At 33.6% G+C, this 72,089-nt stretch overlaps 1 protein-coding gene across 2 annotated transcripts; it reads right to left on the reverse strand.

Moving 5' to 3' along the window:
• Positions 1–14,342: 14,342 nt before the first annotated feature.
• On the reverse strand, positions 14,343–49,522 carry LOC120196800 (vacuolar sorting protein 39-like). Of its 2 annotated transcripts, XM_039198518.1 has the most exons (14): positions 49,516–49,522; positions 43,455–43,475; positions 19,404–19,833; positions 18,790–19,001; positions 18,570–18,701; positions 18,345–18,488; positions 18,093–18,205; positions 17,356–17,776; positions 16,751–17,080; positions 16,294–16,515; positions 15,961–16,203; positions 15,302–15,748; positions 15,056–15,154; positions 14,343–14,891 (listed from the first exon to the last, which is right to left on the reverse strand). In XM_039198518.1, the coding sequence occupies exons 3-14, from the start codon at positions 19,831–19,833 to the stop codon at positions 14,691–14,693; spliced, it is 2,994 nt and encodes a 997-aa protein (XP_039054449.1). In that variant the 5' UTR covers positions 43,455–43,475; positions 49,516–49,522; the 3' UTR covers positions 14,343–14,690. The 2 variants fall into 2 exon arrangements, with proteins under 2 accessions (XP_039054449.1, XP_039054448.1); XM_039198517.1 differs by lacking the exons at positions 43,455–43,475; positions 49,516–49,522 and having other exon boundaries at positions 19,404–19,883.
• Positions 49,523–72,089: the final 22,567 nt, after the last annotated feature.

The raw sequence follows: 72,089 nt of genomic DNA on the forward strand, positions 1-72,089 counted from the left end.
AAAGTCAAACCACTCTAAATCGTTGTGCAAATATTTTCAATTTTCTGCAAAAGCTTCCACCAAAATTTTAATTGCCAATTCACCCCCTCTTGGCCATTTCCATAAATCGATTAACTCAGCAATTGGCATCAGAGCCTCACTCATTTGAAGGTTTAATCGCCTCTTGAGTCAATCCGGGAAGAGTTAAATCGATAAAGATGGCGTCTAATTCCGGTTCATTTTCCATGGAAGAATCCAAACCTATTGACGTGCCTCCACACTTCAATGGAACAAATTATCGTCATTGGAAGAGGTGTATGATGATATTCATCAAAGCATTTGATATGGAAGCTTGGATGATAATCAAAAAAAGATATTCATCTCCTACTAAGAAGGCAAAGAAGTGGAGTGTTCAAGAATGGAAGGAAGCTCAACAAAATTCAAAGGCTATGCACATGTTGTGTTGTGCAATTGATCCTAATGTATATAAAGGAGTTTCTTCTCGTTCAAGTGCCACGGAAATGTGGGATAAGCTTGAGGAGATCTATAGAGACAAGGAAGAAGAAGAACCAATAAAAGTGATGTCTCTATTAGCTCTCACAGAGCCAAAGGTATCTTCTAACTCAAATATATCAAATTCAAAATCTTTTAATGAGTTACAAGATGCTTATGATAAATTATTTTCGGAGTTTGAGACCATGAACTCCAAATACAATAAATTGATTTCTAAATTTATTACTAAAAATGATCTTCTTTTGAAAGCTAAAACAGACTTGGAAAATCAAAATGAAATATTGAGAAAGGAGTTAGAGCTTTCAAAAATAAAATATGAGAACTTTGAAAAAGAAATTTTCAAATTAAACAAACTTCTTCTAGAAATGAAAATGGATTTTGAAAATCAAAAAGAAATCTTGAAGAAGGATTTAGAACTCTCAAAAATGAAATTTGAAAGTATTGAAAAAGAAAATTTCAATTTGAAAGATAAGCTTGAATGTTTAACATGAGAAAAAGAGATCATTCTAAATAATTCATCTAGTTCAATAATGATAATATGTTCACATTGTCATTATCATGGTCATAAGGAACATACTTGTCCTTTAAAGAAAGGAAAATGATTTAAAATTAGACAAGTATGGGTTCCAAAAGGAACAAGAGGCATTGAAACTAATGTTCAAGGATCCAAAGCAATTTGGATACCAAAATCTACTTAAATGTCTCTCGTAGGTGTGTGAGAGCAATGGTGATAAAGATGATGATATTCAAGATGCTCTAGCCACATATAAAAAGGGAATATGTAATCTCTAAACTTAATATTTTTATTATTTGGTTGCTCATTTTAGTTTATGCATGCATGAGGTTTTAAAATGTTGAATTATGTTTTATCTCATGTATGTTAAAAATAAATATTGTATGATGAACATGGTAATTTTTGGTAATGTTTTATAAACTCTAGTTCATCATATTAATTTTTGGTCAAAATTGTTTTTAAAATGTAATTGATATCTCTTTAATAATTGATATCGATTTTTCAAGAACTTTGGTTTTGCAAAATTTTGACCTGAAATTTTTCTTAATGTTTATGCATAGATTTTTGTTTAAATATTATAAAGTTTTAATGCATAACATTTTCAAAAACTTTATGCATGTGCTCTTAATCTCTATAATCAACATTGCATAATGTTTTATATGTGAATGGGTTAAAAGCATAATCTTTTGAATTTTTTTTTTTTGATAAAAGATACAAAGTTTTATTTTAAATGATTGCAAAATTGATTGACATTGCATCTATTTTCGATTATGCTTGTTGGTCATAAAATAGGGATATATACATGATGCATTTAGATTTTATTGATATGACTATTTTGTGCCTAGTTGCTAGGGATGAGCATGATAATTTGTTATGGCATAGGAGACTAGGACATGCTAGTATGAGTGTTTTGCAACGGTTAGCTCAAGAAGAATTGGTTTGAGGGCTGCCTAAACTAAAATTTGATAATGATAAAATCTGTGATGCTTGTGCTAAAGGAAAACAAAAGCGAGTTTCTTTTAAATCCATTAATGATGTGTCAACTAGTAGAGTATTACAATTGATCCATATAGATCTTTTTGGGCCAACTAGGACTACTAGCTTGGGTGGAAAACAATATGCATTTTTCTTGGTAGATGACTATTCTAGATATACTTGGGTTCTATTCTTAAGTACTAAAGATGACGCATTAGAAAAATTCATCACGTTTTCAAAAGTAATCCAAAACGAAAAAGGTTACTCTATAACTAGTGTTAGGAGTGATCATGGAACTAAATTTAAAAATCTTGGATTTACCGAGTTTTATAATTCTAATGGTATTAGCCATAATTTTTCATCACCTAGAACCCCTCAAAAAAATGGAGTTGTTGAGAGGAAAAATCGAACTTTAGAAGAAATGGCTAGAACCATGCTTTGTGAAAACAATTTGCCAAAATATTTTTGGGCGGAAGCCACAAATACCGCTTGTTATGTTGTAAATCGAGTAATGATTAGGCCAATTTTAAAGAAAACTCCATATGAAATTTTCAAAAATAAAAAGCCTAACATTAGCTATTTTCATCATTTTTTTATGTAAATGTTTTGTTTTAAACAACGGTAAAGAAAACCTTGGCAAATTTGATGCTAAAAGTGATGAAGGAATTTTTCTGGGTTATTCCTTAAATTCTAAAGCTTATCGAGTATTTAATAAAAGAACTTTAGTTGTAGAAGAGTCTATACATGTTGTTTTCGATGATAATCTCCTTCCGAGGAAGGATTCTTGTGTTAATGATGATGTAGGTATTATAAATACAAATGACGTTAGACATGACGTTGGAGAATCATCATCAAAGGAAGAAACGAAAGATGAGGAACCCTCATGATCCTCTCAAGAATCCAACCATTGAATAAAGGGAAGTATCTTATCCAAGAGAGTACAACTATGTCAAGGATGGTGAGATTATAGGTGATCCATCCAAAGGGGTAACTACTCGATCTTCTCTTAGAAATATTTGTAATTATGTTGCATTTATCTTATGCATAGAGCCTAAGAATATTAAAGAATCATTAAATGATAAACATTGGATTATGGCTATACAAGAAGAGTTAAATAAATTTGAGAGAAGTAAAGTTTGGACATTAGTTGAAATGCCTAGTAATAAATCTATTGTAGGTACTAGATGGGTATTTAGGAATAAGCTTGATGAGAGTGGTAATATAGTGAGAAACAAGGCTAGACTTGTTGCTCAAGGGTATACTCAAGAAGAGGGCATAGACTATGATGAAACATACGCTCCCGTAGCTAGGATGGAAGTAATTAGAATGTTATTAGCATTTGCATGTTTTCATGAATTTAAATTATATCAAATGGATGTTAAAAGTGCATTTTTAAATGGTTTTATAAAAGAAGAAGTGTATGTGAAACAACCTCCAGGTTTTGAAGATTCAAAATTTCCAAATCATGTTCTTAAATTGACAAAAGCACTTTATGGTTTAAAACAAGCTCCAAGAGCTTGGTATGAAAGATTGTCAAACTTTTTAATTGAAAAAGGTTTTTCAAAAGGGAAGGTTGACACTACATTGTTTTTAAAGCATAAAGGTAAAGATTTATTAGTAGTTCAAATTTATGTTGATGATATAATATTTGGTTCTACTAATGATGTTCTTTGCCAAGAATTTTCTAAGCTAATGCAAAGTGAATTCGAGATGAGCATGATGGGTGAGCTCTCATTTTTCTTGGGACTCTAAATCAAGCAAAGAAAAGATGGCATCTTCATCAATCAAGTACGTCAAAGATATGCTCAAGAAGTTTGGACTGGAAAATGGCAAACCTCATGACACTCCAATGAGCTCTTCAACAAAGCTTGACTTAGATAAAGGAGGTAAATGTGTAGATGTTAAATTATATAGGTCAATGATTGGATCTTTACTTTATCTAACTGCAAGTAGACCGGACATTATGTTTAGTGTCTGCTTATGTGCTAGATTTCAATCATGCCCTAAGGAATCACATTTACTAGCTGTTAAGAGAATCTTTAGATACCTTAAGGACACTTCTAGTTTAGGACTTTGGTATCCTAGAGACTCTAGCTTTAGCTTGCATGCTTTTTCTCTGATGTGGATTATGGAGGATGCAAATTAGATAGGAAAAGCACCTCCGGTACTTGCCAATTCCTTGGAAATATGTTAATTTCTTGGTTTTCAAAGAAACAAAATTGTGTTGCATTATCTACCACTGAAGCGGAATACATTTCAGCCGGTAGTTGTTGTGCACAAGTTTTTATGGATGAAACAACAACTTTTTGATTATGGAATTGAAGTATGTACTATTCCTATAAGTGTGACAATACTAGTTCTATTTGTCTCACTAAAAATCCCATCCAACACTCTAGAACTAAGCACATTGAAATTAGACATCACTTCATTAGAAACCATGTCGCTAAGGAAGATGTAGTTCTAGAATTTGTTGATACTTTGCACCAATTAGCGGATATTTTTACAGAACCCTTAGATAAGGAAAGATTTTGGACACTTAGGAGAGAATTAGGTTTAACTGACTTATCTTCACTTAGTGTTTAAAAATAATTTTTAGCACTTTTAAGAATAAATGAAAAAAATGCTTAAAATAATATTTTTTATTGCATTCTTGTTATTAGTTAGGGGGAGTTTATGATTATTAGTGAAAACTAATTGTTTGTTCAAATGATGTTTAATGACAAATTTGATTGTTTGAACATAGTTAATTTTCGAAATATGAGTTTCCAACACCACTAGGATTAATTAATTTAGTACTATTGGATGTTTAAAATACATATTTTTTAAATATTTGGAAGAGGGAATCGATACCCCCATAAGGGAACCGATTCCCCCTTTGAATGGGAACCGATTCCCTCCTTAGGGGAATCGATACCCCCCACGGGTTCTGGATATATCACGACCAGAAAACCCATTCTCTCAAAACCTCTCTTCTTTCTTAAAAGTCGTTCATCCTCTCTTTCTCTCTAAATCTCCATTTTTGCCAAAATCATCAAATACAAGTCGGAATTAGATCGTTCTTCAACTTCTAATCCTTGCAAACAATAAAATCCAAATTTTCAAAGTAATATTTCAAAATCCTCTATTTCATTGATTTTTGAACTTAGGACTAGTTTTGATTAGTTCTAAGATGAACATTACATCGGGCATTGGTTATATGATAATTTTACAACCAATTTCGTCAAAAACACTCAATTTTTCAAAACTATCTTTAAATTTCGAAATAAAAAAATAAAAAATTGTTGTTTTAATTGATGTTTTTGATTCAATTATGTTTTCATAAAAACTATACGTATTATGATTTTCAAACATTATTTTCCAAATAGTTTTTCAAAACATTGCCCTTTATGATTCGGTTTAGAGAACCTTGAAATATTGAGGACTCATTTGAGTTTTGGGTTTGATTATATTGCATACATGTGTTTAAATTTGCAGGTTACATATTCTATTCTGATTCATAAACCATGTCAAATCCTAAACGACCTAGGACATTGTCTAGTAGCTCAAGTCAAAATCGACCTCTTATTCCTCCACCCAATCCAAATAACCCAAATATAACCATTATGAACTCTTGTTTCAACGTACCTGGTTTTGGACAAGATCTATACCATATGTACCATACTTGTTTTGAGTCATACAAAATCTGGGAAGAGTGTATCCCTTTGATCCAAGCTATAAAAGATATGGACTTCCAATATCTTCCTACTTTTAAATCCTAGAAGTTTGATAAACTCTTTAAACTTAAACCTTTGGTTTATCATCAATTAATCCACATTTTCCTATTCCAATATGGTATGTGTCCAAAACGAGCACCGATATGAAACTATAGGAATTCGATCCTATCTTTTAGGACAATTCATTTTTATTGACTCCGGCACAATCGCTACCCATTTTGGACTAGATAACTCAGGTTTAATGAAAAAGAGACTGTGGATTCACCCTATAAGTCTAAGGATAGTGAGAGTACCCTAAGAACTCATTGTGATAGATTTCTTTATTATTTGATCTCTTGGTGGTTTAGACCATCCGGACGTAGGTACTCATCCCTTAGGAACATAGATATATGGTGGATATCTTGTATCCAACATAAAAAGAAGATTAATCTACCACAGATCATCTTTAGTGAGTTTCCATAAACATTGTTCCTTCCAAGAATATAGAAACCTTGGTTTATGGTTGTCTCCTTAGTAATTTGTTTATCAAACTCGGTCTTTGGGTCAATGGGTTTATCGTCCCGAACTCAGAACTTTTAATTGTGAAACATTTTAATGTTCATGGATTGTTTTATTTTGGGTGTTTGAATTTGTTGGATAATTGGCTATTTGAACTTACATGCTTATATATTTGGTTTGATTTTCACTTTCATTTTGAGCTTAATGTTTATTTTTGCATCATTTACATATTAGTTGCATTATGACCAATTTTCGTCATTTCACATTGTTTATGAATATTGAATTATGGAACTAATGGCTAATCTTTCTCTTGATTATGATCTTAGCAGCTTACGCTATATTTAGTTATCAATTGGCTAAATGATTTCAAAACCTTGTTTAAAATCTTTTAAAAGTCTTTTTGATTTAACAAAAAGGGGGATAAATGTTTGTGTTTTTAAAAGGGAGAAGTGTTAGAGTAAGGGAGAGTAATTTCAAAACTTGATTTCAAAATCTTAAAATTACTAAAATGTTTTGTTATATCAAAAAGGGGGAGATTGTTGAAAACATTTTGATATTTCGATATAACAAATTAAGTTAAATGAATTTTAAGATTTTCCAAAAATATTTTCTAAGTATATTCGATATAATTATTCGAATATCAAAATATTACTCCAAATCTTTCAAATGCCATTTTTAATCCTTACTCAAGTGTAAAATTAAGTTTTAAACTTAAAATATTTCAAAACGATTTTACAAAATATTTCGAACCATTTCAAAGCCAAAAATTCCAGATTGTCCAGAGGGAACTGATTCCCCCCAAGGGGGTACCGATTCCCCCCTGAATGATTTTGCTCCGAGAAATTCCAGTATGCTCGGAGGGAACCGATTCCCTCCAGGGGGTACCGATTCCCCCCTTGTTCAACGGTCGAAATATTTGAATTTTACACTTAGGAAACCGATTCCCCATGAGGGGGTACCGGTTCCCCCCATGCTCCAAGCTGTTGTATTAATTGTTTTCACACTTAAACGACTCCAATAACTTCATTAATGATCCCCAACGTTCAGAATCAATTGAGGGAGTATTTAAACAAGTTTTGAAGCCTTTGATCAACAATAAATTATAGAGAAACAAGAGAGAAAGCATCAAACACCAAGTTTGTGCAAATCAAGTCAATTTTCCTTTCAATATTCATTTTTCTTTCAAGAACACCATTTGTGCTCATTTGTAATTATTTTTTAGTGTTCTAGAATTGTTCAAACATCTTACCTTGTGAGGTTTTCCTTGTAAGTTTGCAAATTTGTGTATTTCTCTTTGAAAAAGAGTGTGCTCAAGAATTTGAGGTATAATTCTTGAGAGAGTTGTAAGGTTACTCTTTGTCCTCAAAAGAAAGAACAAATTATTGAATTTGTTGGAAAATCCTTAGTGTGGATAGCTAAGGTAGTGGACGTAGACTTTGGTTGAGAAAGTCGAACCACTCTAAATCGTTGTGCAAATATTTTCAATTTTCTGCAAAAGCTTCCACCAAAATTTTAATTGCCAATTCACCCCCCTCTTGGCCATTTCCATCAATCGATTAACTCAACAGATCTACAACCTGACTCTAAAAAAAAGTCTCCAGCAGAGTCGCCAAACTGTCATAACAATTTTTTGAAAAATAATTAAATATTATTTTAAAAACGATTATCACTTTATTTTGGGAAAATTTGTGATTTGGAATGAATTTGGAATTAAATTGAAAGGAGTTTCCATTGCCCTTTGTGTTAGGTAGGTCGAATACCTAAAAATGTCCTTTAAAACAATTTTAAGGAAAAATCATTTTTTAAGACGAAAACTGGTATGCGTTTACCAAAGATTTGTTTTAAAAGGATTCGGGAGACGGTTACATGTGTGGAAGGGTAAGCACCCCCGCAACGCCCAAAAACTAGTACTGAATCGCTTACACGTTATTGTAAGTGGTGGAAATTACAAATCGAATATAAAGTTAAAATATGATCCATTTATTGAATATTGATTAATTTGCTTCGAATTAAATAATTAGAGAAAATTCTTTAACTCAAAAAAAAATATCAAAATCAGCAATCCTCCATCGGGAAAGCTAACTCGAATATTTCTTATCAATTAAAGAATATTCCCTCCTCATTGATATTAAAACACGCGAATCAAATATAAAATGAGAATCGACATTTGCGTGAAATAAATTGTTATTTAGAGAAACATGTAATGTGTTGTTCAATTTAAAACACGAAATGAATTAATTAACAAAATAAAGTTGATTTTAAGTTCACATTTTGTTAAAATGTCGTATCGGATCGCATCACTTCGACCAAGTGAAGCTTTCCACGCTCATTCTACAAATCGGTGTTCTTGAAAAACATTCGAAATAAAATATTTACAGTAAAATAGAACCAAACATATCCATTCATTTAATTACAAAACATATGAAATATACATATGTAAAAAGAATCAATCATAACAAGTAAATATTACATATGAAATTACAAATAACAAAAATATGTACATTCGGTAATTTAAAGAACTAAAATGACATTAACGGAAACTTAAAGGAATAAATTAGAAATATCAGAAACTTAAAGGACAAAAATAGCCAAAATATAAAGTTAAAGGACTAAAATAGCAAAACAGAAAGTTAAAGGGATGAACTACAAAATAAAAATAAACCAGACTCCCATAATTGAAAATATTAAATAGTACATGCATTAAAAGTGAAAATAACCCAATAAAAAATATTAAGCACTAAAATAAAATATTTAAAAATATATTGACCAAAGTCAAGCATCAAGGAAAATATCATAATACACTAAATTAGTGACCTAAATAAAAATAATAAAAATTAAAGGAACAATTTGAAACAAACAAATGCTATAACAAGTGACCAAAATAAAATAAAATAGAACATGCAAGCTTAAATCAAAACTAGCAAATAAAATGAATCTAGTGGCCTAAATGTAAAAACACGCTAAACATAAAGGGACTAAAATGAAAATAACCCTAAAAATATATAACAAACATAAAAATGGGAAAAATCACAAAAACAGTCCCTACAGGTGACTATTTTACAAAACACGCCAAACTTAGGAGGATTTAAAGTGCAATTTCTCCCCTAAAATTTTCTATAAATATCAACATTATTCTTTTTGTTATTTCATTTGTCATTTTTTAAAAAAAAATAGAGAGAGAAAATCGGTCACCTTCGGTGGTCGATGGCCACCAAATTACACCGAGATGTTCGTCTCGACCACCCCGTTTCTGATCTGGGGGCAGTTTTGTGAGAATATGTCTCAAACTCCACGAATCTAGCCGAAATCGTTTGGCCTTCTTCTATCCGATCTTCCACCATCCACTGTCTGATCGACCCGATTTTTTAATATATTGTTCGTGGTAGGCTTGCGCAGCTTTTCACCATTGGGATCGGTGAAATCAACCCCTAACACTACAAACATCACCAACCGAATGGGTAAGAACCTTTTTTCCTTTTCCCTTTGTTTTATTTTTGATTTTGACGTGCTTTGTTTAATACGAAAGAACAGGGAATTTTTTTTTTTCTAAACTATATTTTTTATTGCTGATAATCGGTTCCCGTTACATTGTTGTTGATTGATTGGATTTTATACCTATATTAAAATTATATGCAAAAATGATAAAATGACTTGTTGATTGGTGATGGTGTGAGGTTTGGCAGAGGTGTTTGGTGAAGCTTGCTTGTTGACAGAGATGGCGTGAACGTGTTGGTGTGCAGGAGCAGCAGTTGGGATTGAGGCAGCAACATGGTGGTTTGCTCAGTTGGTGGCAACAGTTGAATGGGTCGGGTCTCGATCCGGGTTGCATGTTGGGTCAGTTGGATTCCGGGTTTCAGGTCGGTGAAGCCTGCAAAATGTAAATATATAGTAATAATAATAATAACAACAATAATAATAATTAATAAAATAATCAATATATATTAATATTTTTGTAGACCCGGACAAAAACGGGTTCTACAAAAGGGTTTTCCTTTTAAAAAAAATAGAGGTATTAATTAAAAAAAGAAAGAACAAATAGAGGTAAAATTGAGATAACGAGGTAAAATAAAAAAAAATGAATTATTTAATTTTTATCCTAAAACAACATTATTTAAGGCAACATTCCTATATAAATTATCGTTTTGCCTCAGGTTATTCCCTTGCCAAGGTTGTGTACTATGAAACCCAGATATTTGCAAACCTAGTCGTCAACGTACAAGACGATAATTGACGCCCCTAATTACCGCAATCGCCTCTATCATAATCTTATACCATCAATATATGATTATCATCCCTCCTATCAAAATCTGCCACATGGGGCCAGGCACAACCACGATCAAAGTATGAAAGGGAGAGTCCCTTTCAAACAAAAGAAAGGGATTTTGAGAGCTTTATCTCTCTTCGAGATTTCTCCTCCTACTCTTTATTCAAGTTCCACGACCACCATGGTTTCTTATGATTCTTCATGTTGTTCTCCGTCCAAGTTAGAAGGAAATCGTCGTAAGCCTCCCTTGTTATGCATGAACAAGAAAGAAATACGAATCATTATGGTGTGAGTTCTTTTTTGTGTTTTCTTTTCTTGTTCATTTAAAAAAATTGTATTCATAATTCCATCAAATTGTTGACGCGGTAAATTGTGCCGTTTAATCCTTATATCGTATTGATGTTGAGAGTTTTTAAGATTTTTTTTAACTTCCCTAGGAATTATAGCTTTGTGAGTATGATAAATAATTATATATTGGGTAAAGTACACAAATGGTCCCCTGACTATAGAACACTATTTTCTTGAGTTCACTGACTATTAAAAGTTACAAAATGGTCCTTCAATTATATGATACTATTCTGTTGAGTCCTCCGATTATTGGAAGCTACAAAATAGTCACTTGATAATTCATATGTTCCAAACTAGTCCTTTTTCGTTAAAAATTTGGCGGCCATCTAAGCTTGACGTTATCCTGTTGACTGGGATATGATAAAATCAGATCCCAGAATTATTTGATTTGTATTTTGTGGACCGACTCTCCGTTTACATTATACCGTCGAGCCAATACTTGAAATGGCATCGAACCAATACTTAAAAGCAACGACTGTGCCAGTAGACATCATTGAAATATGATTTTATCATATCCCAAGCAATAGTTAACGTCCAACTCAAACAGTCATCAATTTTTTTAACAGAAAATGACTAGATTGAAACATATAAATAGTTGGGTGACCATTTTGTAACTTTTCATAATCAGGGGACTCAACAAAGTAGTATCCTGCAGTCAGAGGATCATTTGTGTACTTTGACCTATCATCATAATGACTTTGAAAATGGGCAAAGTGTCTTGTAAATGACCCTCTATATACGGAAGGGCGCTCTCACACCAGCTGAAATAGCTAAAGAAGGCTACTAGTTGATAATTAACTACTCTTCAGCTTGTTACTTCTTGAGTTTTGGATTGCGGAAGCCGAGAATGCTATGTTTAGGAAAAACCCAAAGTTGCTTTGCAAATTTTGTGCTGTCGAAAGTTTTTGTTTTGGATTGTATTTTTCACATTTTCTAGCCATTAAGTCGTTCATTTGAAATGCTGGTTTGTTATAGACATGTGCATGTTGTGCTGAACCTAGAAGCTATGGATAAAACAAGGCATTGGAAAATTGTAGGGTGCAGTGCATACACTGGGCCTTCTTGAGGGACTTGATTGGTTGGTTCAAGATGTTGCATCCTGGATTTACATGCTTCAGTCTAAAATGCTATAATAATTCTTCATTTGGGAGCTTTTTAAGTACTCAAATATAAACATTTGAACCTCGTGGGAGTATTTCAAATATAAAAATTTAAGATTTGAAGTACCGATATCAGTCATTTTCCAGGAGAAAGAAAAGAAAAGAAATACTATTGTTTTGTCTTTTACTATTTTATTGTGTAATAAACCAAATACATGGCTATAGCAATCAAAAGTGGTGCCATGGTCTAGAGGTCAGGACATTGGACTCTGAATCCAGTAACCCGATTTCAACTCTATTTTTGTGCGCCGTTTTTTGCTCTGCTATTTCGTACTACTTTTTTTTTTTACAATTCTTTGAACTAATTTACAATAATCTTTATTGGTACTTTAGGTTCTTCAGTAATTGATTTTCTGGTAAAATTTCTTACGTAAAATATTTTTTATTATAAGACTTTTGATCATAAATACATAAAATCATTTACATTTTTCAATACAATGTATGATATTCTATACATGGAAGACATAAATAAGGGTAAGATCTGTAGAATTGTTAAACTATTAAAATTATAACTATATTATTCAAAGTATAAATATCAAAAATTAAATATATTATTAGGCCAAGTATACAAATGATCATTAATTTGTTAAAATGATCTTTTTAGTCATTGAAGTTTCAAAAGTTAAAAAATAATCATTAAATTTATTGAATTGTTACAAAATGATCAATACATGTTATAAATTTTTTTTAATAAATTTAATGACAATTTTTATAATAATTCAATGAGTTTAATGACCAATCCATAATAATTTGATAAAATTTAATGATCATTTTATATGTTTTAAATTTTAATGATTAAAAAAGTCATTTTAACAAGTTTAATGACCATTTGTATACTTTATACTAATTTTAAAACTTTCACAGCTATATTTTGCAGAATTATTAAACTTATAGTGACTAAATTATTTAAAAAATTAATTTGATGATCAAAATTGATTCAGCCCCATAATTTAATGACTTAATGGGGTAGTTTAGTTTATAAATAATCATGAAATTTATAAATAGACAAAAACGTGCTCGAACGGTCAATAAAAGTAAGTGAAAGCCAAGGAGGGTAACTTAGGAATATAATATACAATAGATATTTGGCAATTAATATTAAGGCTCAAGTACACAAATGGTCCCTCAACTATAGAATGTTACTTTGTTGAGACTTCTGATTATTAAAAGTTATAAAATAGTTACTCTACTATTAATATGTTCTAAGCTCCTTTTCCGTTAAAAGAATTGACAACAATCTGAATTGAACATTAACATGCTAATTGAGATATGTTAAAATCTGATCCTATAATTGCAAATGACCATCATGTATCAGTCAGTGTGTTAACGTCCAGCTCAGATAACCATCAATTTTTTATCAAAAAATTTCGAGTTTAGAAAATATGAATAGTAAGATGATTATTTTATAATTTCTAATTATAGAATGACTCAACAAAGCAACGTCATATTATCAAAAAATTATATTGTAACTTTTAATAGTCGAGGGACCATTTATGTACTTTTCCCTAATATTAAATTATAATAATCCACCCCGACTTTGCTCTGAATGATCCCTCATAGATTAACTTGCTTTTAAAACTGGAGGGAAGAATTCTGTGACATTGGAAGCGCCAATGTGGATAAATTATAAATTTCACTTTTCAATTTTTTCCTAAGTTCTATTTTGGTTGTTAGAGTTTAATTTTTTTTTAATTTATTCACTAAACTTTATATTTACTCTTATTTTAATTACTTCATCAGTGTTACGACTGGAAATTTCATCTTCCAAATTTCAATAGTGGGGAAGTGGGGTAGAAAATGAGTTGTATATTTTGATTTCATGCTGATCAAAGGCGAATCTTGTAAATCAAAGTGGTTTATAGTTTTACGAATTTTAGGTTGAATTTCATGAGTTTTAAAGTGATTTTTTAATAAAAATATCTAAATTAATACAGTGGTAGAAGACGATGCGACGAAGTTTGCTAGTGTCTTGAGTGATCGAATAAGACACCAGAAAATGATGATTTTAACGTCAACATGACACAAATAAAACTATAAAAATTTCCTCATTAGAGAAAGAAGATAAAATTAAGAAGAAAAAAGGAAAAATTACATGGATGACGTGAATTTCATGCCGGAAAAAGACAATCCACATCAACACATGTGATTGTCATATCACCATTTCATTTCTGATTTAAAGATGAATGATCAAAATAAGAGTAAATTGAAAATTCAGTAAGTAAATTATTTTTTTTAAATTTTTAATGATCAAAATAGGATGTGAAGAAAGTTGGGTGATGAAATTCATAATATGCCCTTAAAATATTTGATTGCAGTAAGGCGATAAAACTCAAATCTAATGAACATCATTTTTACACCAATCCCATACGCAACGGATCTACCAAAACCCATGTTGATTATGGACTGAACGTACCTGTAATAAGGTCTTCAAACAACAAGAATAAAAAGAGGGAAATAAGTGTCCCAGAATCTGCATTCACACAAATAATGAATCCTCAAATTGAAGCATTCCGGTCGCTGGTGGCCTAGTCACCATTGAACCACTGCTTTCAACTTCATAACTGTATTACCGACACCGAATTATGCACACCACTCACGTTTTAGGAGTCCTATAAATAATAAGAATAAATGCCTCCAAACTGTTTCTGAGCTTTGATTCTGGGCATTTGAGCGGCATCTTTTCATGAAAAATAGCAATACGTCCAACTGTATGGAGACTCTCAGAATCATCTCTTCCTTAGTTGTGAGACTTTGGACACTGCTTTCATACTTTGTGAATCTCTAAAGCAAACGAAGTGGACCAGTGTTGTGCCATTCGGATAGACGGCAAATACACTTGTTCCTAGTTTCTTGTTGCAGAGAGAGCACATACTGTCACTCGAGATCTTCACTACAGCTTTTCTTTGGTTGTAAAGTTCATCTTTCACCTGTTTCATATAAGATTTCAGATACATGATTGGATGAAAGAGGATAAAAAAAAGTAATTTCCAATAAGCCCACCATATTGATGAATAAACACACACGTGAACACAGTCTAACAGGAAATCTCAAACAGTATAAGTTATTTTATGTGCCTAAACAATTTACATACCTGTAGGTTCTCACTTTGCCTCAAGCTCTTGATAACAGAGAAGTTCCTGTATGCTTCACTGGATTTTTTCACAAAAGGTCCAAGAAATGGAAGCAAGTTCTACAGGTAGAAGGCAGATAACTTAAGGAAGTGTTTGTAATTGGTACTCTGACGCACAGAGGAAACTTAAAAACTTAGATATCAATGAAATTAAACACCAAGATGCAACCACATCTTTCTAATCAACTCAAGATTTTTAGGGCATACCTGTAGTTTAGTCTCCCTTGGTAAGAGTCTGAGTGCCTGAGCTCCATTGAGCCTACCCCACCTTCGGCTCAAAAGATCAAGTACCTGATCAAGCATGATAGAAGAACCTCCTTCCTCATTAGATTCTTCAGCATCACCGTCACTCCTGCTACTATCAGTATTGCTGGGACTAATACGCATATCCTCTGCACCTTCGATGGATGCAATTTTCTTTCGTCCTCCTCTAGTTTTAAATGAAGCTGTTGAACTAATCTTTGGGATGCTTGCATTTGAGGATGATACTAAATTTGTAATTCTCTTTTCAAAGTTCTTGGTTGTTTTTTGAGGATTCAGATATATCTGTAACAGAGTGAGGTATATATTGCCAGAAGATTTTGTCGGTGGTTGATGAACAGCTGACTCGGAAACCCGATCACAATAGGCCAGTGCCAGTTCAGGTACATGAAGCTATGAAGGTCAAGAGAAATCCATTTACTAGGAGCATATTAACAATGAAGAACAGGCGATTTAAAAAAAAAAAAAGTGGGGGCAGGGGGTAGAAAAAAGGTTGCAATGAAATAATACCTATGCAGTTATTTCCTAACAGAAAGTGCATTCTATTTACCCTAGTTCAATCAAATATTCAACAACTTTAACGTTTCATATAAACCAGAAACTACCTTATGAACATATAGTGATAAAGCAAGCTCATGTTGGTTCATTTTCCCCAACAGAATCGCACGCTCTTCAAATAGAGCATCTGGAGGAAGACGTTTCAACAAAGCCTCAGGATTGTATCCTGAGATGCTTTCCAGCGCAGACAAAAGTTTCTTCCTGGTTGGAGAATATTCCTTTTCATCCCATATCTGTTGAGCACTTAGTTCTGAATACCATTCAAGTACTTCAGAAAGATAGATTTGTACCTGGAATAGTCATTGCTAGTAACATCAGCGGCACTATCACCAACACCAACTGAACTGAGTTATTTTATAGCAAACAGAAAGAGTCTTTACCATTTCATTTTGCAGGTTCCCTGAGATCCCATTTTCATTCATTGCAAGCATGAGCTCCAAGTACCTCCCCTGCATGTTTGGAGCATGCTGCTTCAAATAAGAGTTGACCATGTCTGCTGGAATATTTCCAGACAAAAAAAGCTCAATGGTTTGTGTTGGACAGCTTTCAAGAACAAGCATCGAGAACTCAAGTACAAGCATGGGATCAGTGCCACAGACGGGCTGTAAGTAAACAATATAAAGTATTCAGCATATAGAAGTTTCATCAGATCATGTTCCTGTGCTCAAATAGTAGAAATCAAGTGCCTAATGCTAACAGATAATGGCCTGCAAGATCAAGCCATAACAAAATTACATTATATTCTCATATTAGTCAGGGCCAAATTTCAGTCTCCCTTTATCCATCACATCCAACCCAACACGCATTAAGAGCAAGTTTCCCACTAACTGATCTGACCTTGAGATATTCAATAATTGCCTCGGGACTGAACTTTTGGATGAGTTCAGCTTGCGACTGGTTTGATTTCGACTCTTCTACTAATTGCTGTAGAAGTGTTAATGCCTCACGATGCATCGAGCTGCTTCTGTAAAGTTCTAAAAGAGCAGCATAATGATTTCCTTTCTGAAGAATCTCCTCACATATTTTTGCATCACAATAATTAAGACCTTTAAGCAATTCAACAGCCGCTGCTGATTGTCCAGTAAGAAGCAGAGCTTGGAGGAGGGCTGTATCCAGTATAGCTGCCATCTCCCTGGCAGCTGAGTTAATTGGAACATTACCACGCCCCTAAGAGGCAAAGCATAGTGTTAGATCATCAAAATAAAAATAAGTTACAAAATTTTTGAAAATTTGGGGAAAAATGGACATTAACAGAAGTGATTACAAGATTTTTTTAATCCTTGTTTTAGGATTGAATTTAAGAATATTTTTGTCAGTTTATGTCCACACAATTATGCACTTCTGCATAAAAGCCAAATTCTAATGTATAAATTGACATAGAGACAAAATAAACATCACTGTAACAAAATATTGACATTTACAAAAAATGAGATTGGCCTCACCTTACTTGATTTCTTAAACCTGGACGAAGTAAAACTATCCTCAACAGCATCTAAAACTACCTCTTCAGTTCCCTCAGCAGCAGCCTTCTCTACAATACTGTATCTCTTCTTCTGTATGAACTTAATAAGAGCCATGAGAGTATTGTGACTCATTTTCTTGAACTCGAGCACAGAATTCTCATCAGACTCTGATGGTGGGAGAAAGGTTTCCAGATCATCAGACAGTCCAGATGAACCTCTTGAAAGGTGTGGAGCATCCAGAGAAAGGTCCGCCAGCTTCACTGGCTCTGACACTGCAGTTGTTTTGGGAAGAATAATGGACGGATACAAAGATAGAACATATGTAATATCTACTTGAGATGCCACAAAGTGCTCCATTGCTTCCTCATAGGACCCATTTTCAAAAAGATATTGAGCGTACCTGCAGAAAATAACCACTTAACCAGAATGTATAACTTGAGGAACATACAATAAACCTGAATAACCTATTGAAATTAATGATTATATACCAGGGAAAATGCAGTTTCCTAGTAAGAAACAGAGGTTTCTTATGCGGATTTTTTTTCTCTATATAATTTCATGACAAAATAGAGCATGACCATGTGAAATTTTTCTAAAAGGTTTACAATGATAATGTGGTATTTTAAAATTAATATAAGCTTTGTGAATGATTCATTAATTCTTATTAAACTTGATAAAGTGCACATAACAATAACTGCTAATGAGGAAAAATCCACCTTATATGGATTGATGCCTCCTTTGCCGCTCTAAGACTTGCATCTTCGGGTGGAAGCAGCTTACACAAGGCCAATGCTTCCTCAAAATTTCCGGATGCTGTTAATTGGACAATCTGCAAAGCAAGTTGCATGCCTTTAATGCAATATTCAAAGCATTTCAAATTAGGGAAAACTTTGATGTTAGAGCATAAGGAAAAAGAAGGATCAAAATTCATAGGAGAAAGTTAAAATTCTTAAACATGCTAGGAATACCTGTGCACCAAGAGGAACAGGGAAGAGTCCATGAACAGAATTTTCTAAGGCTACAACAATGGCATTGTTACTTTTTATAAGACGACGAACACCAGGGAGCACAATATTCTGTATCAATGGATAAGGAACTCGAAGAGAGCGAATCTGCAAAGAATAAATAAGTGAAACTGCTTAAATATTAATAGAAGCAAAAGCCCACTTTCTTTAGCATTTAATCACACCTACCTCAACACGCCTTGGAAATAGAGCTATTGCATATGGTTTCTGGATGACAACAGCAGTAGGAGCTTCTGACCAACATATCCTATCAGCTTGAAGAAGCTTTCCATTTTGATCCACAAAGACACCGATATTTTCCTAAGTGACAGCAGGAACCACATTTGATGTTATTCTATAGCTTAAAGATCTATGATGTTGTAAATAAGTTATGGAACTAAGTCATTACCTTCCCAAGAATAAGTTCCCCAGAAGGAAGAGCAACGACCAAAGGTGGCGCTATCTTCCCTGAAGAAAACACCTCCGACAATGCACCATTTGTGGCATTTAGTATCATGTATTCCTTTCTAATACCTAGACATATGTTCTCGCCACACCATGACATAGACTTCACTGTGTCTAGTACACCAAAATCTTTTACCTCCACAAACCCTCGCCCTCCTGCACATTAATTTTCAGATCAATTTCATTCAACAGTTACCAGGCGATGACAATTAATTCCGAAAATATAGAACAAATTTACCAAATCTAAATCAAGAGATCGCATCAATAAGGCTTGTTTGATAGTTAACTATCCCGTTTGCTTTTTGATTAATAAAAAGAGTTGCTAAAAAGCAAAACCTTAATTAGCTAAAAGTAAAAATAATGATTCAATAGGCAAACCAATTTTAATAAATCATTCTAGATTATAGTAAATTCAAGCATTTATTCTCCAGAAATAGTACATTGAAAGAAAAACTTTGGCTTTCATTCCCTTCCTTTAAAAAAATTGAGAAATTAAAAATAAATAAAATTATTGGTAATGTCAAAGAAATAAAAGGAGGAGAAATTCAATGGAATTACCGTCGTGCCTGAAAATACAGACTCTCTTTTGCCTAGCAAAGCAAAGGAAACCTCTACGATCGTCCCAAGAGTAGACATTAGCGCCTTTAGCTTTGGTGATCACAGCAATGGTTTCCAAATTGGGGAGGCGATGAAAAGCGATCGATTCAGACAGTGATAACAATAGCTCTCTCGATTCCAGTACTTGCATTGAAATCAGAGCCTTCTTCGAAAACCCAGAAACGGTTCTCTGAAGCGCGTAAGGTTCCTTACGCAAAGCGTGGGGATCGAACGGAGGAGATCGATCGGCGTCAGAGGGATCAGAACCGTAGATTCGAAGAGATCCATCGGAGCAGCCGAGCAGCAGCTTCGAGCCGTAGGATTCGATGGCGTCGATTTTATTGGGACAACCGGTGAGGAGCTGGAAGGAATCATAGGCGCTGTGCACCATTTTCTTGGATCATCTAATTCCGACTTTTCTCAAATCATTGGAGATTTTACTCTCGGGAATAAATATCACAACGACGCCCTTTCTTATCAAGCGTGCATACCTTGGTGAGTTGTCGTGAGGACCGCGCTGTTTTTGTTCCCGTAAACGAGTCTAGTCGTAAACGAGTCGAGTCGAACTCGATTATTGCTGAACTCGATTAGATTAAAAAATTTTGAAATGAAGTTTAACTCGAAAATTTGCGAGTTTAATTTGAGTATTTATCGAGCCTTAACCGAGTCGATCTCGAATAACTCACGATCTGTCTCGTCTCATTTATAGTCCTACTCATAAAATCCAATAGCAACTTTCCACGTCGTATTCAATAAATTTTTAAAACAGGCAATGAATGGAACGAATCAAGGGTTAAGCGACAATTTTCGGCTAATTTGTTGATGTAGAGTTGTGAAAAAAAAGTATTCATTGAAATAAAGTTTAATTAAAATTATTTTATGATTTAGTGTAAATGCTACAATACCTGTCAGAAGTCGCATGGACGACAATATGTAATCATAAAGTCACACCTAATTACTGAAATAGATAATCATTGTTACTTAGAGAAATTTAAGAAACTAAAGCTTTTGATTCAGCATAACAATGGGAAAGACGCATTGTATTCCCGACTTTTTCTCCGAAAGACGCGTTCTCGGTGACTCTTAGTTAGTGTAACATTTCAGTTATTGTAATATTTATATCATCTCGAGAAATAATTCCGACGATACCTTAATTCAATCAATATTTTTTTCAACATCACAAATCAACCACAAATTTCCTTATATGGTAACGTCTGTATGTTTTCATCCAGCTAATAGAGGTAGGTCGATGGGCCTTTCATAAAGCTAATTTATGTTGATTTTAACTTTATTTTATTTCTCAATATTAGTTTGATAACGCATTCAATTTTTCAAAGGGTTAAATTATGTATTTAATTATCTAATTATTTTTGTGATTTTGTTTTAATCATTCAATTATTTTATATTTAAAATTATATATTTTATTCCGTTTTAGTCGGTCAGCGTTAAAAAAATAATAATAATATTGACGTGTTACTATAAAGTAATGTCATGTTAGTACTTTAAAAAAATTAAAAAATGTTATGTCTTCAATTCTGTTTACTTTTTAACAGTAGATGACAAAAACTAAACAAAAACATAAATACATAAATTTAGGTATGATTTTGATTGACGATTGAGAATGGTTGGACCAATGTGATCTTTGAAAGAGATGACATCTTCATTGTGAATCATTTGACGAATCAACAAAGGGATCTTTCCGTCATTGGATTATTACTCAACGAGGCTTGCGAATTGCTTGATAGACATCTGGAACTCAAGATGATGTACATCAATCGAGAGGCGAACACAGTACCCTACTCTCTAGCTTATTGGGTCTTATAGAGGGTTATTCCTTTTTTGTTTTACTTTGATGAGTCAAACTGTTGAAAACATTTTGATGTTTCGATATAACAAATAAAGAGAAATTGAATTTTAAGATTTTATTCAATTTTGAATTATATATTCGAGTAAAATAATCGAATTTCAAAATATTACTCCAAAGTTTTTCAAAAGTCAATTTTAATCCTTACTTAAGTGTAAAATTGTGTTTGACTCTTAAAATATTTTTGAAACCATTTTTACAAAGACTCGAGCCAAAAATAATTTTTATTAAGGGATGTACCGATACACTCTTGGATGTATCGATACACACCAAACATCAAATGCATTTTGTGTATCGATACACAACTATGCATCGATACACTCCTGGCTCCGAGAAACATCGAACCTAATTAGTGTATCGATACACATGGGATGTACCGATACACTAAGTCAACCAATGGTCGAAATATTTGAATTTTACACACAGTGTACCGATACTCCCTTGAGAGTGTACCGATACACCTACGCTCCCAACATATTTTTAAATGATAATTACACCATAACGACTCTATTGACTTTACCAATGATCCCCAACGTTCAGAATCAATTGAAGGTGTATTTAAACAAGCTCAGGAGCCATTGATCAAGAACAAGAAACAAAAATTGAGAGAGAATATCGTTTGAGCATTTTCAAGCCAATTTTCATTCAATATTCATTTTGCTTTCAAGAACACAATTTTTGCCCAATTGTATTCATTCTTGAGTGTTCTTTGTTTGTTCTAGAATTGTACAAACATCTTGCCTTGTGAGGTTTTCTGTAAGTTTATGAAATTTGTAATTTTCTCTTTGAGAGAAAGTGTTCTCAAGAATTTGAGGTATAATTCTTGAGGGAGTTGTAAGGTTACTCTTTGTCCTCAAAAGAAAGACAAATTAGTGAATTTGTGGAAAATCCTTAGTGTGGATAGCTAAGGTAGTGGACGTAGACTTTGGTTGAGAAAGTCGAACCACTCTAAATCGTTGTGCAAATATTTCCAATTTTCTGCAAAAGCTTCCACCGAAATTTTTATTGCCAATTCACCCCCTCTTGGCCGATTCGTCGATCGATTAACTCAACAATTAGTATCAAAGCTACACTCATTTGAAGGTTTAATCACCTCTTGAGTCGATTCGGGAAGATTTATATCGATATTCAAGTCATCAATGGCCTCCACTTCAAACTTCGACTTCGTTCTTGATTCAATGCCCATCAACAAGCCTCATTTCTTCAGTGGAGCTAATTATGCTTATTGGAATAATAGAATGAGCTACTTCATTCAAGCAAGTGACATGGGAGCATGGAATATCGTGGAAGACGGATACACCATACTTTCCAGTCATTCAAGATCGTGGAGTGAAGAAGAGACAAGAATGTTCCAGCTCAACTCAAAGGTTATCCATATAATATTTTGTGCTCTTGGACTAGATGAATAAGAGAGAGTTTCATCTTTTACAACCGCCAAGGAAATATGGGATAAACTACAAGTCACTCATGAAGGCACAGACGAGGTAAAAGAATCTAAAATTAGTCTTCTAACTCATAACTATGAAAATTTCAGGATGAAACCGGATGAAGATATCAAAGCTATGACGAATAGATTTTCCGTGATTGTCAATGGTCTCAAATCATATGGAGAGATCATTCCAAATGTGAAGCTTGTGAGGAAGTTAATATATTCTCTTCCTAAAGCTTGGCAATCGAAGAAGACGACAATTATCGAAGCTAAAAACTTAAAGTCTCTAACTCTCGATAAACTCATCGATTATCTCTTCACGCATGAAATGATGATTCAAGATGAGGTAGACCTCGAGAAGAAGGACGAGAAAAAGAAGGAGATGGAGAAGAAGAAAAAAGCTGGAGTTGCTCTCAAATCCATAAAAGATGAGAGTAATTTGGATGAAGATGACGATGACGAGGAAATGACATTATTTGCCAAACGGTTCAGAAAATTAATGAAACCCAACAGAGGAAGAAAATTCAAAAGAAATGAAGGCTTTAAAAATGAACCAAAGGAGAAGGACCCGATCATTTGCTATGAATGCAAAAAGCCCGGGCATGTCAAATATGATTGCCCGCAATTAAAGAAAAAGGGTCAATCCAAGAAGAAGCACAGGGAACACGTGGCTACTTGGAATGATGATGATGAATTATCAAATGAAGAGGAACAAGAAGTAGTAAACTTGTGTTTGATGGCCACCGGGGAAGATTCTCAGGTAACCTCTAACTCATTTGATTTTGAAGATTATTCTTTTGATGAGTTAGTAGAGGAGTATACTGGATTGGCTTCAGATTATGAGAAATTATTTTTGAAACACAAAAATGATATTTCAAAATTGAAAAACGAAAATGATCTCATATCCAAGACCAACAATGATCATTAAAGTAAAATTAAAGAATTGCAAATTAAAATCAAAGATTTTAAAAAGAAAAATATTGATTTGCATAACTTACTTTCAAGAGTTCATGACGATCATAAAAAAGAAATTGATGATCTTAAAGCTTCTTTCAATAAAGTTGGATCAAAACGTTTTGAAAATGGAGAAAGCTCAAAATCCAACTTTGTTAGAAAAAGTTTTAAAAACAACAATCATAGAGGTCCCCAAAGAACCTCTAATGGTAAAATCGTTAGAAGTATATGGGTTCCTAAAGAACTCATTACTACTAAAGATAAAAATATCCTACACAAATGGATATTCAAGGGGACTAGAATTTCAGAGACTAATGAATATGGACCCAAAAGAAATTGGGTACCAAAAATTAGAAATTAATCTATGTTTGTAGGAAAAGGAGCATGACTACAAGGCACAAAATACAAGTTCAAATTCATGCTTCCTTGATAGTGGATGCTCAAGACTCATGATCGGAGACAAGAGCCGGTTTATAGAGCTTAACGACAAAAATGGAGGAGTGGTAACCTTTGGTGACAATTCAAAAGGTTACATTGAAGGTATAAGTACTATATGTAATACCTCTTCTATACAAATAGAAAAAGTATTATATGTGAATGTGTTAAAGCATAATCTATTGAGTATTAGTCAATTATGCGATAAAAGATACAATGTCTTATTTGAAACGAATGGTTGTAAAATTGTTGACATTGCATCTAATCGAATTATGCTTGTTGGTCATAGAATATGAAACATTTACATGGTGCTTTTAGATTCTATTAATATGACTAACTTGTATCTAGTTGCTAAGGATGAACATAATAGTTGGTTATGGCATAGGAGACTAGGACACACTAGCATGAGTGTTTTACAAAGACTAATTCAAGGAGATTTAGTAAGAGGGCTGCCAAAGCTAAAATTTGATAAAGATAAAATCTGTGATGCTTGTGCTAAAGGAAAACATAAAAGAGCTTCCTTTAAGTCCATTAATGATGTATCAACTAGTAGAGTATTAGAATTGATCCATATAGATATTTTTGGGCCAATTAGGACTATTAGCTTGGGTGGAAAACAATATTGCTTTGTATTGGTAGATGACTATTCTAGATATACTTGGGTTCTATTCTTAAGTACTAAATATGAATCATTAGAAAAAATCATCACGTTTTCAAAAGTAATCCAAAACGAAAAATGTTACTCCATTTCTAATGTTAGGAGTGATCATGGTACTGAATTTGGAAATCTTGGATTTATTGAGTTTTGTAATTCAAATGGGATTAGCCATAATTTTTCAGCACCTAGAACCCCTCAACAAAATGGAGTTGTTGAGAGGAAAAATCAAACTTTAGAAGAAATTGCTAGAACCATACTTTGTGAAAACAATTTGCTAAAACAATTTTGGGCGGAAGCCTCAAATACAGCTTATCATGTTATTAATCGAGTAATGATTAGGCCTATTTTAAATAAAACTCCATATGAACTTTTCAAAAATAAAAAGCCTAACATTAGTTATTTTCATCCTTTTGGATGTAAATGTTTTGTTTTAAACAACGGTAAAGACAATCTTGGCAAATTTGATGCTAAAAGTGATAAAGGAATTTTTCTAGGTTATTCCGTAAATTCTAAAGCTTATCGAGTATTTAATAAAAAAACCTTTAGTGGTAGAAGAGTCTATACATGTTTTCGATGATAATCTCCTTACGAGGAAGGATTATTGTGTTGATGATGATGTAGGTATTGTAAATACAAATGATGTTAGACATGACGTTGGAGAACCATCATCAAAGGAAGAATTGAAAGATGAGGAAACTCAAGATGTTCTCGAGAATCCAACCATTGAAGAAAGGGAAATCTCTTACCCAAGAGAATACAACTATGTCAAGGATGGTGAAATTATAGGTGATCCATCCAAAGGAATAACAACTCGATATTCTCTTAGAAATATATGTAATTATGTTGCATTTATCTCATGCATAGAGCCTAAAAATATCCAAGAAGCATTAAAAGATGAAAATTGGATTATGGCTATGCAAGAAGAGTTAAATCAATTTGAGAGAAGTAAAGTATGGACATTAGTTGAAAGGCCTAGCAATAAATCTATTATAGGTACTAGATGGGTATTTAGGAATAAGCTTGATGAAAGTGGTAATATAGTGAGGAACAAGACTAGACTTGTTGCTCAAGGCTATACTCAAGAAGATGACATAGACTATGATGAAACATACGCTCCCGTAGATAGGATGGAAACAATTAGAATGTTATTAGCATTTGCATGTTTCAATGAATTTAAATTATATCAAATGGATGTTAAAAGTTCATTTTTAAATGGTTTTATAAAAGAACAAGTGTATGTGGAACAACCTCCTGGTTTTGAAGATTCAAAATTTCCATATCATGTTTTTAAATTAATAAAATCACTTTATGGTTTAAAACAAACTCCTAGAGCTTGGTATGAAAGATTGTTAAACTTTTTAATAGAAAAAGGTTTTTCAAAAGGAAGGTTTACACTACATTGTTTTTAAAGGGAAAAGGTAAAGATATATTAGTAATTCAAATTTATGTTGATTGTATAATATTTGGTTCTACTAATGATGCTCTTTGCAAGAATTTTCTAAGCTAATGCGGAGTGAATTTGAGATGAGCATGATGGGGGAGCTCTCATTTTTCTTGGGACTCCAATTCAAGCAAAGAAAAGATGACATCTTTATCAATCAAGCAAAATATGTCAAGGATATGCTAAAAAGGTTTGGATTGGAAAATGGAAAACCACAAGCCACTCCAATGAGCTCATCTACAAAGCTTGACAAATATGAAGGAAATAAATGTGTGGATGTTAAATTATATAGGTCAATGATTGGTTCTTTGCTTTATCTAACTGCAAGTAGACCGAATATTATTTTTAGTGTTTGCTTATGTGCTAGATTTCAATAATGCCCTAAAGAATCACATCTAAAAGCCATTAAGAGAATCTTTAGATATCTTAAGGATACTCCTAGTTTAGGATTTTGGTATCCTAGAGACTCTAGCTTTAGCTTGCATGCCTTCTCCGATGCGGATTATGGAGGATGCAAAATGTAACACCCCAACCCGTACCCGACCCGGATATGAGTCTGAGGTGTCACATTGACTTTTCAAACTTTGACTCTTGACAAAATTCAAAGAAAATTTAAATATTTTATTAAAGTAAAAGCGGTTCAGTTACATAAATTGACCACAATACCCAAAATCAATCAGAGCATAACTAATTCAACCAATTAGTACATGCCAACTATACTCAAAATAACCAAAAACATTTAAATCCTCTATTTTCTGATTTAAAATTTTGTAAGGGATGTGCTGACCTGTCTTATTCTTCTTCTCTTCTCTTCTCGCTTCTGTAACCTACGTGTGAAACAATCACACGCTAAGTCGATGACTTAGTGAGGCATAAAAAATACATATAATGAAATTCATACCCACTAATCATGCATGATTGTTTTATGCTATCAAATCATATAACTCATTTACATATACATCAACATATATATGCACTTGTACCATGTCACGAGAAACACACATATCATTATATCAAAACATACATATTTATGTACAATCATTTCTATTATTATCAATTTGTACATTAGTCCTTATAATTTTATACTCTTATCCATAATATCCTTAATTATCACATCATAGCACATATATCAGTTCACAACAAACTAAACATATAATCATACCAAGTTTATATATCTTATTATTTTTATTAGCCCATGAACACATGTGAGAACTATAGATATGTGAGTCTATAGAGGTTATGCACTAATGCTGTCACCACAGCTCGTATAAATGCACCGAAGTGCCACGTAGAATTGCACCGTAGTGCCGCGTAGAAATGCACCGAAGTGCCATATAATAATGTCCATAAGGACCACATATCATTCCTTAAGAGTCATATACATATACTAGGGATCAAGTATGTGTCTCATAAGACTTCACACATGTTCCAAAGAATATATATATGTCCCGAAGGACCGCGTAGACCCTCGACTCTTGGCATGCCAACTATACCCCTAGCTCTCATGACACATAACATGGGCATTATCATTTATGTCATTTGTTCACATATTCATATTACATGGGCACGTAGTCTCATAGTTTTTGAACATAGCTCATTATCACATTTTCATATAATCACATAGTCACATAGTTCACTTACACGTAGATCATTTCCATATAATTCACATGTTACATATCTCAGGTTCTTGTATTCATATAACATATAATCACATAGATTACTTTCACATATACATGTTCTCATATAGTTTCTATCATTTCTCACACAATCACATTTATTCATGTATAGTATTTCATCTAAACCGTATAATAATGGCATATACTCATATCACCAAATAACTTCACCTGAATATATCTTTTGTTCATTTCAATGCTTAAATCATATAACACATAAGTTTTCCTTATGTCATTTATGCTACTTATTCATATAATCTTATGTTATCTCCTAGGTATATGCTACCTAACTTATCTCATTTTCCATTTATACCAGTTTAATCTATTTATTTAGTTAAATTTTACTTAAATCCTATATCATAGTTCTCTTTAAATATACTTCTTCTCTATAACACTTATCTTATAGTTTGGCATCATCATTTATACTCAATTCCCTTCACTAATATATTATTCTTATATTACTCTATAGTCTAATCTTATTTAACTCATCACCCTTCTCCTGTAGTCATATAAATCTATTATTTTGATTCTTATAATTGATCATATTTACTATGTAACATGTATGGTCACCTATCATATAACCTATTTCACATTCTCATGTAATCATATAGATCATTCATATTAATTCCTATAACTTATCACACTGTATGCATTCACAAAAATCATTTAATACATACTATAATATATATCACATATACCCAAATCAAACATATGCATATGATCATACATTCAAGCCTTCTAATATAGGAAATAGACTTGTCGCAAGTCTTATTTCCGTTAAACATCATAAACTAACTTGTATGCACTCACCTAGCCTCACTAGTCAATTCCAATCTCTTATCTTTCCCCTTGATCGATCTTACTTGTCAATGATTCCGGAACTTGATTAGGCTCTGAATCTACATAATTATACATTTTAAGACAATTATTAGATACCTATACCTTGTAATTTGATACTACCAACTTAAACGAACTTATTAAACCAATATTCACAATTTTCCTTTAGGGGGAATCGGTTCCCTACTATGGGGGTATCGATTCCCTCATGACATTCTGGAAATTTTTGTTCGTTTGAAGGGATATCGGTTCCCCTTGAATGGGTACCGATTCCCCTTTCCCATAAATCATATTTTTAGCTTGAAAATCACTTCATTTTCAGCTCAACACTTCATACTTTACTCCCTTTAATATTCCTAATTTTCATACACGTACTTAAACTCATTTCTACTCCATAATCACTTCTTTAAACTCAAAATTCTATCATTTACATGGCATTCAAGAATCACACTAAATTTCCAACATGTTCTAAAACCCATTCTATCACTTCATATCTCTTAATTTAACCCTTGACAAGTCAAATTAAACTTCAAAATCTATTAACTCCTTCTATTTAAAAAATTCACTTAAAAACTCATTTTTCTTAATTTCTCATAACTTGCTAATCTTTGAGTTTTAAGCCACCTAAAGCTTTCTTTAATCTTTCTTAACATCCCAAGAATTAAAACAAGCTTTAAAACAAAAGAATTAACCAACTGAAGACCCACTTACCTTATACAAGGCTTCACGGTGGAGAGGAGGAAGAAGAAGACTGAAGAATACTCTGGAGAAATTATCTCCTTTCCCACGTTTTTATATCCCTTAAAAGAGAATAAAAAAAATATTCTCTTAGAAAAGACCATAATACCCTTGTTATTTCCAAACTTTACCATCAACTTTCTTCAATTAAATCCATGAACTTTTAACTTATTTCGAAATCGAGCACATAGTTTTTAAAATTTGCAATTTAGTCACTGACCCTGATTTAGGATGTTACACAAAATAGATAGGAAAAGCACCTTCGGTACTTATCAGTTTCTAGGAAATATGTTGATTTCATGGTTTTCAAAGAAACAAAATTTTGTTGCATTATCTACCACTGAAGCGGAATACATTTAGCCGGTAGTTGTTGTGCACAAATTTTATGGCTGAAACAATAAATTTTAGATTATGAAATTGAAGTTGGTACCATTCCTATCAAGTGCGACAATACTAGTGCTATTTGTCTCACTAAAAATCTCATCCAACACTTTAGAACTAAGCACATTGAAATTAGACATCATTTCACTAGAGATCATGTCATTAAAGGAGATATAGTTCTAGAATATGTTGATACTTTGCATCAATTAGCGGATATTTTTACAAAACCTTTAGATAAAGAGAGATTTTGGACATTTAGAAGAGAATTAGGTTTAACTAACCTACCTTGACTTAGTGTTTAAAATAATTTTAACATTTTTAATTAGTTTTTGAAAAATGCTTATAAAAATAATATTTTTGATTGCATTCTCTGCTAATAGATAGGGGGAGTTTATGATCTTTAGTGAAAATTAATTATATGTTCAAATAAAATTTAAGGATAGATTTGATTGATTGAACATAGTTAATTTTTGATATATGAGTTGCCAATACCACTAGAGCTAATTAATTTAGTATTTTGAGTGTTTAAATAGATATTTTAACATTTTTGTGCACAGTGTATCCATATCTATGTATCGATACATCCTCGATATATATCGATACACTATGATAGTGTACCTATGCATTTCTTGAATGTGTATCGATACACTCTGCAGTGTACCGATATACTCGTCGGGTTTTAGGCTTATAATCCCTAAAATTTCATTTTTATCAAAACCCCAAAAACTAAACACTCAACGTCATTTGTCCCTCTCTTTCGCGCTACTCTCTAAATTGCTCAAATCAACGATTTTAAGTCGAATTTAGTTCATTCTTCAACTCTTAATCCTGTTACATTCAACAAAATTGTGCAAACAACATCTATTCTCACTCAAATCTGAAAATTTTCAAGGTAATTTTCTAAAACCACTAATTTATTGATTTTGAACTTAGGACTAGTTTTAATTAGTTCTAGTTCGAAATAGAGATCGGGTATTGCTTATATTTTGATTATAAACTAGAATCTACAACAAATTTCATCAAAAATACAATATTTTTCAAAAAAAAAATTAAATTTTCGAAATAAAAAAATGTTTTAGTTTAAAATTTGTTGTTTTTGATTTAATTAGGTTGTTTTCATGAAAACTATACATAATATGATTTTTTCAAATATTGTTTTCAAAATATTTTTCAAAATTTTCCCATTAGGATTATTTTAGAAAAGCTTGAATATTGCGGACTCATATTGAGTTTTGGGATTGATTATATTGCATACATGTGTTTTAAATTACAGGTAACCCTATCCATTCCGATTTTAATCATATCTAAACGCGCTAGGTCATCCTCTAGTCGGTCGTCAAACCAACTCCAAAATGACCTCCTATTCCTAATCCCAATCCAAATCCAAACCCGAACGAACCGAAAATGACCATTCTAAACTCATGTTTTATTGAGCCTGGTCATAGACAAGATCTCTACCATAGGTTCCATAATCTGTTTGAGTCATACAAAATCCGAAAAGAGCGTATTCTCTCTATCCAAGCAATGGTTGATATGAAATTTCAATATCTTCCTACTCTCCATTCTTGGAAATTTGATAAACTCTTTCACCTCAAACCTATCGTTTATCACCAACTAGTCTGTATTTTCTATTCTAATGCGGTTTGTATCTAAAATGAGTCTCGTACTGAAACCATACTTATTCGATTCTATCTTCTAGGTCAATTCATTTATATTGGCTCTGAAACTATCACAAACACCTTTGGACTAGATAACATAGGTTTAGATAACAAAAAAGAGATTGTGGCAACACCTTATAAAGCTAATGCTAGTGCAAGTACCTTAAAGACCTTTCACGAGCGTTTTCTTCACTTAATTATCTCTTGGTGATTTAGACCATCCGGAGGTAGATATTCTACGCTTAGAGTACTAGACCTTTGGTGGATACATTGTATCCAAAAGAATAAGAAATAAATCTGCCACAAATCATCTTTGGTGAGCTAGTCGAAACCGTGAACAATGTCCCGTCCAAATATGTTGAAACTTTAGTTTATGGCTATCTTCTTAGCAACTTGTTTATCAAATCCAACCTTAGGGTCTTGCTTGATGTAGGAATCCCGCTTAAGAACCAAATAAATTTCACAACCTTGAAAAAGTTGGGATGGACCAGGGACAAGGATCGTTGTGTTCGATCCCCCGAGAAAACACCGGGAGCTAGCTCTTCACGAGCTCCTCCAACACCGACAGTTGACGATGATCCAGAGCTTCAAGAGCTTATGCGAGATATTAACGATCATGTACCTGATGACGAGCCGATCCAGTAAGAGGATCAAATGCCTCCATATTTTTGATCGTTTTTGGATTCATTTGATCTGAGGTTTGCATGCATTAAGTCCCATTTAACCGCTATGGGGGCTCAACAATTGGAAACTCAACGGGAGATGCGCGCAAACAATGAAGCTATGAACGAACGATTAAATGCGCTTACACTAGAGATGCGAGCACATTATCCTCTTCTCAATCCACCTATGGATGATTAGACCTTGCTTTGCTTAGTTTTCTTAGGTTGATTGAACTTAGAACTTATTATTATTGTTAAAACATTTTAGATGTTTGGATTGATATATTTTGGATGATATGGATGTTTGAACTTGAATGCTTATATATATATATATATATTTGGTTTTGATTGTTTGAATTTGGTTTGATTAGTTTAAATTTATATTGGTTTTATTAATTTTTCCATCATTAGTTAAATATGACCAATTACCATTACACATTGATTATGAATATTGTTTATGAACTAATGGCTAATAATTCTCTTGATTGTTATCTTAGCAGCTTAAACTTTATCTAAATATCAATTGGCTATTTTTCAAAAACCTTGTTTAAAAACGTTTTTAGAGTCTTTTTGATTTAACAAAAAGGGGGAGAATAAAGTAAGGGGGGGTAATTTTTCAAAATTGGTTTCAAAAATGATTTTCAAAGGAAATCTTAAAATTACTAAAATGTTTTGTTATATCAAAAAGGGGGAGATTGTTGAAAATATTTTGATGTTTCGATATAACAAATAAAGAGAAATTGAATTTTAAGATTTTATTCAATTTTGAATTATATATTCGATTAAAATAATCGAATATCAAAATATTACTCCAAAGTTTTTCAAATGTCAATTTTAATCCTTACTTAAGTGTAAAATTGTCTTTGAGTCTTAAAATATTTTTGAAACCATTTTTACAAAGTATTTTGAACCTTACTCGAGCCAAAAATAATTTTTATTAAGGGATGTACCGATACACTCTTGGATGTATCGATACAAACCAAACATCGAATGCATTTTGTGTATCGATACACAACTATGCATCGATACACTCCTGGCTCCGAGAAACATCGAACCTAATTAGTGTACTGATACACATGGGATGTATCGATACACTAAGTCAACCAACGATCGAAATATTTGAATTTTACACACAGTGTACCGATACACCCTTGAGAGTGTACCGATACACCTACGCTCCCAACAAATTTTTAAATGATAATTACACCATAACGGCTCTATTGACTTCACCAATGATCCCCCAACGTTCAGAATCAATTGAAGGTGTATTTAAACAAGCTCAGGAGCCATTGATCAAGAACAAGAAACAAAAAATTGAGAGAGAATCAAAGAGAAAGCCTTGAACTTATTGTTTGAGCATTTTCAAGCCAATTTTCATTCAATATTCATTTTGCTTTCAAGAATATCATTTGTGCTCAATTGTATTCATTCTTGAGTGTTCTTTTTTTGTTCTAGAATTGTGCAAACATCTTGCCTTGTGAGGTTTTCTGTAAGTTTGCGAAATTTGTAATTTTCTCTTTGGGAGAGAGTGTTCTCAAGAATTTGGGGTATAATTCTTGATGGAGTTGTAAGGTTACTATTTGTCCTCAAAAGAAAGACAAATTAGTGAATTTGTGGAAAATCCTTAGTGTGGATAGCTAAGGTAGTGGACGTAGACTTTGGTTGAGAAAGTTGAACCACTCTAAATCGCTGTGCAAATATTTTCAATTTTCTGCAAAAGCTTCCACCGAAATTTTTATTGCTAATTCACCCCCTCTTGGCCGATTCGTTGATCGATTAACTCAACACAAAATGTGTTAAAATGATGTAATTATTTACGTCATTACCATTTGAATGAATGAAATTTTACTTTAAAAATATGAATTTTTAAAAAATAATTAAATAATAAAAGTAAAATTGTGAAATAATTAAGTAACTAAATGCATAATTTAACCTTTTATTACCAATGGCGATTATTGGACAGTTCTCTATCGATCCCATATAAAAGAAACGTCACACCTAACCAAATTAATAAATTTGTATACTTTTTCAAATAATATTGAATCTCTTGCTAATTTTAAAGATTTTTAATTTTATTATCGTTTTTAAATTTTAAATTAGTTAATTAAATAGTTATCGAAAATGATTATATGACCTTTTTAATTGATATATTAGTGCATTTGATCCTTAATATTTATATAGTTTATCAATTTGATCATAATTTTAAACCGATCAATAAATTAACTCTTCATATTTATAAATTTTATTAATTTAATCTTCAAACACATCATCATCATCACTGTTGACTAGAACAAGTGGCTTATGTCAATCGTTGATGGTTGAGCCCTTCTAGTTGGACGGAAAATCGCAATCGGTGTAAGGATGATCATTTGTTCTCTAAGGGAGGTGAAGACATAATTCAGAATATGTGGATTGAAAGGGCAGAAGAAGATAAATAAGCTGGTGGTGTCAGACGTAATGTAATTACGACTATTCATAGGTTGACAAACTAAATAGGTATGATTGTCAGATCTTGGATTTCATTATGGCAAGTCACGTGAGCTTGTCAAAGATCTTATCTTGTACACTATAATTGATTCGTAGGTTAGGATGCTCCTTAGTTTGGAAGATACAGTTAAAATTCGAGTCAATTTTAGTTCAATTCGATTTATTTCAAATTTCAAGTCAAATTTAAATTATCATATTTGAATCTATTTCAAATCTTGAATCAAATAAACAAATTAGAATAATTGAATCCATATCAAATCTAGTGCTGTTGGCATAGAACCTAGCCCACATAGCTTAAAGGAATGGATCTCCAAAGGTGATACCCAGATCAAGGCCTAAAGGCGAGAAACGTAATAATGTATTATTGTGGGACAAGACAGGATGCATATATCTCCAACCATTAACTCATTACGACATAACACAAACAAATCCACCCCATTTCTTAAATGTTTAGATTCTGCAATTCTCCGAGGACACAACACCCATATCTTCACACCTTATTTGCCTCTCCTTCTCACTATTTATTTAATGCATAATATTGTTCCTATTGAGTGCTGCCACACGTACTTTTTTCTTTCTTTCTTTTTCTACCTCTAGTAAGGTCATTAACAATTAATTGCTATTTTTATTAATACCTTTTTGGAGTGAAAGGAATATTTTCTATAAAAATATGATTCTTTTAAATTTATTTTTGGATAAATTTTTATATTAACCAAGTAAAAGAGTCAACTGCTACATAATTCACCACAGAAATAGCAATCTAAAGCAAAAACATCCACCGAGCGAGCCTTACCCCTGAAATGTCTGCAATTCCTCTCTTTCCAGATGTTGTAAAGTGACAAGCCCAAGCTATTTTGAGAATCATAAGGAGGAGGGACTTCCCTTTGAAATGAAACATCACCCAAGCAAACTCCAATTCCCAACAATTGATGATGCGTGAAAAACCCCACAAAGCCAGTACGCCCTCCCATAACTCCTTAGCAAAGTCACAACCGAAAAACAAATGATCCCTGGCCTCCGCCTCATTACCACAGATCACACACATGTCACTTTCAATATTTAAGCCTATCCTCAAGAGCCTCACCCTAGTAGGAAGCCTATCAAGAATGACCATTCATACTATAATACCATGCTTGGGTATGTGCCTCGCAAACCATACAAGACTATGCCATGGAACCTTAGGGTGTTTAACCCTTAATTCATCCCAAATCTGACCAGCTTTAAGAAGTGTAACCCCCTAGACCCGGCCTGAACGTTAGGCCCAGACCAAGGCGGTCACGTATCACATTCAGAGATTCTTTTTATATTTAAAACAACGTTGAAATCCGTGTCTCAGTATATTATGAAATTTATCCATAATAAGGATTTATACAATAAACATACATGAATACCTATTTTAAAAAAACAGTAAAAAACACATACATATCAAAATACCATAAATATAAATATATCAAGACAATAGTAACACATGTCACCAAAATATAGTAGAAAGACATATAGAAATATATTGTTTTACAAAAGTAACAGTAGTCCATTTCCCCTGATGCCAAGTCTACTAGTTTACGGTCTGCTGTTATCTGAAAAGGTTAAAATTTACAGAATGAGCTAAAAGTTCCAGTATGCTCCATACAACGTATAAAAACATACTGATAAAATATTTCAGTAAAATCAGTTTATCAAACTAGTTTTAAAAACATGAACACTACCCTCATCCAATCACTCCGATCACCATAATGCGTAGGTTCCCCATAACCATACACCCACCTGCACACCCAGTAAGGACTTACTGATGAGTGTTCATAATCGTTAATATTTTCTCGTTGTTTCTTCGATCTTGTGGGTTTATTGCTGCTGATTTGGTTATGTTATGCTTATTTTCGTGCAGGGCCTTACTTTCCAGAATTAGTGATAAAACGAGCGCATTATGTATTTTTTTATTATTTGGTCACGGCTGAAGGCATGGGCACGACTCTGGGCACGAAACGGTCTGACGTGGCAGTTTCTAGAAGGTCTAGTCAGCAGCGGTTTCTAGAAGATCTACTCAATGCGTCTTCTGGAAGATGGATGAGCAGAGTTGTATTAGGAGACTTGTTTAGAGTTTGAATTTAGGAAAAACAATTATCTTTAGGATTATTTTATTTTAATTTCTTTTTTTTGTCCTTAGGCTTTGAGAAGCTATAAATACCCTCTTGGGGTAAGCCTAAAAACAATATCTCAGATTACCATCTTCTTATTCTTTCTAGTTTTATAAGAATTCTCTCTTTTATTTTATTTTCAAGTTTTCTATTTTTACTTTATTTTTAAAGGTTTGTTTTTAAATATGCTAAGTATGACTTTTGTCATCCTTAGCTAAATTTTTCATAAGCCGAGAGCTGAAGCTATGACTCAATTCCAACGGGAGAATTGAAACAAGCCATTAATATCTTCGAAATATCTATCTCAATCTCTGCGCTTATTTTTCAAAATCAAAACAGTTTTCAAAATCAAAGATAGACTTTAGTCTAGATTGTTGTTGCGATTAAACGTGTGGGAGGAAGATTCGGCTTATAGAAAGCACATTCGACTTCCTGGGAACAAACTTGGCGAGATAGCTTCGCTAAGAGAGAATTGAGATTGGAATTGACAGTTATAGACGCAACAATCCGAGTCAGTAGCCATGAACTTAAGCGGTAATTAATCTACGACAATTGATGTTGATTAGATCAATTTCCGAAGCTAGAATCAAAGATTTCCTTGGGTATTTGGTATACAAAATAGAGTCACAGGGATAGCCATTGTAGACAAAGTAACTGACATGAATCCCGAAGGGAAAATCTAATTCGATAATCTAAGGAAATTGAGTCAAAGCAAAGCTTGAGGCTGTTTTTACCATAGCCATTTACAATCTTTATTTTCTTATTTTTTTTACTTTAATTACCTTTTATTTAAACTCTTTATTACTTAATCACTTTTCACCAAAACCCCCTGTTACTACTTTCACGCTTGGCTTAAACAAATAGAATAGAAATTTATAATTTTCCAAGTCCCTGTGGAATCGACCCTTACTTCTCTTTACTACGCATTTTCTTCATTTATCAATTGAGAGGAATGAATTTATTTTGACATCGAAAACGAATTGGCGTCGTTGCCGGGGACTTCGCCAAAGTTACTAATTTTTTTGTTTGCTTTTGATTTATGACCAGGACTAATACAGGCGCATTAGTGGAGTACGACCCGGAGATCGAAGCCAGAGCTAGGAGACTTCACGTCTAGACACTTTGGGAAAGAAGGAGATAACAATCAAATCCAAAATCAGAATCAAATTTAGGTGAATCCGTTAACACAGAACCAATTTCGATGACCGATCATTCCATTAGAGAGTTAGCCGCGACACCCACTGAATAAGAGCCTTTGTGCATTGATTTTACCCAAGGCGAAACTCTATACCAATTGAAAACTGGCCTTATTCATCTCCTCCCTACATTCCGCGGATTGCCAAACGAGAATCTACTCAAACATTTCACAGAATTTCACATGGTCTGCTCCAGCATGAGACCATAGGGACTAACCGAGGATCAAATAAAACTTACAGCTTTTCCTTTTTCCATAGCCGATTCGGATAAGGAGTGATTATTTTATATACCCCTAATTCTATTACTACATGGGCTCAAATGACTCGTCTTTTTCTTGATAGGTTTTTCCCTGCAGCGAAAGTAAGTAAACTACGAATGAGAATACTTGGAATCAAGCAGCTTGAAGCAGAGTCGCTTTACGATTACTGGGAGCGGTTCAAAAAGTTATGTGTTAGTTTGCCACAACATGGGTCAACTGAACAAACACTTCTTCAATACTTTTATGAAGGATTAACTCCACTGGAAATGAAGATGATCGATGCTACTAGCGGCGGAGCGTTGGTGAATATGACTCCTACTGAGGCTAGGGACTTAATTTCCACAATGGCCACAAATTCCTAACAGTTCCACGCAAATAATGAACCTCCTCGGAGGGTTCATGAGATAAGTTCGTATTCTTTAGAAAATAATATAGATAAATTAACTGAAGTCGTAAACTCTCTTGTTGCAGGAAAGATAGGATCAAATAGATCATGTGGAATATGTGCTTTACCTAATCACCCAACAGATGGTTGTCCACTGATCCAAGATGACGCAGCAACTCAAGTCAATGCAATTGGAAACTTTCCAGGACCTCCCCAGAGAACTTACAATCCCTACGACAATACTTACAACCCAGGATGAATGGATCATCCGAATTTTAGTTATTCTCAAAACTTAAGGCCGAATAAAGATTATCAAGCGAGACCACCTCCACCACCACAACAACCACAGAAGACATCATTAGAGTCAATTGTCGAAAGGTTAACACTTTCCCAGGAAAAATTCCAGATTCGTACTGAAGCCCACTTCTAAGAGATAGACAAGCAGATGAGCCAACTGACTCAAACCGTGGGGAGATTAGAATCACAAAGGAGGCTATCATCACAAACTGAGTTGAATCCAATAGAGAATATTAGCGCCATCATGCTTCGAAGCGGTACAATTGTTGAACAACCAGACCCAAAGGAAGTAAGTGCAAGATCCCGGAAGAAAGAAGAAAATTTGAACTCCTAGAGGGAAGAAGAAGCATTTAACGTAGAATCGCGAGAAAAGAATAAAGATGAATCGAAAACTAATTATGCCCCATCTCCCTATGTCACTCTGCCTCCGTTTTCTGAAAGATTCATTAAAAGATACAAACAATCAGAGGATAGAGAAATCTTGGATGTATTACGAAAAATAGAAATAAATATTCCACTTCTTGAGGTAATCCGAAAAGTACCGAGGTATGCCAGATACCTTAAAGATCTCTGCACTAATAAAAGGTGACTTATCGAAAATGAGAAGGTGAATTTAGGTGAGAACGTCTCAACAGTTTTCCAACGATCGCTTCCACCAAAGTATAAGGACCAAGATATGTTTTCAATGCCTTCTAAAATTGGCGAGGTTAAAATCAAGTGAGCTATGTGCGATCTAAGTGCCTCTATCAATGTAATGCCTCTCTCTGTCTATAATTTAATTTCCACCGAGCCTTTAAAGGAGACGAGAATTACACTTCAGCTCGCCGACAAATAAATTATTTATCTTGAAGGACTCATAGAAAATGTTCTAGTAGAGGTAGAAGACTTAATTTTCCCTACTGATTTTTACATGATTGATATGGAAAATGATCGTAGCAACATTGGTTCTGAAATCCTCCTTGGTCGTCCCTTTCTGAGCAAGGCAAATGCAAAAATTGACGATCGAAGCGGTATTCTTACTATGGAGTTCGACGGTGAGATCGTAAAATTTGATGTTTACAAAGCAATGAGATATTCGGATAACATGCATAATATTAATTTTGTTGGCGTTATTGAACTTGTTGATGATGAATCTAACTTCGTTGATGATTTATATAGGAAATCGGATGATAAAAAAGATGACAAAAGGGAGTTGAAAAATATTTCAGTTGCTGATTCATATTTGATCTTAACTCCTTTAAAAACTAAATATTTACTTTTTTTTGCAGGCACCAAAAATTAAGTCGACACCATCGAGGAATCATTTGAAGAAATCAATTTTTGGTAAAAAAGATGTTTTGACAGCCATTCTTTTCGACAAGATTTTAAAATTGGGAAATATCCGAAGAAATCTTTATGAGAATTTTCAAATTTCTCATAAGGAATTTCTTAGTTGGAAAAGGCGAATGAAGTGGAAGTATTTCTCTTAGAACCAGTAGTCTGAACCAGGTCGTCATGCTAATGACGTTAAACAAAAGCGCTTCATGGGAGGCAACCCATTGTTTTTAATTCAGTTACATTTGCATTTTTAATTTTAATTTTTATTTCGATTAAGCATGTTTCATTTAATTTTTATTATTATTTTGCAGGAACCGAATGTTTTTCAAACTTAAACGACGAAGATTTGCAAAATTTTCATCCAAACAGTGCCAAAATTGTACCCCATGAGCAATGTAAAGTCGTACAAAGCAGAGTAGTACCGATACTACTAAGGCAGTATCGATACCATGAAAACAGAACCTAAAAATGGCACCAATACCATTAAATGGTATCGATACTACTCTATATAGTAGTATCGATACTACTCTATATAGTAGTATCGATACTCCTCTGACAGTATTGATACCACTGATTTCCTACGGTGCACGTTAGCACACTTTCAAGGAGATAGGCACACGTTAGCAAAATCCGGGGAGTACTCTATTCCTTCTCTTACACTTTAATTTTACGTTTTGAGGCAAAACGCTTTAAGTGAGGGGGAGTAGAGTGTAGGTTGAATTTCCCTTTGCTTATCTTTATGTTTTGATGCTAGTATGTGTTGGTCAGATTTACAGAAATTTCATTGAATTTCTTTGTCTTTTTGAATATTTTGGAATGCCATGATTGTTTGGGAACACATAATTGTTAAGGTTAGGATATTCTTGATAATAGATAGCATGAATTGTGATCAAGTTGGTATTTTTGTGTTATTCTATGATTTTGTTGGTTGAAATGTGATTAGATCAATGCATGAAAACAATTTGGTGAGATTTAAGCCTTTACGAGCATATCATTTTCACTATCATTTTGTTGTATTGAGTGTTTCGAATTTGGCATTGGTATTCTAGAACCTCTATGTTAAATACTGTCGAGATTACACATGAACATGATGCTTAAAAATGATTGGGCACCTTAGGATTAACCATTCCGTTTCCTCACTAAAATTGCCTACCCATGCATTTTCCCCTAGTTAAGCACTTTTGAGTCTATTCCCAATTCTTTGTTTTCACCATATTCATAAACCCGAGTCTTTTTATTTTATCCCTCTTTTCTACCCTTTTCAGGGCAAGTGAATAATTTAACTATTGTATACTCCATCGAAAAAAATGAAAAGGAAGAAATAATAAGCAATTCGAAAGAAAAAAGAGAAGTTGTTCGGAAAAAAAGGAGAAAAGAAAAGAAAAAAGACGTAAAAAATGGGAAAATGAAACAACAACAAAGAGAAAAAAATCAAATGCATTTCAAAAAGAATTTTGTTGTTCGTTAGTTTGTCTTTTTATTTTGTTGTGCTTACTGTTTTGAACTTGTTATTTGTTAGTTCATTGCCTTGAATTTTTAGCCATATTGATTAGTCTTTTCCACACCTTTAACTAAGTCTCGTTACAACCAATAAAAGACCCTTTGATTTATGCATCTTGTTCTTATTATTAGTGGAGATTTGATTTACTTGCAGGCCTATGGTAATATCGTGTCGATTCTGACATTGAGCGTTTCTATACCCCAAACACATTGAGTGATTTGAGTGAATCCCAGTAAGGTGTTGAGTTATGGGCATTGAGATTAATTTGAATGAATGGATGTTATAATTGCATTTGACTTGTTCCAATTTATGATGTTCAATTGATTGATTTCTTGACTTAAATAATTATTGTGGTCTCTACCTTGCTTCCTTGAATGTGAAACTTGACAAATAACGGTAAATAAAATTTTTGAAAAATTTGATTATATCATACTTGAGGACAAGCATGAGATAAGTGAGGGGGAATTTGATGAGTGTTCAGAATCGTTAATATTTGCTCGTTATTTCTTCGATCTTGTGGGTTTATTGCTGCTGATTTGGTTGTGTTATGTTTATTTTCGTACAGGGCCTTACTTTCCATAATTAGTGATAAAACGAGTGCATTCTGTGTTTTTTATTATTTGGTCACGGGTGGAGACATGGGCACGAATCTGGGCACGACGCGGTCTGACATGACAGTTTCTAGAAGGTCCAGTCAGCGGCAGTTTCTAGAAGATCTACTCAGTGCGTCTTCTGGAAGATGGATGAGCAAAGTTGCATTAAGAGACTTGTTTAGAGTTTGAATTTAGGAAAAATAATTATGTTTAGGATTATTTTATTTTAATTTCTTTGTTTATCCTTAGGCTTTGAGAGGCTATAAATACCCTCTTGGGGTAAGCCTAAAAACAACATCTCAGATTACAATCTTCTTCTTCTTTCTAGTTTTATAAGAATTCTATCTTTTATTTTATTTTCAAGTTTTCTATTTTTACTTTATTTTTAAACGTTTGTTTTTAAATATGCTAAGCATGACTTTTGTCATGCTTAGCTAAATTTTTCATAAGCCGAGAGCTGAAGCGATGACTTAATTCCAACAGAAGAATTGAAACAGGCACTTAAAATCTTCGGAATATCTCTCTCAATCTCTGCGCTTATTTTTCAAAATTAAAACAGTTTTCAAAATCAAAGATAGACTTTGGTCTAGATTGTTGTTGCGATTAAATGTGTGGGAGGAAGATTCGACTTATAAAAAGCACATTCGACTTCCTGGGAACACACTTGGCAAGATAACTTCGCCAAGAGAGAATTGAGATCAGAATTGACGGTTATAGAAGCAACAATCCGAGTCGGTTACCATGAACTTACACGACAATTGATCTACGACAATTGATGTTGATTAGATCAATTTCCGAAGCTGGAATCAAAGATTGCCTTGGGTATTTGGTATACAAAATAGAGTTATGGGGATAGCCCTTGTAGACAAAGTAACCGACGTGAATCCCTGTAACATCCTCAATACCAGGTTAGTGACTAAATTATAAAACTTTAAAATTTGGTGACTAAAGCAGAATAATTGAATAGTATTGTAATTTGGTATAGGATTAAATTGCAAGGAAGATGGAATTGAAGGACAAAATGGTCAGTTGCAAGCAATAATTAAATTTGGTTAGATCTATATAGAGGTCATGTGTATGAGAGGAAGCAAATATCCAAGCTTTTAGATACTCTTCTCCTCCTTTCTTCTTTGTGCGTGTGAGCCAAGGTAAAGGTAAGAATTTTTATTAGTTGTTTATTAGCTGAGATTTAAGTTTGGTTTTGATCATTAGATGATAATTAAGCTTAAGAAAAGCTTAATTTATCTTAAAACAACAAGATGAAAGGTATATGAAAGATTGAAGGAATGAAGTAGATAAATGAGATTTTGGTAAAAAGATAGTAATTAGATTTCTACACCAAATTTGACTTATCATCAACTTAATTAAGACATACAAAGTGTTAGAATTAGATTTAGAACATGTTGGAATTTGAGTGAGATTCTTGAATTCTATGTGGATGATTGGATTTTAAAGTTTAAGAAGTATTGAATGGGTATTAATTAGTTCAAGTAGGTGTATAAAAGTTAAGAATATAAAATGAGGTGAAATATGAAGTGTTGAACTGAAAATGAAGTGATTTTCGTGCTCAAAGTGAAAAATTTTGGGTTGTGTGCATTGGTCCAACTTTAATGTGTACCGATACACTCTCAAATAAATAAACATCGAATGCAATTAGTGCATCGATGCATAAGGAGTGCATCGATGCACCCCATTAAGAAGAAAACATCGAATGTAATTTGTGTGCTGATGCACAGGTAGTGCATCGATACACACGTTAAGGGATGCATCGATACACTGTAAAGTGCCTCGATACATACCTTCATTAAGATATGAAATTAGCTTTTGTTTTAGTCTAAGAAGTGATATTTTAGCATATATCAATTAGTATACTGATATGTATCAATGTATTACTATGTAGATATAGAAAGTAATCTTGTTCCGGAACAATCGAAGAATTAATATCGAGTTAAAACAAGCAAGGCTAAGGTGAGTGTATATCCTAAATGGAATTGTATTGAGATAAGACTTGCGATAAGTCTATCTCTTATAGTTGAACTTATTATTTCATATTCATGCACACGCATATTTATATATGGGTTAATGTTATAGTAATTTCATGCATGATTCATTTATGCTTTAACATGATATTATATGAATGAATGCTATTATAAGAGAATCAATCCAGGTAAGTGAAATAATGGAAGTGATCATATGTGTGCATATGAAGTGACTTATGTGTTTACAGGGACAGTGTAAAAGTGATATAAGGATGAGAAATGTATTTATAATTAAGCCCATGTTATTTAATATGAGAGATGTAGGTATAATTGGCATGCTAAGAGTTGAGGATTATCAGTGGTCCTTCGGGACAAATATTCAGTGCCCCTAGTGGGATTTTATTCGAGTTGTGGTGACAGCATTGTGCACAACCTCATTATACTCGCTTTGTTCTCAATAATGTACATGGGCAATCCAAAGATAAATTAAAGTGAAATTAGCATAAGAATATAAGTTTTATATGTGAATGTCATCATCATCATATATGTTATAGTGTAATAGATGCATGCAAGTCTGTGACTTAGCATATAAATGATTTACACGTAGGTACCAATAACCAAAAATATAAAAAATAGGAGTGGTAAGAACAACAACACTGCTAGAAGATTAGATTAGAAGTAACTGATAAAGTATGTATTTTGATTGTGTATAGTATGTTGGCATGTAAGAAAGGTGTTAGTTATGAAAGCTCTGATCGATTTTGGTTTATTTTGGTAAACTTATGTAAATAAACCACTTTTATTTTAATGAAAGTTTTAAATTTCCTTGAATTTCGTCAAGAGTCAGTTTGAAAAGTCAATGTGACACCTCAGATTTATATCCGAGTCGGTTACGGGTTGGGGGTGTTACATTTAATGGTATTAGAGTCATGTTTAGTCGATTCTCGGCATAAACCAAAGTCTAGAGTGTCTCATAAGGTATACATACCAACAAAATAGTGAAAACTTCTGATCTGATATAATAGTAAGTATGTTCTTTTGCTAATAGAACGATATGGTTATGTTTTATAGATTTCCGGACATGGTAGTTCTTGAAGTGAAGCAGGAGATGATAGACCCGCTGAGAGCAGTAATTCACCTGCCCTGGCCAGGCAAGGTGAAGAGTAAGAGTATTCTGGAGTGCCTGTAGCTGATCAATATGTATTCTTTAAGACTTTGGACACGGTATTGGCACGTTTCCAACCTTCCATTACTTCAACTCTGAGAATGAATGTTGCAAAGGAGTTGAAGGGTTTGGGAGCACCAGAGTTTAGAGGTGAAGCTGAAGAAGGTCCTATTGATGCGGACCTTTGGATTAACGACATGAAAATCATGCTTGAGGGACTTCATTGTTCCGAGGCTGAGAAACTCGATGGAGTAATTTCTTTTCTTAGAGGGCAAGCAAGGATTTGGTGGACCAACGTCACATTGAGAATGTCTAGTGATCAAGTAACTTGGTCCTTATTTTTAAAAGAATTCAAGCATAAATACATTAGAGATCAATTTATCCGACAGATGAAGCAAGAGTTTATCAATTTGAAGCAATAGAACCGTACAGTGTATGAATTCGAGTGTGAATTCAACAAGCTGAGTTGCTTTGCTGCCGAGCTTATTCCTACAGAGAATGATGCTTGTGAGTGGTTCGTGGAAGGTTTACGTCCAAGATTGAAGGAAATTTTGATTGTGTTAAATCTATCCTCGTTTCAAGAAGTGGTAAACCATGGAAAAGCTCTAAAAAGAGCTTAGAATGAAAGATTTGGAGATTCAAGAGCTTATACATCGAAAAGAACCGGTACGTCGTCGAGTTCTGCACCATCAAAAAGGGGCCGAGATGTTGGTTCTCGATCTCAAGCTAGATTGGAGTCCTCAATGAGAGGAGCAAATCCGATTAAGGGTCGACAAACACAGTCAGTGGGATCTGGGAGATCTAAGCCGAGCCAAGTCAGACCATGTCCACATAGTGGAAAGAATCATTTAGGGATATATAGAATGATTTCTAGAGCCTGCTTTAAATGTGATGACACGGGCATTTTGTTCGGGATTGTCCTATGATAGCGGGTGAATCTGTACAGCCAGAGAGGTCTGCTTCTGCTACTCAGAGGGGAAGAGGAAGAGGTAGAGGCAGAGGAAGAAGTCAATCAGAGTCCTCAGCTCCAAAAGAAATACGCTCCACAGCTCGAGTGTATAATCTCAAGACTAGTGAGGATCAAGATGACCCGGAGGTTATAGCATGTACCTTTCAACTGTATGACAAGAATGTCTTTGTATTGATTGATTCGGGGTATACTTATTCTTACATTAGCAGTATGTTAGTGAGAAATTTGAATATTCTGTTAGAAGCTACTAGCAATGAGGTGATAGTGACTAATCCATTAGGGCACAGTGCTCGGGTCAATATGATGTGTCGAGGGTGTCCCATTCGAATTCAGGAAATTGAATTCCCTACTAATCTGATGGAATTACCTTTTGACGAATTCGATGTGATACTGGGAATGGACTGGTTATATCGTTACTATGTTAATGTCGATTATAGATTGAAAAGAGTAACGTTGAGAAGTTTGGAAAGGGTAGAAGTCGTGGTATTTAGTGAAGAATAGAATCCATTAGCAAATGTAATCTCAGTGATGTCAGCAAAGAAGTTGATATTACAAGGGTTTCAGGGATTCATTGCTAATGTGCTGGATGTAAGAGCCAAAGAAAAGGGGATTGAAGAAATTCTTATAGTCAGAGAGTTTCCTAATGTATTTCTTGCATAGTTACCGGGTTTGCCTCCAGATAGAAAGGTAGAATTTCATATTGAAATAATGCCAAGAACAATGCCTATTGCGATGGCACCATACCGAATGGCTCCAAAAGAATTACAAGAATTAAAGATCCAATTACAAGAATTACTGGACAAAGGGTTTATCAGACCAAGTGTCTCACTGTGGGGAGCTCCGATTTTGTTCGTCAAAAAGAATGATGGATCTATGCATCTTTGTATTGATTATAGGCAACTCAATAAAGTGACCATCAAGAACAAGTATCCCCTCCCTCGAATTGACGATTTATTTGATCAGTTAAAGGGAGCTTCAATGTTCTCGAAGATTGATTTACGTTCTGGTTACCATCAACTGAAAATTCAAGAGAAAGATATTCCGAAGATAGCTTTTCGAACGCGATATGGACATTACGAGTTCATTGTAATGTCATTCGGAGTAACTAATACACCTGTTGTTTTTATGGATCTCAAGAACATAATATTTCAACCATATTTGGATCAATTTGTAGTGGTGTTTATCGATGATATTTTAGTATATTAAAAGTCAAAATAAGAGCATAGTTTGCGTTTAAACATTGTTCTACAGATTTTGCATTTATAGAATGAATTCGAGTTGATCCTCAAAAGATTAAAGCCATTTTAGAGTGAGAAATTCCAAAGAATGTGTCAGAAGTCTGGAGTTTTCTGGGGTTAGCTGGTTATTACAGAAGGTTCGTTAAATTTTTTTCGATAACATCATTACTCCTAACTAAGTTGTTGAGGAAGGAGATAAAATTTGTGTGAACTCCGGAATACCATGAATGTTTTGAAAAGTTAAAGAATATTTTGACAGAAGCCCTAGTGTTAGTTCAACCTGAGTCTGGAAAGAACTTCGTAGTGTATAGTGATGCGTCCCATAATGGCTTGGGATACGTGTTGATGCAAGAGAGAAAAGTGGTAGCGTATGCATTGAGGCAATTAAAACCGCACGAAAAGAATTATCCAACACACGATCTGGAGATGGCTACAGTAGTGTTCGCTCTTAAGATCTGGCGTCAGTACTTGTATGGTGAATGATGCTACTTGTATACAGACCATAAGAGTTTGAAATATTTAATGACTCAGAATAAGTTAAATTTAAGACATATAAGATAGGTGGAATTCCTAAAAGATTATGATGTAGTGATCAATTTCCATCCGGGAAAAGCAAATGTGGTAACGGATGCCTTAAGTTGAAAGACTTTTGCAACCTTACGAGCTTTGGATGCCAGACTATTGTTAAGTGGAGATGGTGCTATCTGTGCGGAATTAACTCTCAAGCCATCATGGCTAGATCGAATTAAAGAATTACAAGCTAGAGATGAAAGTGTTTAAAGAAGCTACATCAGATAAGGAATTGAGAGGTTACTGATTATGAAATAAAGGTTGATGGGAACCTATATTATCAAGGGAGGCTAGTGTTTCCAGATGATGATAAGTTGAAGAAAGACTTGTTAACGGAAGCTCATTATAGTCCATTGACCATGCATCCGGGAGGAAACAAAATGTATATGGAACTCAAGAGTTGATATTGGCGGCGTGGAATGAAGAGGGACATTACGAAATTTGTATTCAAATGTTTGACGTATCACAAGTCAAAGCTGGGCATCAGGTTCCGTCAGGATTATTGCAACCAATGTCGATTCCTCAGTAGAAATGGGAGAATGCAATAATGAATTTTGTAACAGGGCTACCTTTAACTCTGAACAAAAGAGATTAAATATGGGTGATTGTAGATAGATTGACTAAGTCATCTCATTTCATTCTAGTACGGACTGATTTCTCCATGGATAAATATGCTAAGTTATATATAAGAGAGATCATTACATTGCATGGAGTGCATGTTTCCATAGTTTCTGATCAGGACCCTCGATTTACTTCGAGATTCTGGAAGACCTTGCATGGAGCATTAGGCACTCGACTTAACTTCAGTACAGCGTTCCATCCTCAGACGGATGGACAGTCTGAGCGAACTATCCAGATTCTGGAGGATCTGCTAAGAGCCTGTGTTATAGAATTCAAGGGATCGTGGGAAAAATACTTGTCACTTGCTGGATTTGCGTACAACAATAGTTATCAATCAAGCATCAAAATGGCTCCCTATGAAGCTCTTTATGGAAGAAGATGTCGTATGCCCATAAATTGGTTCGAGCTTAAATATAGAGAAGTTCTTGGTCCTGAGTTCATCCAGGAAGTGGAAGAAAAATGTTCAAGTGATACAGAATAACCTCAAAGCTGTAACTGATAGATAGAAATCGTATGCAGACCTAAAAAGAAAAGAAATTGAATTTCAAGTCAGAGATAAAGTGTTTTTAAAAGTGTCTCTATAGAAGAAGGTTTTGAGGTTTGACCGAAGAGGAAAGTTGAGTCCTCAGTTCATTGGATCCTATGAGATCGTAAAGAGGGTTGGACCAGTGTCATATTAACTGTCGTTGCCACTTAAAATGGAGAAAATTCATAATGTTTTTCATGTCTTAATGCTTCAGAAATATCGATCTGATTCCTCCCATATTGTAACTCTAGAAGAAGTTGAGGTTCAACCAGATTTGACGTATGTGGAAGAACATGTTCAAATCTTAGCTCAAGAGGTTAAGCAATTAAGGAACAAGACTATTCCATTGGTTAAAGTCTTGTGGAGGAATCATAAAGTATATGAAGCAATATGGGAGCGTGAAGAAGACATGAGGAATCAGTACCCCCATCTCTTTGTGCAATAAAAATTCGAGGACGAATTTTCTTAAGGGGGAGATTTGTAACATCCTCGATACCGGGTTAGTGACTAAATTGTAAAACTTTAGAATTTGGTGACTAAAGTAGAATAATTGAATAATATTATAATTTGGTATATGATTAAATTGTAAGGAAGATGGAATTGAAGGACAAAATGGTCAGTTGCAAGTAGTAATTAAATTTGGTTACATATATATGGAGGCCACGTGTATGAGAGGAAGCAAATATCCAAGCTTCTAGATAACTCTTCTCCTCCTTTCTTCTTTTTGCGTGTGAGCCAAGGTAAAGGTAAGAATTCTTATTAGTTGTTTATTAGTTGAGATTTAAGTTTGGTTTTGATCATTAGACGATAATTAAGCTTAAGGAAAGCTTAATTTATCTTAAAACAACAAGATGAAAGGTATATGAAGGATTGAAGGAAGAAAGTAGATAAGTGAAATTTTCGTAGAAAGGTAGTAATTAGATTTCTAGACCAAATTTGACTTATCATCAACTTAATTAAGACATACAAAGTGTTAGAATTAGATTTAGAACATGTTGGAATTTGAGTGAGATTCTTGAATTCTATGTGGATGATTGGATTTTAAAGTTTAAGAGGTATTGAATGGGTATTAATTAGTTTAAGTAGGTGTATAAAAGTTAAGAATATAAAATGAGGTGAAATATGAAGTGTTGAGCAGAAAATGAAGTGATTTTCGTGCTCAAAGTGAAAAATTCTGGGCTGTGTGCATCGGTACATCTTCAATGTGTACCAATGCACTCTCAAATAAATAAACATCGAATGCAATTAGTGCATCGATGCACCCCCTTAAGAAGAAAACATCGAATGTAATTTGTGTGCCGATGCACAGGTAGTGCATCGATATACACGTTAAAGGAAGCATCGATACATTGTAGAGTGCATCGATACATACCTTCATTAAGAGATGAAATTAGCCTTTCTTTTAGTCTAAGAAGTTATAGTTTAGCATATATCAATTAGTCTACTGATATGTATCAATGTATTACTATGTAGATATAGAATGTAATCTTGTTCTGAAACAATCGAAGGATTAGGATTGAGTCAAAACAAGCAAGGCTAAGGTGAGTGCATATCCTAAATGGAATTGTATTGCGATAAAACTTGCGATGAGTCTATCTCTTATAGTTAAACTTATTATTTCATATTCATGAACATGCATATTTATATATGGGTTAATGTTATAGTAATTTCATGCATGATTCATTTATGCTTTAACATGATATTATATAAATGAATGCTATTATAAGAGAATCAATCCATGTATATGAAATAATGAAAGTGATCATATGTGTGCATATGAAGTGACTTATGTGTTTACAGGGACAGTGTAAAAGTGATATAAGGATGAGAAATGTATTTATAATTAAGCCCATGTTATTTAATATGAGAGATGTAGGTATAATTGGCATGCCAAGGGTCGAGGGATTATCAGTGGTCCTTCGGGACATAGTGGTCCTTCGGGACAAATATTCAGTGCCCCTAGTGGGATTTTATTCGTGCTGTGGTGATAGCATTGTGCACAACCTCATTGTACTCGTGTACCTTCTATTCTCAATAATGTACATGGGCAATCCAAAGATAAATTAAAGTGAAATTAGCATAAGAATATAAGCTTTATATGTACATGTCATCATTATATATGTTATACTGTAATAGATGCATGCAAGTTGAAATGTCATGATCAAATTGTAAGAATGCATGTTCATGAATTCATTGTTATATCTATGTATTTATATTTTGCCTCTCTAAGTCTGTGACTTAGCGTGTAAATGATTTACACATAGGTACCAATAACCAAGAATAGCAGAAATATGAGTGGCAAAAACAGCAGTACTGCTGGAAGATCAGATCAGAAGTAACTGATAAAGTATGTATTTTGATTGTGTATAGTATGTAAATGATTGTGTTAGTTATGAATGCTCTGATCGATTTTGGTTTATTTTGGTAAACTTGTGTAAATAAATCACTTTTATTTTAATGAAAGTTTTAAATTTCCTTGAATTTCGTCAAGAGTCAAAGTTTGAAAAGTCAATGTGACACCTCAGATTCGTATCTGGGTCGGTTATGGGTTGGGGGTGTTACAATCTCGAATGGAAAATCTAATTCGATGATCTAAGGAAATTGAGTCAAAGCAAAGCTTGAGGCTGTTTTTACCATATCCATTTACAATCTTTATTTTCTTATTTTTTTTACTTTAATTACCTTTTATTTAAACTCTTTATTACTTAATCACTTTTCACCAAAACCCCCTATTACTACTTTCACGCCTAGCTTAAACAAATCAAACAAAAATTTATAATTTTCTAAGTCCCTGCGGAATCAACCCTTCTTTTCACTACGCATTTTTTTTCATTTATCAATTGAGAGGAAGGAATTTATTTTGACATCGAAAATGACAGTGTCATTTATCCTGAGCACAAATACGAGGAGCCTATGGTAATACTTCCTCCAATAATACCCCTAATGACAATAATAAACATGTATGTATTGGAGTGAAAACGGTAATTAATCCATATTCAGAAATCAGGTAAAATACCTTAACCAAAAATCATATCAGAAACATGCGATAAATCAAATATCAATTAAACAGTATTACGAACATCGAATATTTTCTCATAAAAATATTTAGTATCCTCAGAAATGCAAAACAGTTCAAATATATAGTTTTAAAATAGTAAGGTAACTGTTGGGATTTGTGGAAGCTCGAATCGACAATCGAAGGGGTGCGCCAAGAGGGGTTGAGTCAGTTCTTGTGTTTAGGGAGTAAGGAGATTGAAAGATAGAAAATTTGCACAGCGATTTATAGTGGTTCGACTTCTCAACCAAGTCTACATCCACTACCTTATCTCTTCACCAAGGATGTTCCAACAAATTCACTAATTTTTTTTTCTTTTTAAGGACAAAGAGATAATCTTTACAAACTCCCTAGTTTTTCACGGGCTAAACTAGAACCTTTCCCTAGCTTTTCACGGGCTCAGATAGAACCAAAACCCCTTTACAATGGAAGGAAATGTAAACAAGAAAACCTTTCTAAGGTAGGTGTTTACAAGAATTAAGCTCACAAGAATAAAAATATTTACAAGAGAAAGATGAAATAAGAATGAAAAGCTCGAATCGATAACCGAAGGGGAACGCCAAGAGGGGTTGAGTCATTCTTGTGTTTAGGGAGTAAGGAGATTGAAAGATAGAAAATTTTCACAGCGATTTATAGTGGTTTGACTTCTCAACCAAGTCTACATCCACAACCTTCGCTCCTTACCAAGGATTTTCCAATAAATTCACTAATTTGTTCTTTTTTTTTTCATAGACAAAGAGATAACCTTTACAAACTCCCTAGTTTTTCACTGGCTAAACTAGAACCTTTCCCTAGCTTTTTAGGGGCTCAGCTAGAACCAAAACCCCTTTACAATGAAAGGAAATATAAACAAGAAAACCTCTCTAATGTATGTGTTTACAAGAATTAAGCTCACAAGAACAAAAATATTTACAAGAGAAAGATAAAATAAGAATGAAAAACTCTTCTCTTGTGTTTGATTGCTTGGATAGTTGTTCTCTTGCTTCTTCAAGTGTCCTCAGCTTGTTTTTATAGGTTGGAATGAGTTTGAAGTCATATATAGCCGTTGGGGATGTTTTGGAGCCATTGGGGATTAATTTTCTGCAAATAAGGTTGTCCAGAACTAGAAGTATTGATACTCCTTCATAGGGTATCGGTACTACCTTTATTAATTTCAAATTTAACTAGTCGTTGCTAGCTGTTGGAGCCTTGTAGTATCGATACTGCCTAAGGGGTATCAGTACTACTTTGCACTATAGTATCGATACCCTTGCATGGTATTAGTACCATTTTGCATTCAATGTTTTGAGCCTTCATGGTAGTATCGGTGCTACCTTGATGGTATCGAAACTACCTTTGCCTAAGGTATCGATACTACATGTAGGGTATCGATACCCATTCATGTGGTATCGATACTGCAAAGAACAGTATCGGTACTACTTGTAATTTTTGCTCAATTCATCTTTTAAATGGACTTTGAATTATTTTTGAAATCTTTTAAAACTTTGAATAAATTCAATTCAAGTCAAAAATCATTTTGCCTTAATTTGTTATATCGAAACATAGTTCTACAATCTCCCCCTTTTTGATATAACAAAACATTTGAAAATTTGTTTTTGGCAAAACTCCCCCTTAATAAAATATTTAATGAAAAGGACACCAATTGTTGAAAAATACATGAAAATGTTCAGCTCCCCTTTTTCATTTAGAAATTGAATTTTCCAAACCATACTTCTCCCCCTTTTTGTTATATAAAAAATAATTAATCTTTAAAAATTCAAAATAACTTTGGAGAGTAAGTGATAAATTTAACATTTGAAAAATCATTTGAAAAATCAAAGCTCCTCCTCAATAAATACATTCCAAACAAAATTTAGCTTTAAGAACTTGACACTTAAACAAAATTGAATTTCAACAAAGAATAACAAACATGTTAGTAGCACATGAAATTCAATATATCCAAGTCTAAAATACTTTATGCAATATCAATTGTTGAAATTAAGTGCATATGCATAAAACTTTTCAAAAATGTTAAGCATTTGAAAATTTTTATATCAATTGTTAGAGAGATATCATTTGCATTTAAAACCAATTTTGACCAAAATTCTTTATGATGAACTAAAAATTATGAAAAATCATTAAAACATTAAAATGTTCATCATAATATCTTCTTAACATACATGAGATGAAAAATGAAAACATAATCATTTAAGATCAAAACTCATGCATGCATAAATCCAAATGAGCAACCAAATAACAAAAACAAAAGCATTAAGCTTAGAGGTTACCCATTCCTTTTTCAAAAGTGTGGCTAGAGCATTTTGATTTGTTGATCTTCATCACCATTTCTCCCACACACCTAAAATAGATATTTATTTCGATTTTGGTATCCAAATTGCTTTGGATCCTTGGACGTTAGTTTCAATGCCCCTTGTTCCCTTAGGAACCCATGCTTGTCTAATTTTAAAACGTTTCATTTCTTTAAAGGACAAGTATGTTCCAAATGATCATGAAACTGGCAATGTGAGCATTTTGCCATTTTTAAACATAATAAGTTGTTTTTAGAAATTAATTCTTTTTCTTTTGTTAAGCTTTCAAGCTTAACTTTTAAACCAAAATTTTCTTTTTCTAAATTATTTATTTTGATTTTTGAAAGCTCTAAATCATTTTTCAAAAATTCATTTTGATTTTCAAAATCATCTTTTGCTTTCAAAATCTATTTATTTTCAATTTTGAGTTCTAAAATTAATTTTGTATATTTGGAATTCATGGTCTCAAATCCCAAATACAACTTATTATAAACATCTTGTAACTCATCAAAAGAATATAAATTAAATTCATTTGAGTTAGAAGATACCTTGGGCTCTTCACGAGCCATTAAAGACACCACCTTTGTTGGTTATTCTTTCTTGTTTCCATGGATTTCCTCGAGCTTATTCCAAAGCTTCTTGGCACTTGAACACGAAGGAACTCTTTTATAGATTTCAGGACCAAATGCACAAAACAACATGTGCATGGCCTTGGCATTTTGTTGAGCTTTCTTCCATTCTTGGTCACTCCACTTCTTCTCCTTCTTCTTTAGAGAAGCGTATCCGCTCTCGATCATCTCCCATGCATCAAGATCATTGGCTTGGATAAATAACTTCATTAATTTCTTTCAATGATTGTAGTTAGCTCTATTGAAGTATGGATACTTGTCGGTTAGTAGGGAGTCTTCCATGTTGAACAAGCTGGAGGTGAAAGCCATATTCTCGGTTGTTTTAGAAATTGGTAGATCTTCTTCGAGGATCGTCTCAAGGTGGTTAAATATTCTAATGAGTTAAGCTCTGATACCAATTTTTGGGATTTACGGAAGCTCGAATAGGCAACCAAAGGGGTTCATCAAGAGGGGTTGAGTCGGTTCTTGTGTTTAGGGAGTAAGGAGATTGAAAGATAGAAAATTTGCACAGTAATTTATAGTGGTTCGACTTCTCAACCAAGTCTACATCCACTACCTTAGCTCCTCACCAAGGATTTTCCAACAAATTCACTAATTTGTTCTTTTTTTTCAAGGACAAAGAGATAACCTTTACAAACTCCCTAGTTTTTCACGGGCTAAACTATAACCTTTCCCTAGCTTTTCAGGGGCTCAGCTAGAACCAAAACCCCTTTACAATGAAAGGAAATATAAACAAGAAAACCTCTCTAAGGTAGGTGTTTACAAGAATTAATCTCACAAGAACAAAAATATTTACAAGAGAAAGATGAAATAATAAAAAAAAACTCTTCTCTTGTGTTTGATTGCTTGCATAGTTGTTCTCTTGCTTCTTCAAGTGTCATCGGCTTGTTTTTATAGATTGGAATGAGTTTGAAGTCGTATATAGCCGTTGTGGATGTTTTGGAGCCATTGGGGATTAATTTTCTACAAAATAAGGTTGTCCAGAACTAGAAGTATAGATACTCCTTCATAGGGTATCGGTACTACCTTTGTTAATTTCAAATTTAACTAGCCGTTGGAGCCTTGTAGTATCGATACTTCCTAAGGGGTATCGGTACTACTTTACACTATGGTATCGATACCCTTGCATGGTATCTGTACCTATTTTGCATTCGATGTTTTGAGCCTTCATGGTAGTATTGGTACTACCTTGATGGTATCGGTACTACCTTTGCCTAAGGTATCAATACTACATATAGGGGTATCGATACTCATTTATGTGGCATCGATACTGCAAAGAATAGTATTGGTACTACTTGTAATTTTTGCTCAATTCATCTTTTAAATGGACTTTGAATTATTTTTGAAATCTTTTAAAACTTTGAATAAATTCAATTCAAGTCCAAAAACATTTTGCCTTAATTTGTTATATCTAAACATAGTTCTACAGTAACACCGTCAGGAAACACACATGTAACAGTCTGAGTAATCACATAGGGAAGCCTACTACTGAGTCTATCGATCACGATCAGCGGCTGTAACACCCCAACCCGTATCCGACCCGGATCCGAGTCTGAAGTGTCGCATTGACTTTTCAAAAACCTTTACTTGTATAAAATAGTGAGTAATTTAAAATTTATTATTACATATAACTTATTCCAAATCTTTATCGAACTATTCAGAGCTTATACAATATATTATCTTGAATACATGCCAACTAGAAATTTATGTATTAAAATACATATTATTCACCTTTCTTCTGATCTGACCTTTGGTAAGTAGAATTGACCTGTCTTGCTCCACATTGCTCTTTACTCTTCTCACTTTGGTAACCTACGTATGAAACAATCACACGCTAAGTCAATGACTTAGTGAGGCAATAAACATAAAATATAAACTATAGCTTGTAATCATGTATGAACCATTACTACTATCACTACCCTTATTCATGTAACAAATCCCTGTAACACATATGCAATATATATATATATATATATATATATATATATATATATATATATATATATATATATATATATATATATATATATATATATATATATATATATCATATATAAAACATACATATATTCCTCACTCATCATTTCTATCATTAGCCTTATTTCACTATCCATATTACTATCATTTATATGTGTTGATCATATCCTCTTGAACTTAACCTTGTTAACCAACATATGCTTCGTGTAACCAAACAATACACATATCATCATATGACTCATGCAATACACATATCAACATATATCACAAAAGCATATTTTTCACATGTAATATATTTATTGTTATATCTTTGTCTAGCCCATGTACATTTCTGAGAACTATAGATATGTGAGTTTATAGAGGTTGTGCACTAATGTTGTCACCACAGCTCGTATAAATGCACCGAAGTGCCACGTAGAATTGCACCGTAGTGCCGCGTAGAAATGCACCGAAGTGCCATATAAGGTTGTCCCTAAGGACCACATATCATTCCTTAAGAATCATATATATATATGCCAAGGATCAAGTATGTGTCTCAAAAGACCTCACACATGTTCCGAAGAATACATATATGACCCGAAGGACTGCGTAGACCCTCGACTCTTGGCATGCCAACTATACCTCTAGCTCTCATGATACATAACATGGGCATTAATCTTTATGTTATCACACATTCACATATACACATAGTCTTTTTATTATATTTTTATAAGATCACACGTAGTCAAGTAGTTCATTTCCATATAAATCACACATACACGTAGATCACTTGCACGTAGAACATCTTTATATAATCATATGATTCACTTTCACTTATCACATATACTCTTTCTTTCATTTATCTCATGGCATATATCACATGGCTCTTTATTTCATTCTTATATGATCACATAATCATGTAGTTCCCTTCTCCTATCACTTTGCATGGTTTTACATAAACATATATCACATGGCTCTTTATTTCATTCTTATATGATCACATCTTTTTTTTAACTTATAACTTACGTTACATATGCATGTAATCTTATGACTTATTGTTAAATAACTCAAATAACATTGTATTATTACATACTTTGTTCCATAGCCATATATTTACATACCTTATACTTACCTAGTTTGCTCTATTTCACACATAGTCACATAATCACGTAATTTACTTACACATAGATCATTTTCATACCTAAATCATATAACACCCAATTCTTCCTCATAAAGTTATATTTTATATTCATATAATATCATATTATCCTATAAGTAAATACTTATCTTATGGTTTGGTATCATCATTTATACTCAATTCCCTTCACTAATATATTATTCTCATATTACTCTATAGTCTAATCTTATTTAACTCATCACATTTCTCATGTAGTCATATAAATCTATTATATTGATTCTTATAATTGATCACGTATACTATTAACATGTATGGTCACCTATCATATAACCTATTTCACATTCCCATGCAATCATATAGACCATTCATATTAATTCCTATACTTATCACAATACATGTATTCACACAATCATTTAACACATATTGTAATATATATCACATATACCCAAATCAAACATATGCCTATGATCATAAATTAATGCATTCTAATATAGGAAATAGACTCATCGCAAGTCTTATTTCCATTAAACATCATAAACTAACTTGTATACACTCACCTGAGCCTCACTAAGTTCCAATCCACTTTTATGCTTTCATCTCTTTCAATTGAATCTTGACTTGATAATCGTTCTGGGACTTGTTCGTGCTCGATATCTATATGATCATACATTGATACATATCAGTATCCAATTGATATACTCCAATCTATCATTTCGTAGACCAAAAGAAAGGTATAAATTTTATTTCCCTTGAAGTGCATCGATGCATTCCTTATGCATCGATGCATAAATTGCATTCGATGTTTCCATTTTTAAGGGTGCATCGATGCACAGGAAGTGCATCGATACACACTGAACAATTTCTGGAAATTTAACCTTGATGCATCGGTGCACCTTGAATGTGCATCGATGCACATAGCCCATAAATCCAATCTATGCCCGAAAATCCCCTCTTTTCAACTTAATTACTTCATATATCATTCCATTTCGTATTCTCTACTTACTTACTCCTATTCAAACTCATTTATCTCGTCTTGAACCTTAATATCCTCTCCTCTTTATTAACTTCAAGAATTATACCAGATTTCCAACATGTTTCAAAACTCATTTTATCACTTCATATCTCTTAATTTAACCCTTGACAAGTCAAATTTATCTTTCAATTTGAGTAATGAACTCTATTTCAATATTTCACCCAAGAACCCCAAATCTTTAATCCCTCCTAACTCCATCATACTTTGATTTTAAGATAACTTAAGCTTTCCTTAATCTAATAATCAAAACCTAACCTTAAAATCAACAATTAATCCATAAACAAAGAAACTCACCTTTGAGCTTGGAAATACGGGAGGAGGAAGAAGAAGAAAGAAAACTCTGGATAATTCTCCTTTTCCACGTGGTTCCTTATCTTATAAAAGAAATATAAAAATCTTACTTGTCAATTGACCATTTTACCCTTTAATTCATTTCATAATTACTAAATAACCTTCATCATATTTCCAATAAATCATTGAACTATTCAATTGTCCTACTTTAATCACTAATTTCTAAAACTTTACGATTTGGTCACTAACCCGGTATTGAGGATGTTACAACGGCAGCGCTGGATCCCACGAATCGGAAAAATATATATTAGAATCCTAATATGAATAATCTTAACCTTTATTTAAATAAATTATGAAAACCTACAGATAATTCTCGTAGATCGTGGATCGGCGGATCTGACGGACGGAAAACACCGGACCTAACTGACCCTCGGTCAAGTGAAACACGAGTATCTTCATAAAAATATCTTATTGGATCAATTTCATAACCATATCTCAAATAAATAATTAAAAAAATACTAAAAATACTAAGCATTTTTGGGTTAACGAGCTTGATTTGGGGCTCTCGGGTCAGAATTTGGCAAAACGGACTTTGGAATCGGACTCAAGACGTCGAAAAACATAAAACATGACTTTTCGAAAATTTTGACATTTTTTGTCAAAGTCAACGATCAATGTTGGACCGGGTCGAGTCGGGTTGGGTCAAATACGGGTCAGGTCAGCGGTTTGGGTCGGGTCAACGGGTTTCAAAGCTGACCACCACACGATGGACATTCCCCACGCACAACGGCGGCGCATGGGGGCGATGCGGTGTCCTAAGGGCTCCGAAAAATTCCATAAAAATTCCTACATCTATTTTAAGGGATTTTGAGACACTTACCAAGCTCGGTTCACAATTTTGAATGGCAGAGAGCTCGATTCTGAAACATTAGAAACTTGATATTCCTCACCCCTCCACACGTCGGTGACAACGTAGATAAGAAGGACACTGGTGAACTCAGGATGATGCAAGGAACACGATGGTGCAAGAGGTGTCGAAAACAGAGCAACGATAGGCGACAGATCGACGATCAAAGATTCCTCCTATAAATGAAATTATGCTGGAGAGAGAGAGAAAATGTGTTCAGCTTTTCCCCTATATTTGGGGTTATATTAACCCATGAAAAGAAAAATAGAAAAATTATGTCATAGGTCCTCCATCTTTATTTACTTTGTATTTGAATCCGATATTAATCCAAAATTTCACTTTAGTCTCGAATTTATAAAAATTTATTCATTGAAAAATTTTAGGCCCTATTTTGAGGTGTCACAAGAAGGTTATTATCCAAGCCAGCAAACAAATGAGAAGCTTTAGGTCTTAATTTCAAAATTCTCTTAAAACTCCAGCTAGCTTTGATGGAAATTTCAATATATCAGAAATCTGCTTTCCTCACGACATAAGTCCTAATCCACGCCACCCAAAGGGAGGCCTCACCAGCCAGGATGCTCTTAATTAGATGCACAATACTAGTTCTATTCCAACCACCAATATCCTTTATACCTTAAAAAATAAATCTGCCTCCAATTAACTTGGGCATCACTAGAAGCCACATATGATCCTTTCCAGAAGAACCAAGAGCACAATTGCTCGATCCTCTTATTCATTAGTCAAGTCAAGATTAACTGCCTACACCAATAGTTAGGGAAATACCAATATTTCTACAGTGTATGTGAAGTCTTCGATAGCTAAAATCGACTTCGACAAAGTTACTAGCAATTGTCGATGCTTTGATCCAAATTTTTTTTGTTTTCTTTTTAAGATTAAATTAAAAGGAAATTAAAATTATAGGCACTAAAATAAAATTTTGTAAGAATAACTATAAAATAAAATGAAGTGACGAGTTTAAGGAAAGCGCGAAAATAATTTCTGAAAATTTATTTTACTTAAAGTTGATTTCTAAAAAAATATTTTAATTTCTCCACTTTTATTTCTTTACAAATTGGTTTATTTAAAAATTGGAGCAAAGTCGTCGGCGACTTTGCCAAAGTGGTCATCTTCTGTCGATAAATTTACTCTATTTTTTTCATTTTTATGACAAAATTAAAATAAATTTAGAAGCGCATGAACTGAAATAAAATTTTATGAAAAGAATGACAATATAATAAAATGCAACAATAAATTTAAGGAAAGAGTCTGAAAGTATAATTCACTGATCTCAAAGACTTTTTTTTTTATTTTAATTCATCCACTTTCACTTTTTTACAATATAATTCCAAAATATAAAAGTGGAGTAAAAATTATCCACGACTTTATCAATCACAGTAAAAATTACCGTATTTCCCCCAATAATTTCTCATGGTCCTAAATTTGTTTTTTCAACATCAATATTTTCCTAATTTAACCTCAAAATTGAATAATAAAATTTTAAAATATACGAAGAAAACAGAATAAATTAACATGAAAACAAACATGTAAAAATGTATATATATCAAATTATTAAAAAGTTATATAAATATATATATAAATATGAAAATATTATGACTTATTGTTGATATTACGTTTAAATTTTCTTTAGTTTATCGGTTTGTAATTAATTGCTTGAATAATTCAATTTTAATATTGTAGAGATTCATCATGAAACGACTCTTGTATTCCAATTTACTCTATTTACAATATTATGATTCACACATATGATAATACTTAAAAAAATTAATACATCATCTCATTAAACCAATTTATTATTGGTTAAATTATCTTTAAATTTTGATGTAATAATTCTTCCATATTAATAAAAGTAAAGAAAAAAGAAATGTTATTTTATCATTAATGGGTTTGGGTCGGTCCATTAATGAAAAGGAATGTTACGGCCTAATGCCATCGAGAGGCGTAAGCTTTGAGATGCCATACATCGCTATTATGGAAACCCACAGAATTGCCAAATTGTCCCCGTGTCGGCAGTGCTGTACCTCTCATTCCTCCACAGGCAAATTTTTGCAAGATCCTATTCCTCCATAACCCATGCTTTTTCTTTGTTAAATTCTAGTTTTGGTTCCTCTATTATACTCAAATTTAAGATTTAACCATTGTATTTCAATTCAACACAATTTGATTCTTTTTCTTAATCATTGCATTTCAGTTTAACATAATTTGATCTTTCTGTCTTTATAATATTAATAGTTAGTCAAAATTATTAACACCATTAATTACCCTAGTTAAAAATTATTAACACCATTAATTATCCTAGTTAGAACGAAAACAAAAGTTTTTTTTTTTTTTGAAAAGCAACCCTTCCAATATTTATAAATGTCATGATTGTCGGAATGGTTAACGGAAAATGAATATGGCCGAACAAAAAAAATAATATATTAAAATTTACGTGGAAAGGTCAAAAGGAAAAAACCACAAGTAGAGGGGGGAAATTTCACCACGTAGAAAAATATAATATTTGTTACACGCTAAAACCTATTCCCTATAGGCCTCACACTTTTACTATTGTTTTGATTGTAACTACATGACTTGGTCTAAAGAAGAAATTGTGTCGTAACTCTAACAAAAAAAATACATATTAACATTATAAATTTGAAGGGCTATTTTCAAGAAGAGAAAATAACCACAGGGACCGAAAATGTCTTATAATATACGATTTTAACCAACTTTTTTTGGATTTGCCAAAATGACCAACAAATTTGCAACGCGAACTCCAATTTCGTAACACAGTTTCCAAATTCGCAACGCGAATCTGTAAATCGCAACACAGAAGTCAAATTCGCAACGCGATAGTCAAATTCGCAACACAAAAGTCAAATTCGCAATGCGGAATTTCAAATTCGCAACTGAATTTCAAATTCGCAACTAGATTTTCGAATTCGCAACACGAATTTAATTTCGCAACAGGTTTTAGTTTCGCAACACAAATGTTTTGGGTATATAACAACGCAGCAACAACAACTCATAACCTAAATCCCTAAATCGCAACTCATTCCATATCCATCTATCACTCTCTCCGGCGACATCCGTTCCTATATCCAACGACATCCTTCCCCATCTCTAATTTTTTTTTACATAATTTCATTTATATATAATTTTCAATGATTTCTCTCCCAAATTATCAACTTAATAAAGGTATGTTTTTCTCTAAGTTAGTGATGATATCTAGTTTATAGCTCGTTTGTTTAGTAAATTAATTTACAATTTGTAGAATGAAATCATCTAATGTTGATCATGTTTGGATAGATTTGTGTTTTGGAGGGTCATGGGAGAATGTTCATGGTGTTTTACAATATGTGCCTTTACCCATGAATCATCAACTAAAACTATCATTAAAAAAAGTTAACTTATGAAACTCTAATGTTACGTGTTGCAAAGAAATTGAATTTAGAGCCTCTAAGTGGATTTAGGCTATCTTATCAGAGAAAAGGTAAAGTTTATTTGTTAACCGACAATGAAGATGTTGAACGATTCATTTCTTACATTAGTGTTTCGCAAGAAGATGATGTTACATTGTATGTTGTTGAACCTAGAAGTAGTGAAGTTGGGTCAGTAGCGGGTAGTAATCAACTAAGTTCTTCAACCCCAGTTTGGTGCTCACAATGTACAACGTTGTTATCAACCTCAAAATTTAATGATTCCACCACAATTTCATCACCAAGAAAATTTTGTTTCACCACATTTCCAATACCAAACACAATCTCAAAACCCACAACCTTTTCCTAATCCAAATCCCAATCAACTTTCAGCACCAAATTCCGGTTTTCGTATTGACCAGTTAGACGATTATGAGCCAACAGAAAAAATTGTGAGTATTAGTCAGTATTCGAAATTTGATCTTGGTCAATACTCGGATTTTGATGATGTGATGGAAGAAGAAACAGACTCTGCATGTAATGATTTTGATATTGGTCAATACCCGAATTTTGATGATGAAACAGCCGCTGCCGAAGAAGATGTTGTTGATGATAATGAGGAGGAAGTTACGACTGTGAATGAACATGTTGAACATACATTCTGTAATTCATATAACCCTGAAGAAGAAAAAGAATAAGAAGAAGTCCCCGAGGAAAAGAAAAAGAAGAAAATGCCATGGGAGTATAACTGGAATATGCCAGAATTACTTCAGATACCGGAAGAAGAGTTGGTAAAGATAGCAGTTGATTGTCACCAAAAGTTATTCGTATCAAGAAAGATGATTGTTTTGATACAAAGGAAGACTTGAAGATAGCTTTGTATACGAAATGTGTGGAAGATGGCTATCAACTAAAAGTTAACAAATCAAGCAAAGGTCGTTTCGAAACAAGGTGTATGATTGACAAAAACTATACGTGGGATATGATTGCAAAGAGGATAAAAGATTGCGAAATGTTTCAAGTTAGGACTTTTATTGATAAACATACATGTTCAAGAACCCAAGTTTTTCCTCACCATAGACAGGCAAACAAAAAGTTGTTGGGTGGTTTTCTGGCTGAGTTAATGTTTTTGAATGGAAGGGTATATCGGGGACATGAAATTATGACTGACATGAATGCTTAGTTCAAGATTAGTATCTCATATTCTCAAGCTTGGAGAGCCAAATGTTATGCCGTGGAATTGTTGAGGGGGTCGCCAGAAGCATCGTTTGCCCAACTGCCAGCTTATTGTCATAATTTAAAGCTAAAAAATCTTGGGTCGGTAACTCATATCAAAACAGATAGAGATGGACGCTTTGAGTTGTTGTTTATCGCCATTAGTGCTGCGGTTAGTAAATAAGTATAATTTTATTGACTCATTTTTGTTAGTTGCATGCATTTCACATTTAAATGATTATATTTCTTATGTATATGATTTTGTAGATTCGTTCGTTTATTACTTGCATATGCCCAGTTATTATAGTTGATGGAGCACATTTGAAAGGTCGATACCCTTGGAGTAAACTTATTAGTAGTAGCCATGGATGCTAACAATGGAATACTGCCAATAGCTTACGGGGTTGGCAAATCTGAAACCTATGATTCATGGACATGGTTTATGGGGCATCTTAGGGATTGAATAGGTCCTATTAGCAATCTGACAATCATATTCAATAGGGCAAACTCAATTGACAACGCTGTTGGAAGGTGTTTCCCATATGCTTTTCATGGACTTTGTGGTGTTCATTTGTACAGAAATCTAAAATCAAGGTCTGCTGGTATAAAAAATCACAAATGGACATACTGGAAGACTGTAAAAGCTTATCGGGAAGTGGATTTTAATAAGTATATAAATTGTTTAAGACGTGTTTTGCCTCAATGTGCTCAAACACTAGAAGATATCAGGTTTGAAAGATGGTCAAGAGTACATCAACTTGGAGCAAGATATGGTTTCATGACGTCTAATAGTGCAGAATCAATCAACGCTCTAAGTCATCATTCCCGGAAATTACCCATTACTATGTTAATGGAGTTTTTTCAAGCCTCTATTCAACAGTGGTACAACAAAAAAAGAAACCATGCAGGTATCATTTCTTTAAATTCGTAACTTATCATATAATTTACTAAGTATTATTTATTTAAATTTACAGGAACATTGGAATGTCGTGTTACACCATGGACTGAAAAAAAGATAACAAAACATGTTGTGAAGTCAACGTCATGGAGAGTTGAACCATGTTCAAACACTTTATTTGAAGTATTGGATAATAACTTAAATGGGCTTGTCGATCTAAATGCAAAGACGTGTAGTTGTAAGAAATGAAAAACATCTGGTTATCCGTGTGGCCATGTTATAAAAGTTGCTCTTCATCTAAACCAAGATGATTCAAGTGCATACGGCTATGGATTGCTACACTGCAGAAGTATATCGACAGACTTAAACCGAGATTGTCTACCCATGTCCACATCCTTCTGAGTGGGACATACCATATGACTTACAAACAGTTTTACCACCAGTCATGGACAGTAGGCTACCTGGCTGACCAAAATATTATGATCGTATGCCGTCTAAGGGTGAAGAGAAGAGGATATCGACATGTAGTCGGTGCAAGGAAAGTGGTCATACAAGGTTGACCTGTAGATCACCAGTGCCATCACAATTATCTTTTCCTCTACCAAAAAATGGATCATCATCAAAATCCAAAGCTCATATGGTGCCAAGAAAAAGGAAATCAAAATCGCAATCAAAATCTCAATCACAACCGGCTTCACCTTTTGGGACTTATTAACTTAGGTGATTTTTAAATGCAAACGTTGTATTATATGTATTTTATGTGTGAATGCATACATTTTCAGTTAGACATTCATTAGTAACTTTAGTTTGAACATTGCTATGATCTGTTCAGTTGTTATCATGTTGGGATTTTCTCTTGTGTTTGATTGCTTTGATAGTTGTTCTCTTGCTTCTTCAAGTGTCCTTAGCTTGTATTTATAGCTTGGAATGTGTTTGATGTTGTATGTTGCGATCAATGCGAAAGTCAAATTCGCAATGTGAAAGTCAAATTCGCAATGCGAATTTACCTTACCTTTCGCGTTGCGAATTTGACTATCGCAACGCTTCTTTCGTGTTGCGAAAGTTTACGTTCAACATAATGCAGATTGAAAATTAAACAACAAATCAATTAAACATTATTGTGGGTACATTATTTGAACATTGTTATGGGTACATTATTTCCAAATAATGTTCCGGACTTCGTTAGAAATAACCCTTTTTCATCGGATTAATTTTGTTTTTGTGGGTACATTATTGAACTTTGTTATGTATAATTTGTTGTGTATGTATTTTGGTTTGATTATATTGTTTGTATATTTTCATTCAGATGAGATAGGTTGTGCATAACAAAACAATCTATCTCTTCTATGTGAGTACTTTATTCCAACCATGTGACAAGTGTGACAACCCCATCAACTCACAAATCAGCTTTGAACTTAATCAATATTGTCTTTTAGATTGATGGTTCATAAAGCATGTTACTTGAACAGTATGAATCAATTATACAATTTCCATGTTCAATTTAACACTGTATTTCAAATTCATTTCATATGTAATTGGAGTTTGAATTTAAATTTCAATTTGAGTTTGAATTTCAATATAAATTTCGGCTCCACTATAAATATTAGCCCAAACCTTTGTTCCATCCAAACAACAACTTACTCAATGGAATAACTTAGCCAATATGCATGTTATCATTGATTATTCCTAATTTCCATTGTTTTTTTTCAACTTTAAACGCGAGGGAAATCCCGACCATCGTAATTTTTGGTTAACAAGCAGGAAGATTGGATATCCGAAGAATGCCTTTCGGATATTATCCATTTCAGTCAGCTCACTGAGGTAGTTTAACCCTAAACCAAAACTATCTTAGTTAAATATAATCTCAATGGTGATGCATTTGGTTGTCAAACAGTTAAATCGTCAGAAACGTTTCGGGCGTATGATCTGGGTGGTATACGAGAAATGCAACTAATGGCAACTAAAAATCCCGATAATTGAGGGCTACAACTTGTAATAATAACAAAAATAATAAGTCTGAGATGCTTCCGAGTATCACCCAAATCATAAGTCTAAAATGCTTCTGATGCTTTAAATGTTTGAGAACCAAATAGATCGCCTTCGAGATTTTAAATATGCAGCTGCTTCTACATCAGTTATGTTTCTCTCAGACTGTTTCGGTTAACGGTTATCCTATCTTCATGAGCTGGATGAAATGGATAATAATCAGAAGGCATTTTTTTACATAATTTTATTTCTATATAATTTTCAATGATTTCTCTCCCAAATTATCAACTATCAACTTAATAAAGGTATGTTCTTCTCTAAGTTAGTGATGATATATAGTTTATAGCTCGTTTGTTTAGTAAATTAATTTACAATTTGTAGAATGAAATCATCTAATGTTGATCATGTTTGGATATCGACATGTGGATCACCAGTGCCATCACAATCATCTTTTCCTCTACCAAAATATGGATCCTCGTCAAAATCTAAAGCTCATATGGTGCCAAGCAAAAGGAAATAAAAATTGCAATCAAAATCAAAATCCCAATCACAACCGGCTTCACCTTTTGGGACTTATTAACTTAGGTGATTTTTAAATGCAAACGTTGTATTTTGTGTATTTTATGTGTGAATGCATACATTTTCAGTTAGACATTCATTAGTAACTTGAGTTTGAACATTGCTATGATCTGTTCAGTTGTTATCATGTTGGGATTTTCTCTTGTGTTTGATTGCTTTGATAGTTATTATCTTGCTTCTTCAAGTGTCCTTAGCTTGTATTTATAGCTTGGAATGTGTTTGATGTTGTATATAACTTGATATTGTATGTTGGGATCAACGCGAAAGTCAAATTCGCAACGCGAAATAAGCGTTGCGATAGTCAAATTCGTAACACGAAAGTCAAATTCACAACGTGAAATCGCAAACCGAAAATTGCACTGCGAATTTGACTTTCGCGTTGAGAATTTGACTATCGCAACGCTTATTTCGCGTTGCGAATTTGTACCTTTAACATGTCTTTTTTGCCTTCAACTTAATGCTGATTGAATTTAAAACAACAAATCAACTTTTACAAATCAATTAAACAAGCAAAAAAATAATTCTTATTTACACATCAAATTAAACAAATCAACTTTTACAAATCAATTAAACAAGAAAAAAATAATTTTTATTTCCTCATCAATTAAACAAATCAACTTTCAATGTAAAATTCAATTAAACAAACAAAAAAAGTGTACCTCAGACTGTTGTTTATGCACAAATACATCAATTTCACGCAGCTCACGTCAGGAATAACCTGCAGAAACCAAACATTTGCTCAAACAACACTTTCTACACATCTAAAACCAACAAACAACAAATTATTGAATTCTAGGTACTTAACCAAATATTTTCAAACCAACAAAGAGTATATATGTTAACAACACTTGCTCAAACTTACCAATTGTTTATGCAAACTTTTAGCACGCGGATGCAGGTAGGCAACGTCTTGCATATATCGCTCGATCCATAAAATGCCGAAACCATAAGCCTACTGCACCTCTATCTCTATCTGTGGGAGGTAGAAGGTGTTTACTTCCTGTAGTCAAACGCTCCAAGCACATGCATACAAGAGAACCACAATCTCCTCTGGCTCCCTCCATTTATTGTGGCGCGGTATCGTCTCTGATCATTGTAACTTTGAACTTTTTTGGCTTCTTATTTCCAGAATTAGTCCAATAATCAATCACGTCCAAGTATTTCGCCAAATGAGCGCTCCATCCCTTACAAATAATATCTCTCAAATCAGACAATGGTATGTAATTCAACATGCTGTCATATACCATTGTTTTCAGGGATGGGAACTGAAGCTCGACGAGAAGCCAATGACGACGTTCCAAAACAGGGATAAACACCTATAATCATAAATAATTGCGCACATCAAATAAAATTTATAAAAACCTTTAAAATATTCAAAAAATAAATACTAACATTATCGACCTCCCACCACGCAGGATAAAGTTTAGTTTTTCCATTACCCAACGTATATGAAGCATCTCTCGGATCCTTCAAGTGAGCTACGTGAAAAGACGTCGGCATAATAGTCCATCGAGTATTTCTTATTTTCCTCAATTTCCTTATTATTAGAAGACGTGACACCCATGCATCAATATGTTGTTTTATAAAAAAATACATATATTAGTGAATTTATTAATAATTTAAAAAAAAATTAATCAAAATGCAATATAAGAAGAATATAAGACTTACCACCCCTTCGAGATAGTCATTATCTTCAACCCCTAATAAAATACCCCACCAAGACCGATCAAGAAACAAATGAATAACATCATTGAGTTGGTATAGGTCAAAATAACACCCCTTGCTCCACTCATGTAGATAAAAATCAACTGCGGTCTTAGCCCAAAGGGTATTATCCGTAATTGTGTCCGGTAGTGTTTCCCTCTCCTGGTGAGGAATGGTACTGGTCGGTAACACATACGAAAGCCAACTCGCATCCATCATATCGGGCACGGGAGGGGGTTTATCAATATTTCGACATATGATGCCATATGAATCGGGCTCTTGAACGATGGGCGGGACCTCTTGAACAATGACAGGGGCCTCTTGAACGGTGGGAGGGGTTTCTTCGATGATGAGAGGGGCCTCTTGAACGATATGAGGCGCCTCTTGAATGATGATAGGTGCATCGGGCTTCTTCTTACGGAGTCTTGGCACTAGTGGCGTGAACGAAGACGTAATGGCACATGCACGACGTCTGATGCGTGAACCCCGACGTGCAAGAAAAACCCGACGTAAAGTATCTACCTTATCGGTCCGCTGAAAATAAATTAATACATTAAATCAGTAAATAAATAAATAAATAATGCCGAAAAAAGGTTATTTGCATTTTTAGTATAGTATTAAACAAATTTACCTCATTGCGTAGAGTATGAACCTCATTCTGCAACTATGAAACAATCTTGCGTAGAGCGGCAACCTCATCACATAATATAGATACCTCACCACGTAGCACACCATTGTCATCGCGTAAAAAATCCACCTCACCACGTAAAGATCGAACCTCATCACGCCATACACCATTATCTTCATGTAAAGTACCGACCTCATGACGCAAAGCACCGACCTCATCACGTAACTCCCCTAACTAATCCCGTGGAGGTGGAGAACATGGAGATAAATGTCGTGGCCTCTTTGCCGGTCGTCTATCATGAGGTGATGGTGGAGAAGAGGCTCGATGATGTGATGGAATAGGTGATGGTTGAGGTAGAGAAGAGGCTCGACCAGGTGATGGCTCCGGGTGTCAAGCTATAGAATCGACCCGATCAGGTGATGGCTCTCGAATTAGGGGGTGCTCATCATCCGTTCCATCAAAAAACCACTTACTAGCTTGCCACCAATCAGTGGCAAGCTCAGCCTCTGTGGGTGTCAGCCTATATAATGGATAGTTGGCCTCCTAACAATATAAAAGCTCAAACAAAGTTAAACTTGTACTAGTAATAACTTGTTTATATATGGTATTATTTGTGTGTTAACTTACATCATTCATCGTTGTATATGGGAGTAACTCTTTCCAATCCAACATGCGGATCCTCTTCCAGGTAATAGCCCTAGGAATATCATTTGATCTTTTTATCGCATATGTCCGCATGCTGGGGAAAGCCTCAAATATCCAAATCTACAAACAATATAATACACAAACATTAGTAATTGTTAAATAATTAATTATAATTTTGGAAACATTATATAGAAATTCTTACCTTAAAAGCCCAAGTAAAGCCTGTCAAAGTGTATTTAGAACCATCGCCCCGCAAACTTTTCGATCCTCAAAGGCAGATGACAACTTTTTCCAGGTAGCTTTTCATAT

Source organism: Hibiscus syriacus, unplaced genomic scaffold (assembly GCF_006381635.1).
Source record: "Hibiscus syriacus cultivar Baekdansim isolate YM2019G1 unplaced genomic scaffold, ASM638163v2 tig00117034_pilon, whole genome shotgun sequence".
NCBI lineage: Eukaryota > Viridiplantae > Streptophyta > Magnoliopsida > Malvales > Malvaceae > Hibiscus > Hibiscus syriacus.

Excerpts from the sequence above, each read along its gene's own strand:
- LOC120196800 (XM_039198518.1), bottom strand. The coding sequence starts at position 19,833 with ATGGTGCACAGCGCCTATGATTCCTTCCAGCTCCTCACCGGTTGTCCC. Across the intron at positions 18,206-18,344 it reads CTGTTCCTCTTGGTGCACAG|ATTGTCCAATTAACAGCATC; the intron begins GTATTCCTAGCA and ends CTTGCTTTGCAG. Across the intron at positions 15,749-15,960 it reads TATCACTATATGTTCATAAG|CTTCATGTACCTGAACTGGC; the intron begins GTAGTTTCTGGT and ends TGACCTTCATAG.